Here is a 64,600-nt window from a genome sequence, read left to right as displayed (position 1 = left end):
CTCTCCTCAGCTCACTCTTTCTCTACTCTCTCTCTCTCTAGCCGAATAGAAGGAGAAGAAGGAGAAAAGGAAAAGAGAAGGAAAAAGAAGGAAAAAGAGAGGAAGAAAAGGAAGGAGAAGAAGGAGAAGAAGGTTTGGGAGCTCTTCTTCACCTCATTCTTGGCTTAGAGCTTGCTTTGGAGCAAACCCTAGAGGTAAGCTTCAACCCCAACTTGTGAATCTAGGGTTTTGGGAGGTTTTTGTTGGTTTTAATGGTTCTAATGGAACCTAATGAGCTTAGAGATCATGGATTTAGCTCACAATGAAGCTAGAAACTATTGCTTCTCATGGATCCTAAGCCTAGGGCTAGATTTTGAGAATTTGGAAATATTAGGGTTTGATCTCTTTTGAGGGGTTAGAAACCTAATTCTTATGCTTATAAACGCGTAGGCGAAGACGGTTCGTCGATACGAAAATCGAGCGCGAAGATATCGCCATTTGAAGTGCTATAGGGTTAAAGCTAACCCGACAAAAATTAAGCGGCGACAAGACTAGCACGAGAGCGCATCTCGGAGTGTTTTCGGCATCACCTAAGGTGGGGGAGTGCCATCCCGAAGTCATCGGGCTACTCATTATGTCTAAGTCAAAATATGATCAAGTTGCATATTGTGCATGTTCTTATAGGGTTAAAGATTTATTATGTTGCTTCAATTTGCATGCTAGTAGCTATAGATATGGTTGATTGAATGATTTATAAACTAGTATGCATGGGATTAAATGACAAAGTTTAATGATGAGATTCAACCCTATATGAGATGATTCGAACTTATAATGTTAAAGAACTAACATTGTTGATGAGTCCAAATGACGAGTGGCATCTAGTTAGAAAACTATGATTGAGTGGCACATGTTTGATGTTTACTTGAGATGATTTTATTAGTGTGGTCGAGACACTATGGGATTGGGTACAAGAACTTATTGATCTATGCTAATATTACCCTTAAAGGGTTGTTGTTGCTCGTGAGTTGATCTTGCTCACATTGCCTGTCTGCGCTTGGTGGGGTCGCTCCCCTCAAGTTGTGCGCTCCGGAGTTGGTCACTAGAGAGGCAGCCTGCTTGCTTCTCGGATAGCCGCTTGTTATCCGCAGGCGTACTCGGGGATAGTCCAGCTAGGCATCCCTCGGAGGTTGATATGTGAGCCTTACTTGTGAACCTTGTGTTCACTTGGAGATTGGGTTACCCATTGAGTCTTACCCATGATTGATGTTCATAAATAGCTACCTATTGTTCATATCAGCTTATTTGCTTCCCTAGTAGCATATTTTATAACTTACTGTGATAGCTGTTGTAGATGTTTATAATTGCTTATTTACCCAGCTTTATTTATTGTTCATGCATCCATGATATCAGATTGAGGCATAGCTTGATATACCTGTTTCATGTACCTGCTTTCAGTTCAGCTTAGTTTTATATATACTGCATATATATCTCTCTATGCCTGCTTAAGACTTAGTGGGTAGATCGGCGGAGTCGGCGGCCGAACCCACTGGGAACTATTCGTAGTTCTCACACCCTTGTTGCAGGTACTAGCTCGAGCGCCCCGACTGAGCGGGAGGATCGTGGCAAGGGCTTAGCGCCCTAGCGGTTTGATAGCTACCTTACCTATCCTATTGCCTTAGTACCACCCTGTACTTTTGTTTTATACCTTTGAGAGTAGATGTTGTATAGGGCGAGATTTTGGAGAGCATATGATGTATTTTACATTTTGAAAAAGAATGCAAGTTGTATTACATGTTTAAAGTTAAATGATATCGAAAGAGGTTAAATGTTTCAATTATGTCTTAAATAATTAAGTTTCTCTCTTTTATATACTTGTATACTTCTTACTTGTATTGCTTGCTCTTGTCGTTAATAGCACTGTTGTGCTCTCGTTTACCGTTGCTTGATTGTGTATGAATTCAAGTTGTGTTCCTGGGGACTTGTTGTCCACAATCTGGTTGGTTAGCCTTGGGCGGACAGGGGAGACTCTGTCCGTTCGGCATCACGCACGCCGCCCTCGAAACGGACCAAATTGGTACTGTTTTCGGGTAGTGCGGTTGGGGGCGTGACAATAAAGAAGGGCTAATGCTAAAGATTGGTAAGTAATAAAGAATAAAGAAAGGCAAATGTTAAAGAATAGCTAGTAAAGTAAAGAATGACTAAGAGTAAAGAATGGGTAAAAATAAAGTGTAGAAGCAATTAATCTACTTATATGAGTTGCATAATTTACATATTGCATGTCGTGAGGCAAAAGCATGGTAATGTTAGTTGCATGATTTATGATTTCATATCTATCAATTGGAACGTTGTTTTGGAGTGTTACAGGTTCACACGTGAGCGGCGCGGCGGCGCGAGGCAAGGGCGTAACTCTGTAGATAGCGCCCTACCCAGAGATCAGAGATAGTGGTACCCCAAGTCGGCATAGCCTAGGGGTAGTGAAAAATGAAAGAACAAGATGTATCAAACTTGTGATAAAGTTGTAATAACTATGTTAAAGTTAGATTGTATTTGGAAGTAGAAATCAAGGAATCAAATGTGATGTAATCTAAGAATGAAAAAATGTAATATGTGAGATGAATGCTTGTAATAGCAAATAGATTTATGTTTTTGATACTTCCTTATGCAATCTTTGGTTGAAATGTGTTCCTGGTTGGAACTTCGTACAAGCGACGCCTTGAACGTACAGGGGAGACTCTGTCCGCGGTACAGGGGAAACCCTGTCCGTTCGGCGGTCTGTTGGCGTGCCCGAATCCGACCAAAGAGGCGGGCTCGGGGCGTGACAATGCCGAGCATCTAAGGCTAGTGCTTCAAATCCTTCGGGAGGAGAAGTTGTATGCGAAACTAAAGAAGTGCGACTTTTGGCTCCGAGAGGTCGCATTTCTGGGGCATGTTATTTCCGAGGGTGGTGTTTCCGTTGACCCGAGGAAAGTGGAGGCGATCAAAGATTGGCCGTGCCCGACTAATGTCACGGAGGTCCGAAGCTTCGTGGGCTTGGCGGGCTATTATAGACGGTTCGTGGAGGGCTTCTCGAAAATAGTTATTCCACTTACCCGTCTCACTCAGAAGGGCACCAAGTCTGTTTGGAGCGGGGAATGCGACCGATGTTTCAATGAGTTGAAGGAGAAACTGACTTCGACTCCGGTGCTTGCTTTGCCGGTGCCAGGCGAGGACTTTGTGGTCTACAGTGACGCGTCTTATTCAGGATTGGGGTGTGTTCTGATGCAAGACGGGAAGGTAATAGCGTATGCGTCCCGTCAGTTGAAGAGCTAAGAGAAGAACTACCCTATCCACGACTTGGAGTTAGCCGCGGTGGTATTTGCTCTCAAGCTGTGGAGGCATTACTTGTATGGCGTGCGCTGTGAAGTGTATACTGACCACAAGAGTCTGAAGTATTTATTCACCCAGAAGGAGCTGAACATGCGACAACGGCGGTGGTTAGAGCTGCTTAAAGATTATGACCTCAATATTCTCTACCACCCCGAGAAGGCGAATGTAGTCGCTGATGCACTTAGTAGAAGTCGGCGGAGAACCTCGCGATGTGGGTCATGAATCAGAAGCCCCTATTGAAGGAAATGGGACGGATTGATCTCGAGGTTGTAGCTCTGAAGGTTCCGTCTATGTTGTCAACTCTCGTTGTCCAACCAACCCTGTTGGAGAGAATTAAGGGGTTGCAATCTGCAAATCCAACTCTCCAAAAGGTGCGGCGCGACATTGAGAACGGACACGGCGGCGATTTCGGTGCAGACGCCGAGGGTGTGCTTCGATTTCGGAACCGGTGGTGTGTACCGGATAATGAGGAGATTCGGAAGCTGATTCTGAAAGAAGCGCATTGGTCGCCTTATAGCATCCACTCGGGCGGCACCAAGATGTACCAAGATCTGAAGCAACATTATTGGTGGCCGAGAATGAAAGTCGATATTGGACGCTGTGTGGCGCAGTGTCTGGTGTGCCAGCAGGTCAAGGAAGAGCACCGATTTTCAGCGGGAAAGCTTCAGAGTTTACCTATCCCCGCTTGGAAATGGGAGGATGTGACCATGGACTTCGTGGTCGGCTTGCCTTGTTCATCGAGTGGCCACGATACAATCTGAGTGATTGTGGATCATTTGATGAAGTCGGCACACTTTCTGCCGATCTACACGACTTGGGCAGGCGATAGGCTAGCGCAGGTATACCTTGACGATATTGTGAGGTTGCACGGGGTGCCAATGTCACGCCCCGGTACCCGGCATAGGCCCGCCCGATGTGTGCCCAGACTCGCCATATGCCTGCACATATAAGGCTTCTACAACAACAGAGATATGAAAGTGAGGAGAAATAGAGTCACTAGAGATATCAGAGCAACTAACAGCTAAAGTCTAATAACAAGTAGAGTAAAAGAACGTATTCCACTAAAGTAAACATGAAGAAGTACAATAATCATCTCAACGTACTACAAAAATAGGGTGGTCTCTATACATGGATACAACTCTCATCCTCTCCAAAATAAAACAAAAGAGAGGTAGACCACCTATCATCGTCCCTCGGCAACAAGCTAGCCCGAGGCGATACTCTTTCCGTGGTCCCTAGCCTCGCCCGGAGTGGAAGGCTCTGAAATAAAAATATGAAACAGAGGGCGTGAGAACTATAACTTATAGTTCCCAGTGGGCAATTACTGACCTCAGCACAATGCACCACTAGGCTCGAAAGAAAAAGGGTAAGTGGAAAGCAACAATAATAAAGACAATAATACACAATGCACCACTAGGCTCGAAAGAAAGAGGGTAAGTGGAAAGCAACAATAATAAAGACAATAATACACAATAATAAACTGCTGAATTGAAAGCATGTATGAAATGCTATACTACTATGCCACAAGTAAATACAATGAATATCAAGGCTATCAAGGTTAAGTATGCCAATGCAAGGTGAATATGCTCCTTCACGGCTACAAGTATACTATGATGCAACAAGTAAGTCTATCAAGTATACTACATGTCCCAATACCTCGAAGCCACACCATGAGTATGTCAAGTAATCCAACTACCATAATCTATCTAGTAGTGATTCACATTTAAGATTTGATGTCAAGGTTCAATCTTGTTTTAGGACCAACATGAGTGTAGGCCAGCTTGTGCCGCCTAAGTGTCGGTGGTAGCTCCAGCATTCCCACTTTGGGAATGAGTCTATCCACTACAAAAAAGTAGTGCATTTGCTACGGATTTTAATTTCATATGTCACTAAAAAAACTTTTAGTTACAAAAAAAAAAAAAAATGTCACAAATTTAAGGAAATGGGACTTGAACCTACAACCTTTACAAATCTACTATCCCTCTTAACCACTACACCACAACTATTATTTCCAAAAATATCAACACTTTATTTATTTATTCATATTTACCCATTATATTTTAAGTCCCGAAACCTCACCTAATACTATTGGCATACCCCGACATTTTTTTCTCCCAAACCCTTTCCATTCGTATCTAGGTTTCTTTCCTCCCGAGCCGCCGAAGAGATCTCCGGCGATCACCGCCGGAGAGATCTCCGGCGATCACCATGCGGAATCGGAGGGAACGCGAACGCTTCAAACACCTCTCTCTCGCTCACCACCATACATAATATGATTAAGGTCTCCATTGATGAGATCAGGATGCGTCGAAGCGGATCTGAGTATTGGATGCAGCAGCTACGATTGATTCGAGCTTCGGTAATATTAATTTACCCCCGAATTTAAGTTTTGATACTAGGGTTTTTTTTAAAAAATTTCTGATGCTATTTACTAGGTATTTTCCTCAATTTGGTGTTCATTAATGCAATGCTGTATTATGTTGTGATATCGAGCATGGCGTAGAAAAATGATAGAGAAAAGGTTCAAATTAATGAGATAGATAGTTAGTTATTTGCTTTGTTGGTTTCGAAATTTTGAGCTTGATGTTGGAGAAAAATTCAAAATCCTCTATTTTATATATTATTTGTTCCAACACTTGACACAGTCCCATCCTCTCATCTAAGATGAGTAGATTATTTTAGAATGAGATGCACATAACTTGTGGAGTTAAAAACCCTCGTATCTTAACTGCACCCATTTGTTTATTAATTTACTTTTCGACAGTTGGTTGTGGGATGGAGAATGGAGATCCCATGTACCAAGGTTATTGTTAGATCATAGCTGTTTACGAAGAAGTCCAAAGAAAGCCATAAATAGAAGGGTTGGGCACAAAGTGGACCCATTTAATTTTTGGGAGTTATTTGAGTGATCGATCGTCCAATCTTATATTCAACGATCAACTACAGTTGAGTTCCTCTATTGGAACACCAAAACCATTTATAATACGGAAAATGTGTTCTTCTGCCACAGTCAAAATAGGAGTTCTTTACCAATATTATTTGTTTGAGTGGAAGGTGCCCATTTGCATGCCATGCATATACTTGAGCATGTCTGTATATACATAAGGATGACCACAAGTAAGTTTGAACATATACGCTAGGTGATGATTCTTAGAATTATATTCGGTAAAGCTCGGCAACTTAGGAACCACCGAGATTGAAAAATGGCTCATTAGGACATTTGTGGCCCCATACTATTCTCAACTTTTACGGTCTCAGAAAAATTAGTAACAGATTGAATCTAGTCTGGAATATTTCTTATTTTATTATTTGATAGTGTCCAAAAGAATCAAGAAATTAACGTGTTTTTTTTTTATTTTGTTGTTGATTGCTTGTAAATGACCTATTAATACTTTTTATGCGCTTTACTTATTATGCAGCTTATCATTTTAAATGAAAAATAATAATACTTATTAAAGTAATAGCAATTTAATGACTCTCTTGACTTTTCTCTTTTTTTTATTGTTAGGTTAATGGCATTTATACTCTCTAATCATTATAGTTCACATGATATTCTACTATTTTACTTGTTTCTTTGGCCACAACTTACTAAAGATTCATTGTATTGTGCAGTGTATCAAATATCATGACTAGTAGAACCAAAGGAGTGCGTAAGAATAAAGGTACAAGTTTGCAAGCTAATCTAGAGCCAAAGCAAACCCCTGATGAAGGAAGTCGAGATGCAAAGTAAGATGAAAAACAAATACTATAATTTAACTATAAACTATTAATATTTGTCATTTTTTGGCATAAATTAATACAAGAAACTGTTTACATAAAACTAAAGACATTAACCATAGAATAAATCCTGATCCCGAACTCAATATTGTTGATAATTATAGATTCATTTAATGCTTTTAAGTTTTATTATTGTTATTTTTAGTTTAGATTTATCATATACAAGAATGGTGTACCTATTTATTATTATTGATGATCAAGCTAGTTTTATATACAGCATGCAGTCTACTATGGATGGCGTAAGACTACTGTTAATGCTCCTGTACAGACACAACACATTGTGAACGACTCACAAATTAATCTGGAACGTATCCAAATACAAAGTGATGCTAATCATCTAGCGGAGTTCTCCACTACACAAGATACGGGACAAAGTAGCGCTAGTAAGATTCAAATTTCTTATATAGTGTTTTTTTTTTCTAAATTGCTTTTTTCTACTTTTGATTTCTTATCTAGTTTTTTTTATCAAATAGTTAAATTACATTTGATTAGGTTCATGCACTAATAAAAAGAAGGCACGTGGAGAGTCTCATAACCTGAAACTATTACTTGATTTTCCTAAAGGCAGAGTGCTAGTTGAATTCAAGAATGGCAAACCTATAGGTGATTCCGCGCAGTATTTGATCACTGAGATCGGTGTAGTCTTAAAAAATCCATACAATGCTCCTCTCAATGTTAAGTGTTGGGATGATATTGACAACAAAAAAAAAAAAGACAAGATCTGGAAAATATGTATGCACAAATTTCCTATCATACTGATTGCTTTTTTTTTGTGTCGATTTTGATGTTTACTTGGTATTCTATCTTTGTTAATTGAGGGCTTTTATTGTTGAGAGGCAACCCAAAGTATTTTTCCTATCATACTGATTGCTTTGAAAACAAGTTGGGAAAATATCTTTGCTAATTGAGGGCTTTTTTTTTTTTTGGTGGTTTAGCTGCTTGATTGGATTCTATAATTTGTTCTCTATCTTAGAACCAGAGTAACATGAAGTCCTATCGTCATCCTACTTTTTGGTTGTTTGCATTGGGCTACAATTAGTTAAATGTTATTTACAAGAAACATCTTCATCTGTAGATGAACCACTATCAGAGATAACTGGATTTCCTTCTTCTTTGTTGGGAAAGGGAGGTGAACGTCATGGTTATGCTGTACATATTGTAGGGCATTCATTAGGTGGTTCGGTTGCGGCGCTGCTTGGAATGAGGGTGTCACGCCCCGAGCTCCACCAATTTGGTCAGATTCGGGCACGCCGACAGACCGCCGAACGGACAGAGCTTTCCCTGTACGTCCTAGGCGTCACAATCCATACGATGCAGTAGAAGAGGTCCCAACCAGGAACAGCATTCCAACATAGATTGCATAAGTATTAAAAACATAAAATGCTAACTATGCTATTACAAGCATTCATCTCAAAATTTTATATTTACAAAATTTCATAAGCCTTTAAATTATTACAATTTATACAAATTTGATACAAGTTTGTTTCTTTCATATTGAACTCTTAGATAGACTGCTTCAGGGTACTGCTATCTCTGGTCTCGGTGGTAGGGCGCTATCTACGGAGCTACGCCCTGTACTCGCGCCGCCGCGCCGCTCACGTGCGAACCTGTACCCCCAAAAACAACACGGGGGTGAGAACTATATAAATATAGTTTCCAGTGGGTACGGCCACCCAAGGGAAGAGCTCGACCCACCAGGTCCAAAGGAGGCACTGTAACATATTAGTCCAACAGATAATCATAATAATTTATGCATAAATTAAAATATGTATGCCTCGTGATATGCAATATGTAAATCATGCAAGAATATACTATCATAAGTGAATCTTTTGATTCTACTTTATATTATCAACCATTCTGTAATACACTGAACTTTCGCAAATTGCAGAGTTCGAGTGTGTGGAATGAAATGTGGAACTATTCTACATGTTCTAAATGACTTGGACAAGTTTTTGAATAAGTTAGAGAGTGATTGGGGGGTTAAAAGCAAGAAAGTGCATTGAACTGGTGAAATTCAGTTTTTTCGGCTTCGTGTACCGGTACAGCCACTATGGTGTACCGGTACACAGTGGCAATATGCGGCAGCAAGGCTACTTTGGTAATTTCACCTCTTGTTCCTATCTACTTAACCCCAGCACGACTCCTGGGACTTGCTGGAGTGTGCTGGAGCTCTGAGGAAGGTTCCTTCATCTTCTTTTTCTTTTCTCTCTCTAGGATTTTCTCTCACTAAGTTGAAGACGTCGTTTTGCGCCGGTTTTGCGTCGCGCTCGTCGCTCGCTGGTTGAGTGGACTAGGGGACAGCTTTTAAAAGGTAAAGAGATGTGTTTTGACAGTGTTTTTCCATGTCTAATGCTGAGAGCTGCTGATAGAGAGCTTTAGAGAAGTATTTGGCTCAATTTTCTCTAGTTTGTGGTTTATCGTCGGATTTTGACGCGTTTTTGTTCCGTTGATTCCAGCAGAGTTTGTTATGGTTTCCTGCAGCTAGACAGGAGGTATCTAGCTGTGATTTACCCACTTTGATCCAGGGAAAAGTTGCTTTGAGGCTTGATACAGGTTTTTAGTCAACTAATGAGGCTATTTCGGATCTATATGCGATTTGTTGGAACAACTTGACGCAGTTTGGGAGTGCTTCTTCGCAGCAGATTTTCGAAGTTAATTGAGCTTATTTGGTGACCTTGGGGACTGGTTTAGAAGGTGTTCTAAGCCCTATGGTGAGCAGGAATTTCAGGTTTAAAACTGATTTAGTAAGAATTCGACTATAATAGCTTAGATGTAAGCATATTGATGTCGTTTCGGTATTGTTCGCAGCGGGAGGGTAATTGACCATTGGACCGTCTTCGACTGGCATTGAGGCCTTTTGGAAGCTTAACTTGAGGTATTATTGTGCCAAAACAGGGATTTAAACTATTCCTATGTACTAAGTCCAATTACGCCAAAATTGGACCTTTCGGTTGAAGTTGTAATACGATATTCACGCCTTGTGTTCAGCAGGATTGAGACTTAGTGGAGCTGATCCTGGGATTCCTTTGGACTGACTTGAGCTTGGTACAAGGTGGGTCGGACCTAACACAGAGCAAGTGAAGCTCCCCTATGTTCTATGTGTATTATAGAGTGATCTAGCCTATGCGTTATATGATTAATAAGAACTTCGAATGCGTCACCTTAATGTTAGCATTTTGAAATGAAATCTGTATAAGTAGAGAACATACATGCATAAAGTATTCAGTTTATGCCTGACTAGTTAATATGTTTCTAGCATGTTCCTAGACACTAGAGAACAATGACGTTCTTATGACTTTAACGACCCTAAAGTATAGAACAATAACATGCTTTATGCTATGTTGATAGCGGCCATGATAGTGGAAAGATTCTAATGCCATATGTAAAGTTGCATTCCTCTCGCATGTTTATAACCTAGTGGATACTAGTTGTTATCAATATTTGTTATATTGAAATGTCAATCAAGGATCGAGAGCGAGAATATTGTGAGTTAAAAACATGATAATTGAGACATGTTGGACTGTGGATTATGCTTGCTTGCCATCGTGCTCATTCGCACATGCTTGTGAGTAGCTCCCTAAAGCCGGCACTCCGGAGTTGGCCTACGCGACAGTTGGCTCGCACCGGCGGGATTGTGTGCCGAAGTGGATTGCCGTTGGGAGTGTATACTACCACAGGGCCATTAGGCGCGGCGCAAGTGGGACAACCTTGGGTAGATTCTTATGAATGAAAAGAAAGTACTAAATGACAAAGGACAGTAATGACTGCTCATTAGTTATAGTGTACAGTATTTCTTACACATCCATGTTCATACTTGTGTTTATAGTAGTTTATAGTAGTTGCTATGCTTCTATTACTCAACTGATTCATTACTGCAGAAATCATGGTTACATGTGAATACATGCCTATTGCCTGTTAGCATTGCATATTTATATCATGTAATTATCGGCTTTACTTTCATTTAGTACATCTTGAGCCTAGTGGTGTAATTCGCCGAGGCTGGTGGCTTACCCACTGGAACTATTGTAATAGTTCTCACGCACTTTTTTATGTTTGTTTCTACAGAGCCATCTACAGAGAGGTTAGGGATCGTGGCAAGGGAGTCGCGTCTAGCTAGACATTGCTAGGAGGCTTGCTAGTCGATCACCTTGCTAACTCGGGCTACGGCCGAGGGTGATGTCCCCATGTATAGAGAGACTACCATTGTATCTTCTTTTGTATACCCCGTGATCTATATAGTACTTTTTGGACTGTTACTTTAGTTATGATACTTTCTTCTTTTAGTCGAGATTTTGGATGTACACTCTTTGTTCTTTTGCGGATAGTATATCGACTTGTACTTTGCTCTGATATCAGATAGGATTTTCTATGTTTTTCTTCCTATCGACTTGTGTTCTTGTAGACGCCTATATACTGGCAGGTGTTATGGCGGGTCTGTGCACGTACCGGATATGCTTCCGCTGGTACCGCGGGTGTAACAGATTATAGGTGGTATCAGAGCCTAGGGTTGAGTCTTAGTAGACCTAGCAAACCTTAGGCTGGTTGGACTATAAGAAAGGCTCGTGAGAGACGAGGTCTAGTCGAGGTTGTTGTTAGCGAAAGTGCTTTGATTGGGTACTTATAACTCCGAATGGTAGGAGTTTGATCGGGATGTGCAATTACTAACTTTGCAGAGGTCACGTGGCGGCCGACAACGTCACATCGAAAGTTAGTACGCGTTACATTTCATTACTTTCGCTTAATTAGCTGGTTTATATCCTCAATGAAGGTCAGTAGTATAGGTTTTATTAATCTATATTGTTTTTTGTGCTGCAGCTCAAGATGCCTTTGACTCGTTTGCAAGCCGCCGGGGCAGCTGAGCGCGGCGGATCAAGGAAGTGGGGACTTCTGTTACTTCGGATCTAGTGGGATCCATGAGTTGCAGGATCAGCTCGCGAAGCTGACAGATTTGTTGCTCAGCAGGCTGCGCGCCGCGACGACAAGAGGATGCCGCGCGTCGTAGGAGGACAGGATGAGAAGGTTAGAGGATTTACTACTGCGGCAGACACTGACAGGAGATTTCGATCCTATACCTACAGTACCAGACAGGGATGGCGACAGTGAGAGCACAGTTACCAGTACCTGACACACCCCCAGTACTCGAGGGCGGAGACCCGACAGGAGACAGTAGTACCACCACCAGTACCTGTAGCGCATCAGGGACAGTGTTAACTAGAGATGGTGGGGGCTGAGGAGCGAGAGCGGATGATGGAACAATTGAATGAATTCCGTCGTTGCACCCCTCATATCTTTGACGGGGAGAAAGCAGATCACTAGGTGGTCGAGAAATGGTTAATGCACATGGAGAAGCTATTCTATGATACATTCGTCGAGGAGCGATATCGAGTTTGGTTTGCAACGCACCACCTTGACGGCGAGGCTTACAGGTGGTGGGTGGACATTCGTGAGGATCCCCGTACTGATTTGTTCGCTATCACGTGGAACAGGTTCAAGGAATTGTTGTTCACGACCTATTTTCCTCAGAGTATGAAGAGGCAGATGGAAAGGGATTTGAGAAATTTGAGGCAGGGGGACAGGACAGTGGCAGAGTATGAGCGAGAGTTCTCTCGATTACTGCACTGCGTTCCTTTTGTGGTTCGAGATGATGAGGACAAGGCTCGCATATTTGAGGTGGGTTTGCGACTTGCGATTTTCAGATTGGTCCAGGCGTCAAACCTCTCTACTTACAAGGATGTTGTGAACCGGGCCTTGATTGTTGAGAAGGGGGCAGAGATAATAAAGGAAAGGGACATCGTGGATCGAGGAAAAGGAAAGAGACCAGCGGTTGAGAGTAGTGGTCAGTAATCTTTCAGGAGACCGCCAAAGTATCCGAGGGGCCAGTCAGGTCAGTCGAGGGGTCAAGGTTCTTCAGCGCCCCGTGGAGCACCCGAGCGTCGTCGACCGCCGCGTTGTGTTATCTGTGGTGGGCCTCACGTACCGCCACAGTGTCCACAGCGTGGAGGCAGGTGTTTTCTTTGTGGCCAGGAGGGCCACTTTCGTTCAGAGTGCTCGAGAGGTTCTTTGCCTGCATTCTCGTCAGTGTCTGCACCTGCATCTTTAGCTCCGAGCCAGGGGATCCCGACAGCACCCTATCAGTCTAGGCGACCACCAGGACAGCGACAGTCGGAGAGTTCGTAGCAGGGTTCGAGTGGGCGGATATACGCCGCCCAGACTGAGGGCGCCGCAGCAGCACAGGAGGTCGTAGCAGGTATTATTTTGATTCATGATGTTCGTGTTCGTGCATTATTTGATACTAGTGCATCACATTCCTTTATTGATCGGCTGTTTGCCGAGTTGCATAGCATACAGTTAGTACCTACCTTGCATCCGGGACGAGTGATCGTGCCCGACCATACCCTGGATATTTGTGAGTATTGCCCTCGCTGCCCAGTTAGGGTAGGCGACTGGATTATGCCAATGGATTTACTAGCACTACACAAACTAGGTGAGTTTGATGTAGTATTGGGTATGGATTGGTTGACACAATACTATGCCACTATTGATTGCACGAATAGAGCGGTAACCTTTAGGGAACCAGGTCAGCAAGAGTTTGTTTATAAAGGGTGTCAAAGTTCATTGTTCGCAATGACTATTAGCTCTTCGCGAGCACGACAGTTGATTCGGAGAGGTTGTGTAGCCTATTTGGCTAGTATTTCTGTAAGTGATGGTGAAGCCATCAAGATTGATGATATTCCAGTCGTGCGGGAGTTCGGGGATGTGTTTCCAGCGGAGTTGCCGGGCATGCCACCTGATAGGGAAGTTGAGTTTGTGATTGATCTTGTCCCTGGGACAACTCCTATCTCGAAAGCACCCTATAGGATAGCACCCGCTAAATTGAAAGAGCTGAAGGCACAGTTACAAGATCTTTTAGATAAAGGATTCATTCGACCAAGTGTGTCACCTTGGGGAGCACCGGCGTTATTTGTCAAGAAGAAGGATGGATCTCTTCGATTGTGCGTGGATTATCGAGAAATCAACATAGTCACAATCAAGAATAAATATCCATTACCCAGAATCGATGATTTATTCGATCAGCTGCAAGGATCAAAAGTATATTCTAAGATTGATTTGCAATCAGGTTATCATCAGCTTAAGATTAAGCTTGAAGAGGTCTCCAAGACTGCTTTTAGGACACGGTATGGGCATTATGAATTTACAGTTATGCCATTTGGATTAACAAATGCCCCAGCAGCCTTTATGGATTAATGAACCGTGTCTTTAAGCCCTATCTGGACAGGTTTGTGGTCGTGTTCATCGACGATATTTTGATATATTCTCGAAGTGATGAAGAGCATGAAAACTATCTAAGAGTAGTGTTACAAGTACTTCGAGAAAAGAAACTGTTTGCAAAGTTAAAGAAATGTGAATTGTGGCTTCGAGAAGTAGCATTTCTGGGTCACGTCATTTCAGAAACTGGGATAGCTGTGGATCCAAAGAAGGTTGAAGCAATTAAAGATTGGCCTAGGCCGACCAGTGTCACAGAAATTCGGAGTTTCCTTGGTTTGGCAGGATACTATCGAAGATTTGTAGAAGGATTTGCAAAGATGTCTACACCGCTTACCCGACTGACGCATAAAGGGGCTAAGTTTCTGTGGAATGAGTGTAATATACCGAAAATTCAGAAAATAAATATCGAACTTTAGTCAAATTGACCAAAGTGCGAGGATGGTACACTTCGGAAAGTCCGAAGGTGTTAAAACGATCAAAGGAGTGTTGTGGAAGGTTTTCGAGAGCTACAGAATCAAATTCTGCAAAACTGCAGATTTTCAGCTCTCGGGGACCGGTCCCTGGTGGGAGAGACCGGTTCCCGAACGCGTATGGAAGGAGACAGCCGAAAAATCGGCTAAGTCCTGAGAAACTAGCTCTCGGGAACTGGTCCCTGCCCGAGAGACCGGTCCCCGAGAGACCGGTCCCCTAAAGAGAGACCGGTTGCACTGCGCGCAGCAGCTCTGGCTGCGCTGGGACGACCTTCGGGAACCGGTCCCTGAAGGAGAGACCGGTCCCTGCCTGCGCGAACAGCCCAGTCCAGGCTGTGTCAAGGAGTAAAAGTTGAGGGGTTTATTAGCAATTTTGCAACCCAAGGGTTATGTTGGGGCTGAGAGAGCCTTCCTCTCTCATTCCCTCACCCTCTCACACTTTTTTCTCTCCCTCTCTCTCTCTAGAAGACAAAGAAGGAGAAGAAGAAGACAAGGAAATGAAGGAAAAGAAGAGGAAGAAAGTGAAGAAGAAGACAAGGAGAAGAAGAAAGCCTCTCCTCTCCTTCTCTAGCTTGGAAAAGGAGCAAGTTTAGAGGTAAGCTTTGCCCCTTCTCATGCTAAATTCCAAACTAGGGTTTGGATTAACCTAGAAATGGTTTTAATGGAGTATTTAGAGTCTTGGAAGCTTTCTTTTTGCTTCTTTTGAGATCAAGACCATGAAAATGGTGAAGCTTGAGGTGAGCTTCATCACCTCTCATGGTGAAACCCTAAGTAGGGTTTTGATTGAGCTAGCAATGGTTAGAGTGGACTTTTTAGAGTATAATGAAGCTATTTTGCTTCTCTTTGAGATCAAACCCTAGGTTTTGCATGTGTATTGGAGCTAGGGCACCAAATTGGGGCTTTTGCTCATGGGGATTTCTAAATGAAATTGACCCTTCAAAAACCTAATTGGGGGTATTTCCGACGCGTTGGTGCGCTCGGATTTACGTTACGAAAAGCCGATGTAAAGTTACGGCCAAATAAGCCTAATTTGGCTTCGTTATGTCGCAGGTAAAGAACGAAAGGTCTAAAAATCCCAAGAAAATCATCGGAGCACCTTTGAAAGCCTACGAGGTGGGTGGTGCTTCTCAAACTCATTGAACTTTTCTCTATGCCTAATGTGTCATTCAATTGAGCATATGTTACATATTTGTTGCATGCATTTTAGGGTAAAGTACTAATGAAAATGTAATGATGCATGATTGTGAGTACAACTCGCATAATATGATGAATGAGAACTATGAGATGTCGAAAACCCTATGTGTATGCATGAGAGGAAAGTGAGCACCCAAAGTGAGCAAAAGAACAGAGTGACACAATGACATAGATCGAGTGGCATTCGATAAAGCTAATGTGAAATGACACTAGAGTTGGTGTGATGTAAAGAACCAAAGTGATGTAAAGAATGTTGAAAAGGATAATGTCAAAGTTAACGTAATGTGGGAAGTAAAGAACATGTAGTGCTAGAGGTAGCCAAAAATAAAGAATTGTAAAGAATGTGATTGCATGAGTTTGCAACATAAAGTGATGTAAAGAACACTAGAGCTAGTGTAAAGTCAAGATTGAACTTATAATCCTTTGAGTTAAGGATATGATCATACTTGCTATGAGTTCCGTGCTCGAGGGCGGTCGCTCCCCCTCGGGCGATGCGCTCCGGAGTTATGCATCACGGGTTGGAGTAAACCCGAAGGACGGTCCTAGCGGGTGAGTTCCTGCGATGATGGACTTAATGTGAAGCAAGTTAATGTGGCGAAACGCCCGGGTTAGCCTTGAGATTAAAGAATAAAGAATAAAGAACAAAGAGCAAAGAACAAAGAACAAAGAGTAACGTGAAAAGAACAAAGAATCTGCATAATCTGCATTTATTTAATGTTGAGCATATTTCTGCTTTATTGTTCAGGCATATTAGCATCATGTATAGATTGGTTACTATATGCAGCTTATTTTTTCTATTATGCCTGAGTTAGTCCTAGTGGGAAAGTCGGTGATGTTGAGGCCGAACCCACTGGGAACTTTGTTGTAGTTCTCACCCCACTATTTCCACAGAGCCGGGACCGAGCGAGCCGGCGAGTGACCGAGGTAAAGGTATCGCGCCTTAGTCAGAGGCCACCAAAGTTGGGTTTCATTTTGTAGTAAAGTACCCTATGTTCATCTTTTGTACATGATGATTAGTAATGTAGAGAAAAGAATGTAAAGCTTATTTTGAGGTAAATGTAATGTAAGAAAGAAATGATGCAAGGTGTAGTGAAGTGCAAAGAATCATGAATGTAAATGGAGGCAATGTATATGATCTGAAATGAATCATATTACTTGTGTAGATGTCTAGTTTTCCTTCCTTTCACTAATGGCTATTGCTTACCCTCGTGTAAGCCGTTTGTGTATGTTTCCGCTAGTGCATTTCTGGTTTGAATTTGTACATGTGATGAGCCTTGGGCGGATAGGGGAAACTCTGTCCGTTCGGCGTCTGTTTGACGTGCTCGGGCCGGCCCAAATCGGTATCGGTCCCGGGCCGTGACAATGAGGCTTGCGAAAGAAGCTTTCAAGAGCTGAAGGAATGATTGACCACCACCCCGATTTTGGCATTACCTGTTACTGGAGTAGATTATGTGATTTACAGTGATGCGTCGCTAAATGGATTAGGGTGTGTTCTAATGCAGAATGGCAGAGTAATTGCTTATGCATCTCGCCAATTGAAAGATTATGAAAAGAACTACCCTACACATGATCTTGAGTTAGCAGCCGTGGTATTTGCTTTAAAGCTTTGGCGCCACTATCTCTACGGCGAGCGTTACGAAGTGTATACAGATCATAAAAGCTTAAAGTATTTGTTTACTCAGAAGGAATTAAACTTAAGACAGCGTAGATGGTTGGAGTTGCTTAAGGATTATGATTTAACTATCCTTTATCACCCAGGAGAAGCTAATGTTGTAGCAGATGCTTTAAGTCGAAAATCGACGAAAAATTTGGCGATGTCGATAACTATGCAACCCCTGTTGGTAAAGGAAATGGAGCAGTTGAGTTTGAAAGTTGTAGCTCCTGATACACCTTGGAGACTTATGTCATTGGTAGTGCAACCTACCCTGATCGATCGAATTAAAGAAAAGCAAACTCAGGATGAATTCCTACAAAAGATTCGAGCAAAGATCATTACTGATCCTGTTGGCGACTTTCGAGTGGATGATCAGGGATTGCTAAAATTCGGTGATAGAATTTGTGTGCCTGCCGATCCAGATACTAAAGAGGAGATTTTAAAGGAAGCACATCGGGCACCGTATACTTTACACCCTGGGAGTACAAAAATGTATAAAGATTTGAAATCAACTTACTGGTGGCCTGGAATGAAAAAGGAAGTTGCTGATTTTGTGGCCAGATGCTTAACCTGTCAGCAGGTTAAGGCTGAACACGACTTCCTGCGGGGAAACTACAAAGTTTACCCATACCAGTGTGGAAGTGGGAGAGGATTACTATGGATTTTATTGTTGGATTATATAATACACTGAACTTTCACAAATTGCAGAGTTCGAGTGTGTGGAATGAAGTGTGGAACTATTCTACATGTTCTAAATGACTTGGACATGTTTTTGAACAAGTTAGAGAGTGATTGGAGGGTTAAAAGCGAGAAATTGCATTGAACTGCCGAAATCAGCCTTTTTCTGCTTGCTGTACCGGTACAGCCATTACCTTGTACCGGTACACTTTGGCAGAAACGTGGCAGTTTGGGTAGTTTGGTAATTTCACATATTGATCCCATCTATTTGAATCCAGCACGACCTCTGGAGCTCCATAGATGATGCTAGAGCTCAGAGAAAGGCCCTTGCACCATTTCTCTCTCTCTCTCTAGGGTTTTTCTCTCTCTACAACGAACTCACCGATTTCGCTTGTTTTTGTCGCACCGTTGGTTCTCCGCTGGTTGCGAGCGTCGCTGAGCCTACGTGGACGTGTGAGGGAGTATTTTGGAGGGCTTTTTGCAGCCTTGAGCCTGTGAGGTGCTGGTTGGAAGCTCGAGAAGGTAAGCGACTCGATTTTTCCATTATCGACGTTCTATTAGTCGATTTGAGTATTGATTTTGGGTTCTTGCTCCAACTGTTTGAAATTGAGGTTTTCAGCATGTAAATATGAGTTAATTAGCTGTGAATGAACCTCCTTAGACCAGGGATAAGCTACTTTGAAGCTTAATTGAGTAAATTAGTTCATTATGAAGCGAATTTGGAATTAAACGCGAGTTATTGCCACAACTTGATACAGTTTGAGCTTTTCTCTTCGCAGCAGGTTTGCGAATCATTTGAAGCTATTTTGGTGACCTAGGAGGCTGGTTTAGAAGCTGTTCTACCCTGAGGTAAGTAAGAATTTCAGTTAGGAAGCTGAAATTGCAAGATTCCGACTATAGTTGCTAATATATGATGAGTTTGATGCCGTTTCGATGTTGTTCGCAGCGAGGGTGCGATCGAGCCCTGGATCGTCGTTAGTTGACTTGTGAGAGCTCTTGGAGACTTATCTTGAGGTATTAATCTAGCCCCAAAGCAGGGATTCAAGCTATTACCTTGTACTAAGCGTAAATTAGGCCGAAATCGGACATTTTGGTCGTCCTTTTGACATGGTGTTGATGTTTGTGTTCAGCAGGATTGGAGCCTTGTTGAGCTGACTATTGGGACTTCTTGTGACTATTGGAGCCTAGTACTAGGTGGGTCGGACCTAACCAGAGCAAGTGGAGCTCCCCTATGATCTATATGTACTATAGAATTGGTGTTGTTGTGAGCTTTTGTGTTTGATATAGGACTTGAGAAGTAAAATTGAATTGAAATCTCTATAAAGTAGAGAACACATATAAATGAAAGTATTTATATTTATATTCAATTCAGTTGAATGACTTATGAACAAGTGTAGGATGCACTTATAAAGTAGAGAACAATGACATTCTCTTGACTCTAAAGTAGAGAACTATGACATACTTATGACTATGTTGATAGTGCCATAATAGTGGAAAGACTATAATGCCATGTGATTTAGCATTACTCTTACATGTTTACAATCTAGTGGATACTAGTTCTTGTTACTATTTGTGTATTGAAATTCTGATCAGAGGATCGAGGGTAAGAACTTTGTAATGAAAATATGAACATTGAGACATGTGGACAATGGATTATGCTTGCTTGCCATCGTGCTCATTCGCACACGCTTGTGAGGGTCGCTCCCTACAAGCCGGCGCTCCGGAGTTGGCCTACGCGACAGTTGCTCGCCCGTGCGGGATTGGGTGCCGAAGTGGATTGCCGTGGGGAGTGTATACTACCACGGGGCCATTAGGCGCGGCGCAAGCTGGACTACCTTGAGTAGGTCCCTGTGAATGAAAAGAAAGTGCTAAAGGACCTTGGACAGTAATGAATGATCACCAGTCATTGTGTATAGTTTTTGCTTACACATTCATAATTATGTTCATGCTTACAGTAGCTGCCATGCTTTTATTGTTCAATTCATTACTGTAGAAAGCTATTACATGTTGTTTACATGCTTATTAATTGCTTAGCATTGGAAAGGTACCCTACAATTACATGCTCATTACTTGTTAGCATCATGCAATTATTGCTTTTACTTTCCATTTAGTACATCATGAGCCTAGTGGTGTAATTCGCCGAGGCTGGCGGCTTACCCACTGGGAACTATTGTTAATAGTTCTCACGCCCTTTTGGTGGTTGTTTTTACAGAGCCTGTTACAGGAGAGGCTAGGGATCGTGGCAAGGGAGTCGCGCCTAGCTAGGGACTACTAGGAGCGTGCTAGTCGATCACCTTGCTACTCGGGCTACGGCCGAGGGTGATGTCCATTGTATAGAGTGACTACCATCGTACAGATGTCTTTGTGTACCCTATATTGTATATGGGTTGTAGATCCAGATATTATAGTTCATACTTCTTCTCCTTTTGTTGAGATTTTGGATTGTATACTCTCTGTTCTTGTACCGATAGTATATCGACTTGTACATTGCTCTGATATCAGGATAGGACTCTCTTTATTTTATTTCCTATCGACTTGTTTCTTGTAGACGCCTTATATACTGCAGGTGTATGGCGGGTCTGTGCACGTACCGGACATGCTTCCGCTGGTACCCGGGCGTGACAGATTACCTCGCTCACAGGCAGGTCATGATGCAATTTGGGTAATTGTGGATAGATTGACTAAATCTGCCCACTTCAGTCCAATTCATACAGTGTGGTCGGGGGAAAGACTCGCACAAGTATACCTAGATGAAATTGTGCGATTACATTGAGTACCAGCCTCTATTGTTTCAGATCGAGACACCCGATTCATTTCACATTTCTAGAGGAGTTTACAGGAGGCTTTGGGTATCCGATTGAGTTTTAGTACTGATTTTCACCCCCAGAGTGATGGACAGTCCGAGCGTACCATTCAAACCTCGAGGATATGTTACGGGCCTGGGTGATTGATTATCAGGGCAGTTGGCCACAGTTCTTACCGATGGCTGAATTTGCTTATAACAATAGTTATCAAGCAAGCATTCAGATGGCACCTTTTGAAGCTCTTTATGGTAGAAAATGCAGATCACCACTTCATTACAGTGAAGTGGGTGAAAGATTAGTTTTGGGTCCAGATGTACTGCAAGAAGCTGAAGCTAAAGTTCGACTGGCACAAGAACGTCTACTGACAGCACAAAGTCGACAAAAGAGCTATGCGGATAAACGTCGACGAGAACTGGAATTTCAAGTTGGCGATCATGTATTCCTAAAAGTTTCACCGACAAAAGGGGTTAGGAGATTTGGCATTCGAGGAAAGTTGAGTCCTCGATTTATGGGACCCTACGAGGTGTTGGAGCGGATCGGCCCCGTAGCGTATCGGCTTGCTTTGCCGCCGAGCCTATCAGGAGTGCATAATGTATTTCATGAATCTACGCTTCGGAAATATGTTTTTGATTCAACTCACATATTGGAGAGTACTCCAGTGGATTTACAAGAAGACTTGAGTTTCGAGGAGCGTCCAGTGAGAATACTAGCTCGAGAAGTAAAACGGCTTCGAAATCGCGAGATATCCTACGTGAAGATCCTTTGGAGCAATCACGATGAACGAGAAGCCACTTGGGAACTGGAAAGTGCAATGCAAGAGCATTATCCTTATCTATTCTCGACAGAATCTTGAGGTAAGTGTTTAAAAGTTTCGCGGACGAAACTTCTTTTTAGGAGGGGTGAATGTAATACACTGAACTTTCGCAAATTGCACAGTTCGAGTGTGTGGAATGAAGTGTGGAACTATTCTACATGTTCTAAATGACTTGGACAAGTTTTTGAATAAGTTAGAGAGTGATTGGGGGGTTAAAAGCAAGAAAGTGCATTGAACTGGTGAAATTCAGTTTTTTCTGCTTGGTGTACCGGTACAGCCACTATGGTGTACCGGTACACAGTGGCAATATGTGGCAGCAAGGCTACTTTGGTAATTTCACCTCTTGTTCCTATCTACTTAACCCCACCACGACTCCTGGGACTTGCTGGAGTATGCTGGAGCTCCGAGGAAGGTTCCTCCATTTTGTTCTTCTTTTCCCTCTCTAGGATTTTCTCTCACTAAGTTGAAGACGCCGTTTTGCGCCAGTTTTGCGCCGCGCTCGTCACTCGCTGGTTGGGTGGACTAGGGGACAGCTTTTAAAAGGTAAAGGGATGTGTTTTGACAGTGTTTTTCCATGTCTAATGCTGAGAGTTGCTGATAGAGAGCTTTAGAGAAGTATTTGGCTCAATTTTCTCTAGTTTGTGGTTTATCGTCGGATTTTGACGCGTTTTTGTTCCGTTGATTCCAGCAGAGTTTGTTATGGTTTCCTGCAGCTAGACAGGAGGTATCTAGCTGTGATTTACCCACTTTGATCCAGGGAAAAGTTGCTTTGAGGCTTGATACAGGTAATTAGTCAACTAATGAGGCTATTTCGGATCTATATGCGATTTGTTGGAACAACTTGACGCAGTTTGGGAGTGCTTCTTCGCAGCAGATTTTCGAAGTTAATTGAGCTTATTTGGTGACCTTGGGGACTGGTTTAGAAGGTGTTCTACTGTCACGCCCCGGGACCGATGCCAATTTGGCCCGACCCGAGCACGTCAAACAGACGCCGAACAGACAGAGTTTCCCCTATCCGCCCAAGGCTCATCACATGTACAAAATTCAAACAAGAATTGCACTAGCGGAAACATACACAAACGGCTTACACGAGGGTAAGCAATAGCCATTAGTGAAAGAAAAAGGAAATTAAACATTCATAAGTAATATGATTCGTTTTGGATCATATACATTGCATCCATCTCTTAAACTTAAGATTCTTTACATTTCATTACATAATTTCATCATTTCTTTCTTACATCACATTTACCTCAAAATAAGCTTTACATTCTTTTCTTTACATTGCTAATCATCAAATACAAAAGATGATAAAAGGGTGTTTGCTAACAAAATGTACCCAACTTTGGTGGCCTCTTACTAAGGCGCGATACCTTTACCTCGGTCGCTCGGCGGCTCGCTCGGTCCCGGCTCTGTGGAAACAGTGGGGTGAAAACTACAACAAAGTTCCTAGTGGGTTCGGCCTCAACATCACCGACTTTCCCACTAGGACTAACTCAGGCATAATAGAAAGGATAAACAGGATATAGTAACCAATCTATAACATGATGCTAATATGCCTGAGCAGATAGCAAGAAATATGCTCAACATTAAATAAATGCAGATTATGCAAACTCATTCGTTCTTTGACTTTACCTTGTACTTTGTTCTTTATTCTTTGCTCTTTGTTCTTTGTTCTTTAATCATTAAGGCTAACCCGGGGGCNTTTGTGGAGGGATTTGCAAAGTTGTCTACTCCCCTCACAAGGCTCACGCATAAAGGCGTTAAGTTCATCTGGAATGATGCGTGTGAGAGAAGCTTTCAAAAGTTGAAGCAAAGATTGACGACCGCCCCAATCGTGACCCTACCAGTTGCTAGAGCGGGGTACGTGGTTTATAGTGAAGCTTCCTTTAATGTGTTCTGAGCTGTTCCACAGTTTTTGGAGGGTCGTAGATAGTGTTCCGACCTGTGGCTCGCATCCCGAGAATTGGAGCTTTGAGCTTTGCACCAAAACCCGAAAAGTTGGATTTTTGGTCTACTCTCGGGTTGCCTCTGCAGGATTGTGTACCGGTACAACCTTGATGGTTGTACCGGAAAACATTTTGTACCGGTACAGCCTCAATGTCATACCGGTAGAGATGCGTTTTTTAGCCAACCTGAGACTCGAGTTTGGCATTCTCGTGGGGTGTGTATCGGTACACTTGCCCATGTACCGGTACATTTTGGCAGTTTTTGAGCAGTTTGAACTGCATGGATGTTTTTGCGATTGTGGCTTCTCTATAATACCACCCACACCCCTTGTGCCTTTCCTGAGCTGAGGAAGGTGGAGATCAAGGTAAGGGACCCCCCTTTCTTCCCCTTGTTAGATTTATATCCCTTTTTTGCTTGGATTTTGGTAGATTAATTCTTCTCTTTTTCCCTTTTGGTGCATTTCCACCATGGTTGAAGCTTAAAGCTTGGATTTGGAGCTTGTTTGGGAGAAGATCTCATAACCTAGAGGGTTTTGTGCTGGGATTGAAGCTTCTAAGAGATAAGCAACTTGTTCTTTCCTCAAGATTTCAAGATTTGATGGTTTCTTTGAGATGAAACCCTAGAATGAGATGTTAGGGTTGTTTTTGGGCATTTTGGATCTAGAGCTTTTGGAGCTCAATTTCTTGGATTAGAACCTTCCTTTAGCTTGGATTGGAAGGGTTCTAACTCTCTTTTGGAGCTTGAGAAGAGATTTTTACTTTAGAGATGAGTTGTGGCCCTTTTCTTCAGATGGTTAAAGTTTGAGTCTAGGTTTGTTCGTAACGTCCGTTTGTCTCCTCTTTTGTTACCTTTAGGGTGCTAGAAGACTTGTGGACAACTTTGTTCGAGCTTACGAAGGATTTCGAGACGGTTCGGTGGGTTTGACCTAGCCTATAATATGAGCAAATCTCATATTTGGTGATTTATGTTTCGTAAAGTGAAAATTCATGCATTTTCATGCTAAACGTATTTATTGTGAATTTTAGAATGCCTAACATCCCTATGTCATGTATAATGAGTTTTCGGGACTCTATATAGTAGAGAGTTGCATGTGAAGCTTGCACTAGCATTTGGCTTACTTGTATTGGACTTGGAACCATATCTATTACAAGAAAATGAGCATTGTTTCATGCATTTGAACCTATACTTAATTGAGACATGAGGGATTCTTAGTAAGCCTTAAGAGGCTTGAGTACTTGTCCCACTTGAGAGGGATTGAGCTAATGTCATTAAGCGGCATTGAGCTCGGGTCATATGAGAACCTTGTATTAATGTCATAATTGGCACATAGAACACGAAATGGACTTAACTTATAACAAGCTTGAGTGTCATAAAGGGGCACTAGACTTAGTGAAAGTTGGAACTTCACATTGAGACATAGAACTAGACCATCGGGTTGCTAGTGGCTTATACCATGTTAGAGACATGATGATTGGATACTTGAGTTTTTGACTACGCTTGTTTGCCATTTGTGCTCATTCACACATGCTTGTGACGGTCGCTCCCTACAAGCCGGCACTCCGGAGTTGGCATACATGACTTATGATTGCTCGTGCGGTATTGAGAAGCCTACGGGGTCGGGTGGGACAGACTCATTCCTAAAGCAGGAATGTTGGGCTACCACAGGCACTTAGGCGGCACAGGCCGGACTACCTTGTGTAGGTCCTTAATTGATAATAGGAATGGAAATGGAAATCGACACGGTGTCACCTAAATAACTATTGCTACTTGACAGTTCATAGTAGTTGGGTTGTTGGACATTTGGGTAAGTGTAACATACTTATTACCTTGATTGAACATAACATCGAACCGGAAATTGACAATCACTATTAGATAGGCTTAGTAGTTGGACTACATTGAAATGCTTATAGCATAGTGTTGAGACATGTAGCACACTTGACGGTTTACTTGTTGCATCATAGTATACTTGGTTGTCATGATAGAGCATACTCGTCATATATTGATAGAACGGATCATGATACTTACTTGTTGCCATGTTGGGACATAGTATGTCACGCCCCGGGACCGACAGAGGCCCTCCCGGTAGCATGCCCAGACCCGCCATATGTCAGCACATATAAGGCGTCTACATCAAAAGCGAAAAATAAAACCAAAGATAATCAACATCTAGAGATATCAGAGTACAAATAGATCTATCATCTACAACAAGGTAAAAGAAAAATACTAAAGCAATAAGAGTGAAACATATAGTTATACAATATCTGTTCAAAATAGTACACAACAGGGTGGTCTCTATTACACTGGTACAGCTCTCATCCTCTCCAAAATACACACATCGAGAGATAGACCACCTATTAACTCGTCACTCGTTGAAGAGCTAGCTCGAAGCAACGCTCTTCCCACGGTCCCTAGCCTCTCCCGGCGTGGAAGGCTCTGAAAGAAAACGTAAAACAGAGGGCGTGAGAACTATAATTTATAGTTCCCAGTGGGCAATTACTAATCTCAGCTCAATGCACTACTAGGCCCCAAAGAATGGGTAAGTCTAAAAAGAGAGCAATAATAATGAATAAATTGCATTTATGAAAGCATAACTAAAATGCTAAGCTAATATATTGCACTTAAACATGGTGTTAATATGATGCACCTTTACTTTGTCATAAATAATATATCCCTACAATGCTACAAGTAAATGTCACGGTTTACTTTATGAAGTTATAAAGATCATGCTTTATCATGGCAGCAATGTAAATATGTATGCAATAAGCACATCTCCTAGCATACTACATGTATGCATGAATACTCAAATGTCCAAAACTATGCTAGAAGCAAGTCCAAGCAATCCAACTACTACTCTCTATCTAGTAGTGATTAAAACCTACTCGACGCCGTGTCGATTTCTATTTCCAATTAAGGACTACCCAAGGTAGTCCAGCTTGTGCCGCCTAAGTGCTTGTGGTAGCCCAACATTCCTGCTCTTGGAATGTGTCTGTCCGACTCGACCCCGTAGGCTTCTCAATACCGCACGAGCGAACATAGGCCGCGTAGGCTAACTCCGGAGTGCCGGCTTGTAGGGAGCGACCCTCACAAGCATGTGCGAATGAGCACAAATGGCAAGCAAGCGTAGTCAAAAGCTCAAGTATCCAACCCTCATGTCTCAAACATGGTAATAGTTACTAGTAACCCAACGGTCTAGCTCCAAGTCACAATGTGATAACCCAACACCTACTGGCTTAGTGCCTCTTTATGACACTTAAGCATCACAACTAATCAAGCCTAATTCATGTTCTATGTTCCAATTAAGACATTAATACCAATGTCCACTATAGCCCGGGCCCAATGCCTCTTTATGACATTGTCTCAAATTCTCAAATAGTCTAAGTCCCCAAGTCTCTCTAGGCTCCCAAAGTCCCTAATGTCATAAGTGGGCATAAAGGTTAAATACATGAAAGTAATGTTCATTTTCATGATAGGAATTATAGTTCCAAATCTCAACTAGAATGCTAAGTCTCACATGCAATCTCTCTACCATATAGAGGTTCGAAAATTTTCTATACATAGGCATGTTAAGTATTCTAAAATTCATAATAAATATATCTAACATGATTATACATGCCTTTTCATTTAATGATACTCAAATCATCACAAATGAGATTTTCTCATTGTGTGGCTAGGTCAAACGCACTGAACCGTCTCGGGATCCTTCGATTCGCCGAACGGAGTTGTCCACGAGTCTCTAAGCACCCTAAAAGTAAGGAACGAAGAGATACACGAGCGTTACGAACAACTATAAGATCAAACATTAACCAACAAGGCAAAAGGGCTAAAATCTCACCTATGGAGTAGAAAATTTCTCTCAAGCTCTAAAAGAGAGCTAAATCCCTTCCAATCCAATCCAAAGGAAGGTTCTAATCCAATCAATTTAGCTCAAAAGGCCCTAAATTCAAAATACCCAAAATTAACCCTAAAACCTTATTCTAGGGTTTCATCTCAAAGAAACCTTCAAATCATGAAATCTTGGAGAAAGAACAAGTTGCTTACCTCTTAGAAGCTTCAATCTAGGTTCAAAATCCTCTAGGTTCCAAGATCTTTCCTCAACTATGCTCCAAATCCAAGCTCCAAGCTTCAACAATGGTGGAAAAGCATAAAAAGGGGAAAAAGAAGGATCAATCCACCAAAATCCATCCAAAATGGAGATCAAATCAAAGGAGGGGAAGAGAGGACCTCACTCACCTTGTTCTCCACCCTTCTCAGCTCAGGGGAGAGCCCTAGAGGCGTGGGTGGTAATATAGAGAAGCCACATTGCAAAAACACCCCTCAGTTTCGACCATTCAGAATCTGTCACTGCGTACCGGTACACGGGCCCGCGTACCGGTACACCTCCAACGAAAAGGCCAAACCTGAGCCTCGGGTTTGCCGCAAAACTGCCTGTGTATCGGTACACGAGCCCGCATACCGGTACAACCATCAACCCTGTACCGGTACAGCCATCAACCCTGTACCGGTACACTGCCTGCTGAAGGCTACCCGAGAGCTGACCAAAAATTCGACTTTTCGGGTTTTGGTACTAAGCTTTAGACCTCACTTCTCGAGCTTCGAACCATAGGTCGAAACACTGTCAACGACCCACCAGAAAGTCTGGAAAAGCTCAGGACACATCCAATCACTCGAATCTCGCAATTTGCAAAGGTCCAGTGTGTTACATAGTAGCCATGCATTGGACACACTACCTCTTGTTGGAACACATGAACGATTCATATATTATTCATGGTTTATGGAATAGTAATTTTGCAAACTTAAATGCTTTGGACACACTACCTCTTGTTGGAACACATGAACGATTCATATATTATTCATGGTTTATGGAATAGTAATTTTGCAAACTTAAATGCTTTCATTTCTGCCGTTACTGTTATCATTATTATTATTGTCGCTTTATCTCTTACTCTTTTTCCTTTGGGGCCTAATGGTGCATTGAGCTGAGGTCAGTAATTGCCCACTGGGAACTATAAATTATAGTTCTCACGCTCTCTGTTTTATGTTTCTTTCAGAGCCTTCCACGCCGGGAGAGGTTAGGGACCGCGGAAAGGGTATCGCCTCGAGCTAGCTTCTGTCGAGGATACGTCGATAGGTGGTCTACCTCTCATTGGTTTTTTTTTGGAGAGGTTGAGAGTTGTACCTATGTATAGAGACCACCCCTTTTGTATCTTTTTGGAGATGGTTATTGTATATCATTATGTTTTACCTTTATTTAGTGATGGTAATTACGCCTCAACCGCTGTTGCAAAAGGAGATGCAAAGGCTTGGGTTGGAAGTGGTAGCGCTGGGAGTGCCNCATCGATCCCCGTGACCCTAAGTCGCTCAAGCTTAACGGGCGAGGAGAACCGTCAAACCCGTTGAGCTCACACCGGGAGAGGAGAACTGTCGATCCCGTTGAATCACTACCGGGAGAGGAGAACCGTCGATCCCGTAGTTCTGATTCACTTGTTTCCCGGCATACCGGGAGAGGAGAATTGTCGATCCCGTTGAATCACTACCGGGAGAGGAGAACCGTTGATCCCGTAGTTCTGATTCTATTTTTGCTAACAACACATTCCTAGGGATTCCGGAATCCACTTTTACAACTTAAGGGTTTACTCTTTCACCCTATGTCGACGACCTTTCTAGGTCTATACCATTCACTTTCTAGGTCTATACCATTCATAACTTAGTTTATTTTTACTGAATGTTTCTTTACATCATAACCTAGGTTCATTTACACTAGGTTTTATATTCTTTCTCCTAGATCTCAACTCTAGGTTTCCTTACTTGACCTATGTCCAATGACACTAGGTTAATGTCCGACCTATGTTCAATAACACTAGGTTCATTTCATGTCCAACCTATGTTTAATAACACTAGGTTCATGCCACTCGATCTATTCATTATCCTAGTTATCCACGTCTAGGATTATAATTTGCACATTTTCATTTACTTTGTCGCAGTCAAGATTTCTACTCAACTAGAGTTGTCGATTTATACCCAATTCTTAGGGATTTAACATGAGGTTCATAGTTTACATATTCCCATATTCTCATTTACCTTAATCGCCATCGAGGTTTCTAATCAACTAGAATTATCGACATTCATATAGCCTGAACTATAGTACATTCACTTTCATATATGTTTAGACATAGGCATCAAACTTTCACTTTTATGTGGCAACAATTATGTAGGCTTTAGCATCTATGTTCACAATTCATATTCAACTTACATGCCCTTGGCATTTACAGGTTCAACATTCATATATCATATGTTTGCTCCTATGAATTTAGCATAACCATGCATCTAGCTTTCACGTTCATATATCGACAATTATATGTATCTAGCATGATCTACAATATATTCATATGCCTCTAGCATGTTCATCATCTGATTACCATTATACATCATCTAGCATTAATCATAATGCATTCATATGTTATTAATCATATATGCCTACTCATATGCAATTAGCATTAATGTTCATATGTCGACATTCATATTCATATATGCATCAAATGAGACCATATTTTACTTTGGCATAGAAGTGACCTAATCACTTCGGTAAAGCACAACCCACCTTTACTTGATACTGGAATGCGAGAAATCTGCTTCTCGTACTTTCCCGAGAACCGCGACCCGCGCTCCCGACAATTGTAGCCGAAAATGTTCTTTTGGCGATATCTTCGCGTAGGCTCGACGGATTGCCGAACCGACTTCGCCAACGCGTTTGTTTTACCCTCAATTTGGTTTGTACGCGGCCAATTTCACGTTAGGACTTCAATCCTGCAAAAGTGCATTATCGAGGTCAGTTTTCCATCTTTTCTTTCATTTCATTTCATCTCTCTCTTTTTCTCATTTTCTCTCTTTCATTTTTCTTCTTATCCTTTTCTTTCAGTCTTTCTTACTTTCTTTCTTTTCTTTCTTACTTTCTTTCTTTCCCTTGCTGCCCCTGCGGGGCAGCTGCTGCTGCTGCCACTGCTGCTGCGCATGCTGCTGCTGCTGCTGCTGAGCTGCTGCTCAGCTGCTGTTGCCGAGCTGCTGCTGCTGTTGCCAAGTTGCTACTGTTGCTGGCTGCTACTACAGCTGAGCTGCTGCTGCTGGCTGCTGAGCTGCTGCTGCCACTGCTGCTGCTAAGCTGCTGCTAAGCAGCATAAGCTGCTGCTGCTACTCAAGCAGCTGCTGCTGCTGATGCCACTGCTGCTTGCTACTCTAGCAGCTGGCTGAGCTGCTGGTGTTACTGCTGTTGCTGCTGCTGCTACAATCAGTAGGAGCAGGGAGAGGGTAGAGAGGGAGAGAATTAGAAATCTACCTCTTTTCTTCTTCTTCTTCTTCTTTTTCTTCTTCTTCTTCTCTTTTCTCTTCTTTTCTCCTTCTCTCTCTGTTGCTCTTCCTTTCCCTCTCTCTCTCATACGAATGGAACCAGGGGGGGATAAGGATGGAGAAGGCTCTGGCAGGTTAGTGGAATTCCACTAACATGTGCTAATGACCATAATGCCCCTCGACTTAATACCACTTAGCGACACGGATCAGATACCTTTCACAAGCCCTTCCAAATGTCCGTTTGCGCTCAAATTTGACAGGCATGTTCAGTTTTACTTAATAAGTCCAAAGAAATTTTAACATTTCAGTTCCGATCCCATTTGTTCACCGCAAACTGTACCGAACTGCAATCTTTATCAGGTAGCTTTCGGACTCTATTTCTCTCTCTACGGGTGTCAAAATAATGTGAAACTTTAAATCTAGCCTCATAAAAATATTCCTGACATATCCTCCAGTTTTCATAATTTTCTGACACTGCATTTTCTGCTAATTTATCAGTCCCGTTCTTTACAAAAAATTCTAAATCTTCTGTTTTCGCTCCGATGCCAACACGAGTCATTCCAGACTTATATTTTACACCCTTAAGTCCAATAAAATATTATCTCGCACCATTTTTATATTATTTTGCTCACTTTAATTCTTTTAATCAAAGTTAGCATCGGAAATCTGAAAATTCTCTTTACATTTCGTTTCGCGTCCAATTTGCGCCGAAACACTTATTTATCTCCAGAATTCATTCACACGCATCACAAATCACTCGGGGATGATATCCAACTAGCTCAATCCTCACTTTGATCCCCTAGATCAAAGTTGACATTGCAACTCCAAGTTGCCATATATTACAGAGGGTAAGTTTGTAATTAGTCGCTGAAAATCTACATCCGATCTTTTTGATATATCAGTTACTTCTCTTTATACAACCTGTATCAAATTGCTAGGATTGATTGCAGCAATTAGTTTATTCGTCATCACTTTTTGTTCTTCATTAAGTTAAAACAGATCTATTGGTTGTCCGTCTTGCATAAGCATGAGCAGTATCTAGAAGTGTGTATGATTGGCATCACTTAGTTTAATGTGTGACATACAATTTTTGTAGCAATTTGTACATTTGGTGAAAGAAATGAATAGCCCATGTGTGCAGCTTTGAGCTCTGTTATCCTAAAGCCAGAGCAAAGATTTCGCCTAAATGCACAGGGACATATTATTGCATTTAGCCTGACTTTTATATTGCATTGCACTTTTCCTTTTTTAACCTGTAAGGATTATAAGGCATTTGTGGCGAATAAGGAAAGCTTTAGGGATCTTGTTGTATCGCCCTACATGTTCCTCGATCATATTCCATGGAGGTAAAATCCTTATACTCTTTCGTCGGCTGGAATAAACCTATTGAATTGGTAGAACTGCTAGTGAATCCTATATTCTTGATTGCATCAAACCATCTTGCTGACTAGGGATAAGCTTTGAAATATGGACCACATGTAATAGGATACTTTATTTTTTTTAGCATCTAGTATGTTTTGTACCTTGTGTTTATTTTCTGAAGTATTGAGTTAACTAAAATCACTTAATCTATGGTCTTCTGTTGAATCTCCTGTTTCTAGGTGTCAGCATGCTATGCAAAGAGTATTGGAATCCCGCAGACACCAAGGTCAACTCAGTTATAATTCGCTCGAAGCAGATCACATTGTGTGAATTGACATTCTTGGAACTTTCTCTTGCGCATAAGCTGCACTTGGATCATACTTATCCTTAACATCAATATTTTTATTTTATTTTATCTTTCTTTTAGATTTCAATTTTGTCTAATTATATTTATTTTTAATTCATTGCAGGTAAGGATGAGTGGTGTAATTTCTACATAGTATTAATATTCGACAATCCTTTATTTTGGATGTGGACTATATAATCAAATATACTTATTTTAGATTGAATCATTTAGTTTGAATTTGAAAACTATTTGTCATGTACTTAAAAAATTGGAGATATTGGGAGGNTTTTAGATTGAATCATTTAGTTTGAATTTGAAAACTATTTGTCATGTACTTAAAAAATTGGAGATATTGGGAGGTATTTTGTATGACGAATGTGAAAATATTAATGCCCTTATAGAGAGCTCATTTGCTCTCTCCCTCACACCTTGCAACCCTAAAAAACTCTCACTCTCTCTCTCTAGAGCTCTCTCTCTCTCATCAAGGAAAGAAAGGAGAGGAGGGATTGGTGGAGAAAAAGCAAAGGAAGTGGAGCTTCACCTTCTTCATCTTGTCCCTTGGGTTTGGAGCTAACTCTTGAGGTAAGCTTTAAGGGCTTTAATGGTAGATCTTTGGAACTCCATTTGTAAGCTCTAGAATTGGATTTGGGTGAACCCTAGCATGCTAAGGAGTTGATTGATGCTTGAATCTAGAGGCTACATGATGGATTTTTGCATAGTTGTGACCTATGGTTCGAAATGGGGGTTTTGAGAAATAGTAGGGTTTGATCTAAATTGATCATATGTAAACATAATTGCTAGATATTCTGACGCGTTGGCGAAGTCGGTTGGGCGATTCGTCGAGCCGGTGCAAAGATATTGAAGAAAGAAACCTTCCGGCATTCGTTTTCGCCTGGAGGGCCGAGGTGGCGTCCATAAATCGCGGGATCGGATTTCGAGTGTCATAGCAAGAAACCGAAGACCTTTAGTTTCCGGATCGCGGACCGGAGGTCGTTTGGTGGTCGCGTGTGGATTGGGTCGAGCCGAGTAGCGTGCGCCGCGGGAGGCCGATTGCGAGTGACGACGAGCAATCGAAACGCTATAAAAGGTGGGTGGTGACCATCCCGAAGCAGTTGAACTGCTCTCTATGTCTAAGTATTATTGTTAATCTATTGCATTTTGATAGGATGCATGATAGGGTATGAAAGGGCGCAATTTCTTTACTTGCATGTCTTTGATAGTGTAGCAAGGTGAGCTTGGCACTAGTGTTAGAATGCATGTGTAATGGTGAATTGTGACATAGAAACCCTAGTGTAAATGACAATGTGAACTTGTGCTAATTGGGCAAGAGTCGATGAACGAGTGGCATCTAAATGGTATGAAAACTATCACGAGTGGCATGATGAACTAGAGTATAGACGGAAATAATTGTTGCATGTTGAACTTAGGAATGAACTAGTTCCCAAGTGATGTTGTCTAGAGTGGTAGGGTATCCTCAGTGACGGGGATTTGATCATACTCATATGTCTGTTCAAAGCTTGGGGTGGTCGCTCCACACANCTCGACTTTAGCACAGCGTTTCATCCTCAGAGTGATGGACAGTCGGAGCGGACAATACAAATCCTCGAGGACTTGCTTCGAGCGTGTGTGCTAGATTACAAAGGAGGATGGCATGATTTCTTACCGATGGCGGAGTTCGCATATAATAACAGTTATCAAGAGAACATAGCGATAGCGCCATTTGAGGCACTATATGGACGTAAGTGTCGTTCTCCTATCCATTGGAGCGACGTGGGCGAGAGAATGGCTCTTGGCCCGGATGTGGTACGGGAGGCGGAAGAAAAGATTCGTCTCGCCCGTCAACAGTTAACGACGGCGCAATCTCGGCAAAAGAGTTATGCCGATAAGCGAAGAAAGGACTTAGAGTTCGCGGTTGGAGACCGCGTGTTCTTAAGAGTATCACCGATGCGAGGAGTTAAATGTTTTGGGGTCCGTGGGAAGCTAAGTCCCCGTTATGTCGGACCATTTGAGATATTGGAGCGTGTGGGTGCGGTAGCGTACAAGCTCGCACTACCACCGAGACTCGCGGGAGTTCATAATATTTTTCATGTGTCAAATCTTCGAAAGTACATCCGAAACTCGACACACGTATTGGAGTATGAGCCCGTAGAGTTACGTAAGGATATGTCATATGAGGAGTACCCGGTGTGCATCCTCGATCGAGAAGAGAGAAAGCTGCGGAGTCGCAGAATTCCACATGTGAAGGTCCAATGGAGCAACCATGCGGTGCGAGAAGCCACTTGGGAGCTCGGGGAGACCGTGCGGAGAGAGTATCCGCACTTATTTGAGTCGACGAGTTAAGGTATGCGTAATTTCGCAAACGAAATTATTTTAAGGGGTGGAGAATGTAATATACCGAAAATTCAGAAAATAAATATCGAACTTTAGTCAAATTGACCAAAGTACGAGAATGGTATACTTCGGAAAGTCCGAAGGTGTTAAAAGGATCAAAAGTGCGTTATAGGAGGTTTTCGAGAGCTAGAGAATCAAAAATCTACAAACTGCAGTTTTTGAGCTCTCGGGGACCGGTCCCTGGGGGAGAGACCGGTCCCCGAACGCGTGAGAAATGAGAGAGGCTGAAAATCGGCTAAGTCCCAGAAAACTAGCTCTCGGGAACCGGTCCCTGCGGGGAGAGACCGGTCCCCAAGAGACCGATCCCCAGAGTGAGACGGGTTGTGTCGCGTGTGCGCCCTGCTGCCCGCAGGGAGAGCTCTCGGGAACCGGTCCCTAGTCGGGGAGACCGGTCCCCGAGCACGAAATCTACCCAGTCCAGGCAGTGTGTTGAGGTGAAAGTTGAGGGGTTTAATTGCAATTTTGCAACCCATTGAGTCAAGTATGAGGCCAAATGAGATATTTCTCTCATTTCTCACCTTCTCACACCCTCCCCTCTCTTTCTCTCTCTAGAAGACAAAGAAGGAGAAGAAGAAGACAAAGAAAAGGAAGGAAAAGAGGGAGAAGAAAGTAGAGAAGAAGAAGGAGTGAAGAAACTCCCTCTCCCTCATCTCTAGCTTGGAAAAGGAGAGCTTACAAGGTAAGCATTGAACCCTAATCATGGTAGAACCCAAACTAGGGTTTAGATTAAGCTAAAAATGGTTTTTATAGAACCTATTGAGTGTTTCAAGCTTTATTTTGCTTGTTATTGAGATCAACACCATGGGTTGGGGGTGTGTGTTGAAGCTTAGAGGTGAGCTTCACCCCTCTCATGGTAGAATCCAAACTAGGGTTTGGATTGAACTAATGATGATTTTAATAGACTTCCTAGAGTAGAATGAAGCTTTCTTTGCTTCCCAATGAGATCATACCCTAGGTTTGATATATGCTGTTGAGCAAGGGCACCCAAATTGGGGCTTTTGCTTGCGAGGGTTTCAAAGTGAAATTGACCCTCTAGAAACCTAATTAGGGGTATTTCCGACGCGTTGGCGCGCTCAGAATAACGTTACGAAAAGTCTATAGAAAGTTATGACCAAATAAGCCTAATTTGGCTTCGTTACCTCGCAGGTAGCGAACCGGGTGTCTAAAAATCCCAAGAAAATCATCGAAGCACCTTTGAGAACCTACAAGGTCGGTGGTGCTATCCAAACTCGTTGAACTTCCTTCTATACCTAATGTGTCATTCAATTGAGCATATGTTATATACATTGTTGCATGCATGGTAGGGTAAATGTGATGAGAGTAATGTGATGTTGCATATTGTGAGTATAATTTGCCTAATGAGATGCTTGAGAACTCCTATGAATGTTTAACCCCATGTATGCATGAGATAAAATGTGAGCACCTCAAGTGAGGCAAAAGAACAGAGTGACACAATGAGACATAGATCGAGTGGCATTTGATAATGTAAAGTAAAGTGACACTAGAGTTAGTGATAGGCGAAGAATCAATGTGATGTACAAAGTAATGACAATGACTAAAGTAAATGTAATGTGGGGCATGAAGAATACGCAAAGAGTAAAGAACATGATTGTTAGAGATATCCAAAGGTAAAGAAATGTAAAGAACCATGATTGCTAGAGTAGCAACATAAAGTGATGAAAAGAACACTAGAGTTAGTGTAATGACATGATTGAGCTTATAATCCTTAGAGTTAAGGATTCGATCATACTTGCTATGAGTTCCGTGCTCGAGGGCGGTCGCTCCCCCTCGGGCGATGCGCTCCGGAGTTTTTGCATCACGGGTTGGAGTAAACCCGAGGACGGTCTTAGCGGGAGGAAGCTGAGGGCCCGCGATGATGGACTTAATGTGAAGCAAGTTAATGTGGCGAAACCCCCGGGTTAGCCGTGAGATTAAAGAACCAAGAACAAAGAACAAAGTTAAAGAACAAAGAGTAAAGAATAAAGAACCTGCATAATCTGCATGAGTTTTATGTTTAGCATACTTCTTGCTTTATTGTTCAGGCATATTAGCATTATGTTATAGACTGGTTACTATATTCAGCTTATCCTTTCTATTATGCCTGAGTTAGTCCTAGTGGGAAAGTCGGTGATGTTGGGACCGAACCCACTGGAAACTTTGTTGTAGTTCTCACCCCACTATTTTTACAGAGCCAGGACCGAGCGAGCCGGCTAGCAACCACAGTAAAGGTATCGCACCATAGTCAGAGGCCACCAGAGTTGGGTTATTACATTTTGTTAGTAGTTTACCCTTTTATCATCTTTTGTATTTGATGATTTAAGATGTTAATGTATAAAGTAAAGAAAGAAAAGAATGTAATGTTTATTTGAAGCAAATGTAATGTAAAAAGAAATGATGCAAGCAATGTAAAGAATCATGAATATACAACTTGGATGAAATGATGCATGTATGTGATCAAAAGTTGAATCATAATACTTGTGTAGAATATAGTTTCCTTTCTCTCACTCATGGCTATTGCTTACCCTCGTGTAAGCCGTTTGTGTATGTTTCCGCTAATGCACTTCTTTTTGAAAATGTACATGTGATGAGTCTTGGGCGGACAGGGGAAACGCTGTCCGTTTGCCGTCTGTTTGACGTGCTCGGACCGGCCCAAATTGGTATCGGTCCCGGGGCATGACACCTTGCCACGATCCTCCTGCTCGCCGGGGACACTCAAACTCGGACCTGTAGAGAGTGGGGTGAGAACTATCTTCCATAGTTCCCAGTGGGTTCGGCCGCCGACTCCGCCGATCTCCCCACTAGGTCTAAGTAGGCATAGAGAGATAATAGACAGATAGATAGATATTTGTAATTGAAAGCATTGGCAATATTTAAGCAGATATATATGCAAACATCTAACTATGCCTCAATCTGTAATAATACATGAATGCACATCATAGTGATTAGATCCTCGGGATCCATATCTTAGTATATTTTGCTAAATTCAACATCTCTTTCCTTGAACTTTAAACATTGTCTTTGTCTTGTCAAATTATGAGCTTTGATATGAATACAGATTTCCCTGTTTTTGAACTTGTGATAACATCGTCAACTTGAGGGTTGCACTTATTGAGGGGGAGTTTTTCCTGGAATTAAATTAGAATGACAAAAGATGTGGAAAGAGTTACATCCCTCATGGGAGTGTGAAAACTACCACCACATGGAGAAAAGAGCTACCACTCCGGTCGTCCGGTACGTGTGTGCAGCTACCACATGTCTATTTAAAGCATCTCTATTGATAAAAAAGCCAACAATATCCGGTGATATATATATATATTTAAAAAAAAAAAGGGTTTAAAAAGGTGCTTTGGAGATGATAAAGCATGAGTTACTTACAATACATCTCCTAGGTGATATAAGGTGGATGGTGAAAAGATGCTCAAAGAGCCACTCCCTCGTCGAATTTTGTGCATAACTCAATTTGATCATCTTATCTTAATTTCATGATTATGGGATCTTTTTGTTCCTCTATTTCAGAATTATGAAGACAATACGAGACAATTTATTTTTAGATCTTGATTGATGTGTGAATTTTAGCATTATACTTATTTAGAATTTATTTCCTCTATTTGTTCAACGATTTTTGACATTTGGAATATTTTGAAATTGATCTTGTTTGTCATATTTATAAAATTTTTATTATATGTCATTGGAATATCAATTTTTTTTAAAAAAAAAAGGGGGAGGAAATTTTTTTTTGGTACGGGGACCGGTCCCCTGTCTTGAAGGACCGGTCCCTCCGCCCGATCCTTTATAACCCCTCGGTCCGGTCTCTCTCTCTTACTTTACCTTTCTCTTTCTAAGCTTTCTCCCACGACTTGCCTAGGTCCCAGAGGGATTTTGCTTTGATCATTACTGATTTTCTTTACTTTGATTGGTAAGTTTTTGTTTTAGGGCTAATTTTTCCATATTTTAGGGCTAATTTTTCATACCTATTCCAAGAATATAATTGGTTGGGATTTGCTCTGAAATCTTGTTGGGACTCTTGTTCTTTACATTAATCTCTGTTATATTTTTGTGGTTCTCGATTTCTTCATGCATTCCTTCATTTTTTTTTTTTTGATGCATTTCTTTGTTTTTTCCATGTGGCCCTAGATTTCTCTAAGTTTTTCTTTTAAAATCTGAATGATTTCTGTGTTTTTATTTAACTTGATTTCAACAGGGATCTTTTTCGTAAACCAAACATGTATTCTCTTGTAATTGTGCTTGTGTTCCTCATGGCTGGTGGTGGTCGTGGTGGTAAGCGTCAGCGTACTTCGACTCAGCAACATGTCGAGCCACCGGTAGAGGATGTCGGCAGTGAATATGCTCCTGATGACGAATCGGAAACTGAGTCGACGGATTGGGAAGCATTTTCTCCAGAAGTGGTGTCGATAAAGAAGAAAGGGAAGGAAAAGGTAGTTACGGAAAAAGAAAAGGGACAGAGCAAAGCCAAAGGCAAAGGACCGGAAAAATTGCAATACTCTCGGAGTAAGAAAAAGACTGGAGGTGTTGAAATTCGTGAATCTACTGCTGATCTACCTCGTCGCAGTACTCAGGGAGGCACCGTTGATCCGAAGAGACGCTCTATGTACTCTTCGAAGACTTGTATTGGTGAGCGCCACGTTGGAGTTCAGAACTTGATTGACCGAGTTCCTGGTCTTCAAGATTTGTTTGAGAACGGGGGTCTTTATGAAATTAGCAACTTTCCCGAGCAAACTGGATATTGTTTGGAACTAATTCGGGAATTCTATATGAGAGCGGGATATTTGGAAGATTCCGATGGTGGACCATTCATCTTTAAGACCAAAGTGCGTGGCATCGAGTTGACAATTACGCCTGAAACTATTGCTTCTGTTCTTGGTATGCAAGCTCGGACTGATGGCACTGAATACTTGCATGCTGGTTTTGATGCGGTGCGAGACTGGCGTCTGGTTATGAATGGCGTATGTTTGCCCAACGTTGAACCGAACGGCATTTGTGTAATGTCAAAGGAATTGAAGATCGAGTATCGTTTCCTGAATTTTGTGGTCTGCTACAATATAATGCCGTTGGCTAACACGAAGGTGGTGCGTTGGGATCGCATGCTTTATATGTATCTGGTGGGTATGCCGAATGTGGTTCGTGATAGGAAGATCAATCTTAATGTTCCATTTTTGGTTTGGCGCCGTATGGCTAAAGACATCAAGACTTCTAGTCAGTCAGAGAGGTTGCCTTATCCATTAATCATTATGCGGATTCTGAGGATGTTTGATGTGGACACGAGATGTTCGTCATATGAACATAGTCTGGGCGTGATTAGTGAGACTACGTTCATTAAATCTTCGGTGCAGCTTCAGTCGCAGCGCTCTCCTCCACGACGTTCGTCTCAGCAGCGTTCCACTCCACCTCCTGGTCCTTCTCGTCCTTCGGCAGAGGTGTCTGAGGAAGAAATGTCCGTCTCTTCTGTTTATCGGGAACAACAAAGGTTATCTCTAGAGCAAGAACGCATCTCGGGCGAACTTCGACGGATTTCTGAGGATCAGGCTCGCATGGTTGCCGAGCAGGAGCGCCTCACTCGGCAAGTGGGCAAGCTTCGTCGTATGATGCGAGCTATCTTTGACAAACTAGGGTGTTGTAGCGCGGATCTTCCTGCGCCTGGTGCTGATTCCGACTGAGATCTTTTGGTGTTTCCTCCTTTTGGTCGTTTTGGCGTTTTCTTGACAAAAAGGGGGAGGATGATGATGATGATGCTTGCTTCAACTTTGTTTACTTGCTGCTTACTTTGCTTACTTGTTTAGGATGTATGCTTGCTTGTTAGGTCGTAACTATGATGCTTGTTAGGTTGTAACTATGATGCTTAGGATGAACTTTGTTTAGGATGTAACTATGCTTAACTATGCTTGCTGAACTCTTGACTTTGCTTACTTGAACTGCTGTATACCCGATTTCATTGCAAATTTTGATGAAGTGTGTGGAGATTGTTTTGCAGGGTATTTCAAGACTTCGAGACTCTATGTCATGTCCTAAGTCATAGAGTCTGTATTAGGATGTTAAAAATGTAATTCTGTTTTTATTGGATCGATCACGCAGAAGGTTGTTGTTTGGTGATTGCGATAACCTTCTTATTTTTGTCTTTGGATAAGCATTGTAAATTCTTTTTGTATTTTGTCACGAAATCGCCAAAGGGGGAGATTGTTAAGGATTTTATAAGTTGGCGAATTTCGTGAAGGTTTGGACGGAGTCTCGAAGAATTAGAAGATGAAGATTGACGAAAAGAATTGAAGTTTTGTGATCAAAGACCCTTGAGAACTCAGGTATGATTAGAAACAATTTGTGGTGAAGTTTTCATTATTAAAAGATGTTTAGAAGACTTGGTTTCCTTTTCATTTGTTCAAATTCAAGTTTTCTGGAAAAACTCAGGGGTCGGGGACCGGTCCTTGATCAGTAGGACCGGACCCATCAAGCTTCTCTGCGTAGAAGTTTTTGGGAGACCGGTCTCTGATCTTGAGGACCGGTCCCCGTACGTGGTTTTCCTTGTTGCGCAGGGAAGGACCGGTCTCTGAATTGAGGACCGGTCCCCGTACGCATATTTTTACATCTACGCAACGAAAGACCGGACCTCACCTTGGAGGACCGGTCTCCCAAGGACCGGTCTCCTCGGGAGGACCGGACCCTGAGACCGTCGTCTATTTTTAAAATTGGGTTTTTGGAATCCTAATCTATCTAGAAGTCTTCTAAACCTATAAATATGATATGAGGATCTCTATTTGATGAGAGTTGAGCGAGATAACTTTTTAAAAACCCTAACGGCTTGATTCGGAGTTTTGGTTCTATGTTTTTTAAACATCGAGCGTTAGATCATCAATTTGATTCTTCGTTTTGATTCAAATTTTAGTTAAGGATCAAATTGATGATGTTTTAAGTTGAGTTTCTCCTCATATTATATGTGCTTTCAAAGACCTTTAATCATCGCAAATTGTTGAACTTCTACGAGCTTCGGATGGAGCGTTAGTGCATGGATCTCGCGTGAAGACCGTGGATTCGGTGGGCGTTTCGTGGAATCGAGGCGTGTGCGGCTGCAAGGACTTGCAGTGGGATCGGTTGGAGGATTCCAAGCGATCGTGGACTAGCAAAGATAATCTACAACGAGGATTCGATATTTTGAGTCTTGTATTTTTGTTAAATCACTTGTACTCATATTTTCTTAGTAGATTTCTTTGTGTGATCGGTCCCGTGGGTTTTTCACTCCGATTTGGAGTTTTCCCACGTTAATTCTCGGTGTGCTAATTTTATTTTCCGCATTTACTTCATATTCGCATCGAGTTTATTTTATTTTACCGTTTACACCTATTCACCACCCTCTAGGTGTTTTTCACCTTTTAGATCCTCGGGATCCATATCTTACAAGTGAAACCTGTAGTTATCATACTACTATGCTCAAAACCATGGAACTCATCAGGTTACCCAATCTCTCGGCGAACTCGAGGCTTGCTCACAATCTCACGCGTGTAAGTCTTATAGGGGAGGAGACTAGCTGTTCAACTACCCCCGAGACCGCCTGCGGACAGCTACAATGGTCCAAGGGCAACTACACTGGCCCTCCCTCATGTGACAACCTCCGGAGTGCACTACCTGTGTGGAGCTACCACCACAGGCGCAAACAGGCTATGTGAGCTTGATCCAAATCCTCATAAACTGGGAACATTCTATCAACTAAGGATGGTTTCATCATATATGCGAGCCAATACCATACTCATCACTCTAGTGTTACCAACCACACTAAGGTTCTCATAGCTACTCATCATAGGTTAACATTAACTAGATGCCACTCGTCAAAGTTCAATGTTCTCATACACTAGTTATTCCATACTAGGTTCTCATTCACATAACACATTCATCACATATAGGGTTAACTATCTCCTGATTATCTCATTCATAGTAGGTTCGACGCTATATCCACGAAGCTAAGCTAACTCTAGCATGCAATAATATGTAACAATTACAGTCAGCACCCTATAATGCAATATTATAATATGCACTTGATCAACATGATGACTTAGACATAGGGAGCAGTTCAACTGCTTCGGGATGGCGCCCCCCACCTTTCGGTAGTGCCGTGTAGCTAGTAAACTTGACGCCGCGATCCTTCGTCGTCGCCTCGACTCTTCGGGCCAAAACAAACCCTTGGGCGCTAGTTTCAGCGATATCTTCGCACTCGCCCGTCGTATCGACGAACCATCTTCGCCTACGCGTTCGAAGACCTAGCAATTAGGTTTACAACCTATCAAAATAGATCAAACCCGAGATTTCCAAAAAAAACCCAAATCCGTGCCCTAGGTCGCAACAATAGAGAAATCCATGATTCAAGCTTTAGATTCATGCTAGAATTATCAATTTAGTTCCAATAGGTTCCATTCGAACCATTTCCAACGTATAAAACCCAAGCTCAAGAAATCCACCATTGTAGGGTTTGAGGTTTACCTCTAAAAGCCTCCCCAAGCTTGAGGGAGAGAAGGAAGAAGATAATCTCTAAGCTCTTTGTCTTCTTCTCCAACTTCTCCTTCTTTTTCTTCCTCTTCTTCTTCTCCTTTCTCTTCTCCTTTTTCTAGAGAGAGAGAGTGAGAGAATGAGAGTGAGGGAGAGGGAAATGAGAGCAATGAGGGAGAGAAGGGGGTCCCCCATCTCTCATATAGGCCATTTTGCAATTAAGCCCCTCAACTTTCCATTTTATAAAACAGCCCACGCTGGGCATTTTCGCAGTGAGGGACTGGTCCCAGGTCGGGGAGACCGGTCCCCGAGAGCCTCCCATTCGGGCAGAGGGGAAATCCGCGTTCGGGAACCAGTTCCTGCCTCAGAGACTGGTCCCCAGGAGATCGGTCCTTGCCTGAGAGACCGGTCCCCGGGAGACCTGTCCTTGCCTGAGAGACCGGTTTTCGAGAGTTGGATTTTCGGGATTTAGCCAAATTTTGGCTATTCTCGCTAGGTCAGTGTTCGGGGACCGGTCTCTCCCTGCCAGCGACCGATTGCCTCAAGAATCCCCGCCACCATCAGCCGATGGGACCGATCCCTCCCTGCCAGGGACCAGTCCCCGAGAGCAATATTGCTCCAGTGCAGGTTTTGCACTGATGCTCTCGCGGACTCTTCCTTAATACACTTCATGCATTTTAATCGCCTTCGGACTTTCCGAAGCCTACTCACTCGACAATTGGTCGATTGTAAACGAAGTCTAATCCTCGGATTTCGAGAATTCACTTCCTTACAAGACATCTCATACCTGGTTGTATATGTCGCAGTGTACGAATCGTTGTGCTCCGGGTAAACAACATCGGTCAATTTTGCCGCATCCTCGATTGTCGCCTCCACACTTGACTCATTGCTGGCTTTGTGTGGGGCGTACGCGCGGATACATCGCAGCTTTACAACTCCAGTCGAAAATGGAGGAGGAGACCGTGAGGATGGCCGCACGACAAAAGTTCGCCGAAAATTGGGACAAGAATGGAAGAATAGAAACAGAGAGAAAGTAGAGATGGAGAAAAGAGGAGATCGGAGCTAGTAGAATCCACTTCGATCGCAGAATCCAGCTTCGTGCTCTCTTTCTCTGCCACTCGCTCTCTCTGTTTCTCGCACAGCACAGCTGCTCTCGCTCTCTCTCGCGCCTTCGCCCCGCTCTCGCTCGAGCTCTCCTCTCTCTCTCGGTCGGTCGGTCGGTCGCTCGCCTCTTTCTCTCTAGCTCGCAGGCCATAAAAAAGAGGGAAAGAATGAGGGGCCAAAATATGGGAGTGAGATTAACACTATTTTTTTTTTTTTTTTTTCAAAAGCAACTTTATATCAGCCGTTGGATACAAGAGTTATAGGATCTACAACTCAATGTGGGTTGTACCAGCAGCACTACTCTTTTTTATTTTAGTTCCTAATTCTTAAACTTTGCATGTTTTTCATTTTAGTCCCAAAATAATTTTTTAAGAATTAATTTATATAATAATATAATATTTTTATTTTACTTATTAGGTTTAAATATTTCTAGAAAGAAATATANATTAATTTATATAATAATATAATATTTTTATTTTACTTATTAGGTTTAAATATTTCTAGAAAGAAATATACTTTAATTTTATTCTTTAATTTATTCTTTAATTTTTAATTATTCAATACTTGAGATAAATAATATTAAAAATATTAATATATAATAGAAAAAAAATGATGTTAATAGTTATAATAATTTACTGTTGTATTATTTTTATGCTGTATCGCGCGGGACACCTTAACTAGTAAAGAGTAATTGTGTTATTTTCTTCAATTTAAATGGATGTATATAATATTTTAATCTTTTTAGAGAAGATGATAAAATTTTATTTCTGTTTGTTAAGGCCGTGTCCCAACTGACCCCACCACACAGTGCAATTACAGCCCGTCACGTCGTCTCCTTCCAGGATGGCCCCTCTATTATAAGTATTTTCCAATAATTAAATGGTGAACACAATCTCTCCTCGTTCGGTTGATCTACGCTAGTGACTGAAAAATGAAGCTGTTTGCTATTGTTGTGCTGGGGGAATTCGCCAATCGCCATTTACAAACCCGCTGGAGCATTTATTTATGAGTGTAACGTAGCGTCGAGCGCTTCACGGATGCAGTATTAGCATATTTACTGCCGCGTGGGCTACAAATGACTATTTTACTGTCCTATACAAAACAGCGGGGATCCTCGCATGTGAAAGGGCGCCACGTTAGATCTCGCGCCGCGCCCGGTGACCTCACAGCTCCCAAGCAGCCCCTCACCTTGACTTCCCAGTTCCTAGCCACGGGCCCACGACCTTACCACCGTCAAAGGACTTTTGCGTGCATCCGGTGCATACGTACATTTTATTCACCTGCCTCTCCTCCGTCCTCATCTCTTCCAGCAGTCGAGGATTTCAACAAGGCTTCTTTTGGAAGTTAGCAGCAGGCGCATAGAGTTCAGCCATGCATCGAGTGCAGGCAAACCAAATAATTTCTCCTCCGTTCACGCCTTGTCCGCGGCCTCTCCTGCTTCCCCCGTCAAATCTACTTTCTTTCAACTTTGGTCTCTCGATCCTTCCCACTTTCTTCTTCTTCTTCTTCTTCTTCTTCTTCTTCTTCCCCCTTTCCGACTCTTATTAGAACATACGACAATGCTGCTCCTCTTCTTTCTTCTCAGCTTCCCCTTCCTTCTCTCCTCTGCTCCCACGCCGACTCCCAGTCCCAAACCCAATCCCAATCCCAATAATGACCCCTTTCTGTCCGGCGGTAAGCTCCCCGTATAATCAATCACTCGGTCATCTGCTCGAGACCGACCTACATTACATTTTCCTACTAATCAGCAGCAGCCAAATTGCCGCCTATTTTTCACTAATGCGGGCGCCTGCTTTACTTACTTTCTTCTGGGAATTGTTGTTGTTGTTGTTGTTGTTTTTGTGGGCAGTGGCGAATTTCTCTTACAACATCGACTGCGGCGGCACGGCCAACTTCACGTCGTCGCTGGGGCGGGCCTGGCTGTCGGACCGGTTCTTTTCAGCGGGGAACCCCGGGATGGTGGCGGAGCCGCACCGCTTCTCGCAGCCGCAGGAGCGCACCCTCCGCTTCTTCCCGCCGGTCTCTTCCGGCAAGAAGAACTGCTACTCCGTGCCCGTGCCCTCGGGGCGCTACTACATCCGCACCTTCACCGTCTACGACAACTACGACGCCAAGCTCCGCTCCCCAAGCTTCGACGTCTCTGTGGAGGGCACCCTCGTCTTCACCTGGCGCTCGCCCTGGCCCGAGGCCGCCGCCCGCTCCGGCGCCTACTCCGACCTCATCTCCCCCGTCCTCGACGCCGTCGCCCACGTCTGCTTCTACAGCATGGCCACCGATCCCCCCGTCGTCGCCTCCCTCGAGATCGCCCCGGTCCACCCCCTCGCCTACGACGCCGCCTCCACCGGCCCCGACCTCATCCTCGTCAACTACGGCCGCCTCACCGCCGGAGGCAACCTCTTCGGCCCCGGCTTCACCGCCGATCCCGACGCCTTCTCCCGCGTCTGGCAGCCCGACGCCGGCTTCCGCAGTCCGACCGTCAAAATCAAGGCGCTCTCTGCTGGCGGGCACCAGATCTTCGGCAGCAACCAGCCCCCCAACTACTTCCCCACCCTCCTGTACGAAACCGCCGTCACCACCGTCGACCCCGCCGATGCCCTCCAGTACCTGCTGCCGGTCGACACCAGACTCAGCTACATGATCTGGTTCCATTTCGCCGAGATCGATGCCGGGGTCAATTCTGCTGGGCGGAGGGTCTTCGACGTGGTCGTCGGAGGGAACAACGTGACGAGGATCGACATATTCAAGGAGGTAGGGGGGTTCACGGCGTTCAAATGGCACTACATCATGGAAAACCTGACAAACACGCCGCTCAGCGTGGAGCTGGTCCCGGTCATCGGGAAGCCCATAATCTGTGGGCTCGAGAACTATGCAATGGTTCCTCTGGACATGGCCACCGTCCCGAGCCAAGGTAAGCATGGCTTCGTGAGTGGAAGAACAGACTAAATGAGATCACATATCATATATGGGTTGATTATTTCTGTGTTCAATTCTTGGTAGTGGTTGCCATGAGGGCATTGAAGGAATCTCTTAGAATACCAACGAGGATGGGTTGGAATGGGGATCCTTGTGCTCCAACTATTTGGGATGCCTGGGAGGGAGTCACTTGCCATCGCAGCCAGGATGGACAGGGACTTGTAGTTACCCAATTGTGAGTGTACAACAAACGATGCTATTATCTTTCACAATTTGACTATCTGTGGCTTAGCCTATACACTTTTGACATGGTAGCAATATCTACGACAGTGTGGGCCATAGAAAGCCATTGGATAATCTCTTATCAAGTTGGTTAGCTATTAAAATTTGTAGTAGGCCATCTGACAATATCTTTGGGAAGCAAAATTGCATTTGCTAGTCTTACGGTCCAACACTCCATCAGCAAAGATAACCACTTACATATGAAAAAAGGGAATTCTTGAGAGACAAAAAATTCGCGACAGATCATTCCAGAAGTTATCTAGGTGAATCTCCGTTTCTTTTTCCAATTATCATCTTTGTTGTTTGGACTGTAGAAGCTGATTGAAAAGCCAAGCCAAGTAGGTACTTAATGTATCATGCTGTGACGTCACTGTGCCTCTCATGTGTTAGCACTAATGGAGGTGTGCTTTATTCTGTCGAGCATTGCTATGATACATTATGAATGATATGCAAATTCGCACAATATGAAATTGCGACCTTGTAGTAAAAGGTCGACAGGGTACGCATGACACATGGCAACATGCAATAACAGGTTTCTTTTACTAGTGCTTTGACTTCTTGTAGAACTTGCAATTGGAAAAGAGATCAGAAATGATGATGGATAAATTCCCCATAAATCAATCTGCCAATCAGAATTTGAGACCCTCGAGGTTTCCTAACTTAGAAATTACATTGTTAATGAGGCGTATCAAATTGATCGCTAGAAGAACTTTTGCAAGGTCCTGGAGCCACAGGAGAAGAGATTAGTATCCTAGTGCAGTGGACATGAACAAATAAAAAAGAATATCATATCAACATGAATGTCTTCTAGTTATTTTGTCCTAACCAAGATATGATTCTTGTCAAATTGAAGCTCTTCTCTTGAGTGCATTGTTCTGTAAGTAGAGAATTACATGCTATGCACCAGTGAAAAGTAACTAAACGGAGAGAGAGCTTTTAAAATCCAAAATAAATACCGTAGAGTTAACTTATTTTTAGCAAAAAATGGGCTTAGAAACAGTGCAAATCTTCCTACATTGCCAACTACATCTAAGAGTCTTTTGACAATAAGGTAATTTCCTCAAATCATTAACCCTCCATCTCAAATATTTGACAGATGTGGTTTACTGTCCTCCGCACTAATTGTGCCCCTAAGCTTCTTTTCTGGAGCATGGAACCAAGAAGTTAGCCTCTTACTTTCTATCACCATTTGGTTTGAACCACCCTCTTTCTTGGTTCTCGACATCTTTTAGATGTGAACTAGATTTGTGGCATTTCCATAAGAAGTAATCAACTACTGCACACATTGATTGAAAAGAGGATACATAGCTGTCGTGAGTCTTGCGGCATCAATTTCTACCAATTCCATAATTGTAAGCAACTTTAAACAATAACAAAAAAAAAAGAAAATAAAATCAAATGACTTTCTTAGTTGTCAATTTGATGAACGGTTTGATCTGAAACATTCACATGAGGCTTCTCCTTTTCAGTGAGAAGAAACTTTATGAGATGCTGGTTATCTTGTTTTAATGTTATTCCATAACTAGTTAATCTTAGGACTTCGTAATTCTTATTTTGAAAGAACTTTTAAGATCTTATTAAAACTATCTGAATGATAAAAGTGGATTGTGTACCAACTACCAGATTTGTGAGGAAGGTATGGATTTCAATATACATGCAACATAACATTGTCTTGTGCTTTAGTTTCAAATTGATATTTATACTTGTAATCGGGTGGATTGTATATTCACACAGTTTTTCATGCTTTTTTCTGTAATTTTGTACTTTACAGGGATCTTGCAAGTCAGGGATTAAAAGGATACATCAGCGATCAAATAAGCCTTCTAACAAACTTGGTAAGCTTGTAAGTATCATTACATATTTTCTTAAATAATTTATTTTCTAGTTGCGGTGGAAGTGAGATTGATATAAATACATTTCAGCCTTCCAATTAGAGTTATTACATACATTTATTTATTTATGCATGCAAGTGAATGCACGCAAAAAGCAATTGGCATAATATTGTGACCGGCTATTATCAACCCTCTACATATTAGTACTGGTTTTGTTGACAAACCAAAATCATATGAAAAGTGAGCGAAAGACCGAAAATGTCATACTAGTTGCCAACCACAGTTAGCTATCTTCTTAATTCTATTCTCACCTTAAGAAAAAACATGTGGGAATTCATTTAGATGTTGTGATAGACATTCACATTATGTTCAATTGGATCCCTCAGAGTCCATTTGAGCCTATAGCTAATTTTATATGACTTTGTTTGCAGTAACAAGTCAGGTTGGATCTAATTTTTTCTTTTTTCAGACTTTAATCTTATTTCAATTTTGAGTCTTATTCATATTGCTATTTCCTTTGGGGCCTAGAAAATGTCACGGCCTGAGTTGCAGTGGAAGCTTCCCCCGTCGTGTGTATAAGCCATAAGAGCACCTTCATGCTTACGAATCGTCAACAATCAACCAATTTCAACAATTTTTATACAATAGTATATATAAAAAAATTACAAGTTGATGGGTATCATAAGCATATAATCAACTATTTGAACATAAGAACATTCATCATGCTATTCATAAAGGTCCCAAGATAACATAAAAATAACATACAGCTTTTTTACATCTCATCATAAGAGTTTCATAACTTAAATATGGAATAAATACATCATCTTTTCTTTCTCATAGTTTCACTAATGTAAGTTTCACTAATGTACATTAGGGTTTAACCTCTATTACTATTCAAAAAGGTGAGAAGACTCTACCTATCAAGCAACACCTTTCTCGTGATTCCGGGCTTCCCCTACAGAAGATGGCCTTGGAAATAAAAACACCAAACAACTATAAGAAATAGTTCTCAATGGGTACTGCTGCCAAGAAGGATGCTTTACACCATTGGTCAATTGAGACATAAATAGTGAAGAGAAGAAAGTAGCTGTAAGAAAAAAAAATGTTAGCAAATATAATACTACTGCTATGCCTATAGAACAATATGAAATATGTAAGGAAAGATCCAACTGGTTTTATTATGCATCAAGTTTTAATGTGATGTCACTATTCAATATTTTACCCAATCACTTGGCGACTAACCCAATGTTCGGTTCTTGCTTGCGTCGTGCCTCATGGGGCATATTTGGTATCCCACTTAGAAGCTTTGCCTTGCACCCGCCAGCCAATTAGTACTCAAGAACTAAGAACGAGCGAACCCGATTGATTACACCTCCGAAAGGCCTAGGCTTGCGGGGTTGCGATCCCCGCGAGTGAATATTAATTGAGCTTATTGTAGCTCTTGCAAGCTTTAGTTTTATGCATCATACTCCACAGCAATTCATCTCAAAGTTTTCGACACGAAAATTGTACATAAGTCTTACTCAACTATGGTAACATAATGTTTCAATGCGTTATGTTCGTAGGTTGTGACCTCCACAAATATACATGAGGATCCTATTTGTCCAAGTAATGAAATTCAAGGCAACCCAACTCTCTTAACATTCTACTTTTAAGAAAAGAACAATAACAATATAGAATTCTAATAAATAGATCCTCAAGAAGCAATTATGAAAATATAATAGCAAGCATGCATATTGGAGGAATTCAAAGCTTTATCTCAACAATTAGGTTTACAATTTCATAGTTTTCAAGAAATTACACTCAAAGGAAGATTTATATGACACAGAAGGAGATCGTCAATTTCGGTTAGGTTGGACCTACTATAGATCGGCGAAATCCTGTCATAAGCTCGATCTAAGTTTTAGTAGATTCCTCTTTTCTACCCTGAAAGAAGAGTTCTAACCAATTTAGAACTATCAAAAAACCATTTCGAAATTTTTTAAAATTCCACTAAATTATGAAGAACTCACCTCAACTTGCGAGATCTTCGTCATAAACCTGATTTTAGTTGTTGGGGCCGCTAATCCAACCTACGCGAATGGTTCCTATACATCAATTTCATCTAGAAGTCCCAAAATAAAAAACCCCCAAATTTAACCCTAAAATTTAATATTCTTCCAAATCTCAAAATTTCCCAAAAAACACATTATTATGAGCTCAAATCACAAGAGCTTACCTCTACTATATCCCTAGTCCTTAATTAATGCGTCGGGTTTTAAGGGTTGGAAGCTTCAAGAATTCCTCACAAACTTTGCTCCAACTCCAAGATTGATGATGGCCGTGTTGCCTCACTCCTGTAGCTTAGTTCATATGTTTAATGAATGAAGCAGGTAGCGTGCTACCTTTTTCTCAAAAAAAACTCCAAGTTTGATGAAAGTAGAAAATTATAGAGAAAGAACATGAGGTAGAGGATGGGAGATTAGTAAAGGAGGAAGAAGAGGAAGAAAGGAAAAAAAATAAAATAAGAAAAAGATAGAGGAGGAGAAAACCCTAGCTTTCTCTTGGGTGGAGAAGTGACAAAGAAAGTGGAGAGGGTGAGTGTTTAATATGAGAGGCAACAGAGTTAAATAAACCCTCCAATTACAAGAGATTGCAACCTATGCAATTTCAGCATGCGTACAGGATAGTACTGGTATTCAGAAGTCAGTACTGGTACTCCACCCAATACCATACTCTCCACCAAGTTCCTGAAAATCTGGGGGTTTCAACATCGTCCACAGCTTTGGGAGTTTCGGTACTCCACATCTAGCACTGGTACTCCAACCATCAGTATCGGTATTCCAACAGAAGTTCCTCAAAACATGAAGATTTTCCAGCTTATTTTTCTACTGTGTACTGTACTCCCCAAGTTAAGTTCCGAAGCTGCCACTTTGCAGCTTTGATACTGGAACTCCATTTTCGGGCTAATTTCGCACTAAAATTGATTCAAGTCATATCAAACTCCTCCATAACCTCCTAAATAGTATTAAATATACTACATAAGAAGTATCATCCATAAATTCAGGAGGTTATGAGGTGTCTTAAATAAAATTTGAAGTGGTAAATTAAGTGATTTTAGGACATCTATCCACATTTCAAAAGATAAGTAGTTTAGATTAGGTTATATCAAAGATTAAAGTGACTATCGGCACGGGCCGTATCCACTGTGCCGTACTGTGCCAGCAAGATATCGGCATGATATAGCCCCCGTGCCGATGGCATAACTCAAAATTCTTTATTTTTGAAATAAGAATGTAATTTTCTCAGTTAAGTTCAAAATATTTGATAAAAATACATAATAAATAATTGGCATATTTTGCTGCTAAAGAAAATAAATATTTAACACCATTACGTGGCGGCATACATATTTTTTCTGATCGGCGCGCATCGGCATGGCCTGACAAGCACCATGCCTTATACTGTGCTGGCAAGTTTCCGGCACGGCCCTGTGCCATGACACATAAATCCTTGGGTTATATTTCATCTTAGAATGGACAATGAACATGCCACTTATCACACATCCTCATCTGCATGAGAATCTGATCTAAGATGTTAGGATAGGGCTGTGCTTTTCTGTTATGCCCGCTATTTGCATTTTTAACTTCATTTGGCATCACACATGACTTCTTTTGGTGATATGAAATTTAAATAGAACTAATTGTTTAATGTCCAATTCTTCTAAGATGATATCAAAGTGTTTTGGCAATTGGTACTTGACCCTATCTATTCACTGGCATTAGTATTTATTTTGCACCTAATATCTCGTTTTTATGTGCATTGATTGTTGCAATTCATTCTTGTTAAAGTATATGTTTGTGGTTGGACAGGAATTTAAGCTCTAACTCTTTGGGAGGAACTTTACCGCCAGGATTAGGCCAGGAATCTCTCGTTAGATTGTGAGTACAAATTGCTCAATTTGTGATTATTATTCCAACTTTTCAATTTGTAGTAGTCCAATGTTTCATTGCAATGATATGAGATGGTTTAATATTTCCCTTGTTGATGATGTACTTTCTACGCAGGAAAATTGTATGCTAAAATTTTTTTTTTTCTCGTCGTATATAATATTATAGATAAAGGCTAAAATACACAAATTCCCTGAAGTTAATGTGATTTGCTTTTTGTCCCTATGAAAGAACAAACTCCGTATACCACATTGCTTAATCAAAATCTCTCCAAAGGCTTGCAACCCTAGTTGCCTGGTTTTCGGTCTCCTACTTTGTCCCTACTTCATTTTCTCCACCATCACCCTCTCTGTACTGTCCTATACCTCCAGAATTGTCCCCTTCTCCTCCACTATATTCTTTTTCTCCCTACTTTCTTTCTAAATTATAGGTGTAACTGGAGATATGGAGGGAAAGGTTAGAAATGAATAAGAAGATGAAGATCAATTTTGATATTTCATTACTAGATTCCTAAGGAAGGATTGGTGAAGGATGCAAATTGATAATGTCCAAACAATTGAGGAGGTAATTTAAGAACTTTTAGTTGCAAGGAACAAAGTGAAAATCATGAAATCTCCGACATTCTAGCGTAAGACAGACAGTTGTAAAATTGTTAATGTGGCTAGCAATTATTTGATTATAAAGATGACGACTAATTTTTCCACATTATTTGTAGATTTATGCTGTGGAACTAATTGGAAACTCAGCAACTATATGAAATTGTTATGAGGAATGCTGAAGAATTGACGCACCTTATAAAATATTGAATTTCCTTGCTAACGCATATTTTGAAATAATAAGGTCGTAAAAGTCGTGGCATTATTTGAAGTCTTCTACGCTAACTTTTAACTAACTAGTCATTTGAAAAGGCCTTAATTGTTTTCCAACTTTCTACTAGTCCATTAATTGACAGTTATATTTTTCTTTGCTGTTTTTAGGGATTTGTCATCAAATCAGTTTTCTGGGAGTATTCCTGGTAGCCTAGGTTCATCCACTTTGCAAATTGCGTAAGTAGACATTTTATTTCAATAGCAATTTCAAATTCATATAATGTTGAATTTCTTCTTGAATTGTTGCTTTATTACTTGTCACTATTCCCTCGTATTGCAAAATCATTGAGATATTTGTCTTATCTTTATTCAAAGACCAATAGACAAGTGACTTTGAGATTTTTCGCAGACTGAGATTTTTCGCCTTTGGCGCTTGGATAAGTCCATTATATTGCATGTATTACATGATGTTAATCCAGAATTTGGCATTCTATCGAAACCGCAATATAACATTACATGCAATTATGTCAGGCCTTGAACCCGCGACATAATAAATGCCATAGATCTGCAATTATTTTATCACAAATATTCAAGGCAAAAAATATAATAATATCAAATTTAAATAGTCCACACTTCAACAGAAACCAAAAGGGTAAATTGCATGTTTGGCCCTCAAACTATGTGAATGGTGATGCTTTGGTCCTTAAACTTTTAATTTGTTGGAAATTTGGTTCAAACTTTCAGAATTGTTGCAATCAAGTCCTAAAACTCAATTTAGCTGAGTAAATGTTGGCTTATCGTTGATATAAAAGTGATGTAGCATCTTAAATATTGTTGCATCATTAGTTTCAAACTTTCAATTGTTTTGTAGATCATCTACCTCAACAATTTGTCAATATTTAGTCAACTAAATTGGGTTATGGAACTTGATTGCAACAATTTAGCAAGTCCGAGCCAAATATTGCAACAAATTGAAGTTTTGAGGACCAAAATCTCACCTAACTTGTAGTTTGAGGACCAAACGTGTACTTTACCCAAACCAAAATGCATAATTTATGACTTATTTAACTGATTACCTTCCGTTCAAAATTAACGAAATTTCAGAATATAATAAGTCAAGGTTTCATACTAAACTCATCTGTCTAGCTATTTTTATTCAACATAGTTTGAATGGTAAACTTCCGTTCAAATCTTCACTTGTCCAGATACCCATCGAGTTGATTAGCTTCGCACCTTGTTAAGTAATCAAACAAAACATTAGTAATATTAAGAATGCTAAGAACATTGATTGAATATTTTATACTAAATTTTCATATGAGAAGTAAGGTAATAATGACTAGGCATTAATTTGAAGGTTTACAAACTTGTCACGGCCAAGTATTAGGCTTTTAGAAAAAGGGTTATATCAGTGAGCAACACATATGAAGCACACTGAAATATATAATTGATGTAGAAAATCACAATACAAGACTCCGGCACTTAACTATATTTGTGAGTTGTGACCTGTTGGCAAAGGCTCAAACCATGTATCACAGGTACTTGAAGGAACAACACATAGCACATTCAACCGTAGGCACTAACACATATCACAAGCATCCAAAGATGCAGCACATATTAAAGGCATCCGGAGGCACACATATAGCACAGGGCACCTGATAGTGTACCACAAAGCATAGACACCTGAAGGTGATGACAAGATCAAAACTAACTTCTATCACACCTGAAGGTGATGACAAGATCAAAACTAACTTCTATCAAAGAATGTTGACAAGTTTCAAAACCGAATCTGATTGAAATCACGCTATTTTTGTAACGATCCAGCCCACTAGTGATGCAAACCGAGAGGTTGCCAAAATTGAATTGTCAAGTTTGCTTTTGTTTAAAGGTAAAACTAGGTTCAATTTATCAATTCCGATGAACTTTAAGCAAGGAAGCAAAAAATTCAGCAAAACAAAAATTAAAATCGAATTGAAGTAATACTAAGATGATGATAAACCTTCAATATATGATATAATAACAACCAACTGAAAATACATATAATAGTTCCTAAAGGTAAATTTGGCTTTATCGGACTTAAAGCTTTAGGTTTGGTATTTTGGCAAATATGGTTGGTAATGGTGGCTAGATTAAATGGGATAATAGGATGTCAGGAGATGAGAGATACAAAAAGTGCACCATTCACATGATTGCGGAGGATCCACGATCGACGAGGAGGGCGGTACACCACGGATAAAACTTCGGCAACGGGGAAGAAGAAGATGAGGTAGTGACTCGGAAGAAGAGGAGGAATAGAAGTAGAAGCTGATCTTATCACGAGAAAGAAGCGACAACGATCAAGTTGAGGAAGAAGACGATCTCGGCGCGAGGAAGAAGCGTCGATGATCTCATCGGGAAGTAGAACATCAAGGATAAAGAGTGAGAGTAGAATTTTTTATTCATCCAAATATATCTCCCAGAAGGCTTCAAGAACCATGTATTTATAGTGTTGAGAGCCCTCCTATAATAAATTATTGTCTTTTCGTTTTCAACATAACACGGTCACCTAAGAGTCATGCATAGAAAACGAAGCAATTTTGGGAACTTCAAAGGTCTTATTTTAGGGAATTCCAAAGGTCTTTTTTGGGATTGTTTTCTTGTTTATTGGAGAAAAGGTTTTGGGTTAGCCTAATCAATTAAAACTAAATGATTTAAGTCCGAATCAAATACGAACCTACAAAATAAAAGAAAATTGCATTCAAAAGTAAAATGAGGTTTATTTGCTGCATCAGTTCCCCTCAAGTTGGGAAAATCTCGACTCCGTCGAGATGGCATCCTGATAGCTATGGTATAAGTCCTCTCGAAGTTGGCGCAACTTCACCTCAGAAATACAACTGCTATCGGACAATGGTCGTCCACGCCAACGCACCAAGTATCGGCGATGAGTACCACGTCGTGTCGCAGACTCGTGCACGTCCAGAATATCCTCCACGCCATCTGATGGAGTTTCAAAGTCGGAGCGAGATGTCAAGCCATCAATATCGACAGTAGATGGGGCCTCTCCATTGTACTTGTATAACTCGCTGACATTGAAGATCGGGGACGTCGATACTTTCGGAGGTAGATCAATTAGATAAGCATTTTCCCCTAATTTCTTCAAAATTTTGAATGGCCTGTGCTTTTTCTTGTTCAACTTGCTATAGCCTCTAGCTGGGAACCTTTTTTTTTTTCTAAAATAGATTAAGACATTATCTCCTTCATTAAAAGTCATACCTCGGCGATGTTTATCTGCTGACTCTTTGTATTTGACGGTGGAATCCCGCAACCTCTGATGAACCTGTTGTTGCACCTCTTGAATCTGTTTTGGGTAATAGTTGGCATTTGCACTAACTCTACCAGGATAAGGTATTGGTGCTCGGTCAAGAAAGTGGGCTATAGGATGGCCATATAAAGCTTCAAAAGGAAATTTTCCAATGGTTCGGTTTATGGAACTATTATAAGCAAATTCAGCTTGAGGTAAAATTAAATCCCATTGTGTTGGTTTTTCTCCAGCTAAACATCTTAAGATATTACCCAAGGATCGATTTACTATTTCTGTCTGCCCGTTAGTTTGTGGATGGTATGGGCTGCTGAAATTCAGTTTGCTTCCTGCCTTTGATATTAAAGTTCTCCAAAAATGACTAACAAATTTTGTATCTCGGTCAGAGGTAATTGATTTAGGAATGCCATGTAAACGTACAATTTCATTGAAAAATAATTTTGCAATATGTGATGCATCAGAAGTTTTCTTGCAAGGAATAAAATGAGCCATTTTCGTAAAACGATCAACAACCACAAAAATTGAATCAACTTGGCGTGCAGTCTTGGGTAGGCCTAGGACAAAGTCCATGCTAATATCCTCCCAGGGCACAGTAGGAATGGACGGGGGAGTGTACAAGCCAGTATTTTGAGTTTTTCCTTTAAAAGATTGACAAGTCTTACACCGCTGAACAAACTTTTCGACGTCCTTACTCATGTTAGGCCAATAATACCTCTCTTGAACTAATCCCAAAGTTTTGTCTCTTCCGAAATGTCCCCCTAGCCCGCTACTATGCAAGTTCTGAATCAAGGACTCTCTTAACGATCCCTGGGGAATGCACAACTTGGACTTTCTAAAAAGATACCCGCCGTCCAAACAGTAATCAGAAGGTGAATCCTTGTTAGGAGATAAGCGCTTTTTTAGGATAGGACCGAAGTTAGGGTCATTTTGATATTGGTCCTTAACTATCTCAAATCCTACTATCTGTAAGGAAGAAGGGATAAGTAAATGGTTTCGACGACTGAATGCATCAGCGACTCGATTAGCAATGAAGTGTTGGATGTCTCTCATAGGTGGAAGGTCATCGGGGAGTTCCTCAGGCATGATATCAGAAAATTCATTAACCAATGGTTGAACAGCTTGAGAAACTTCAGTGTTTTTCGATTTTTCTTTTGCCAAAAGAATATATACCAATGGAGACTTTGCTAGATCTTTAGAGAATTGACTTTTGTTCAAAACCATCATTTTCTGCTCATTATTGGAGGGTTGCTTTTGGGACTCAATCGGCTTAGATTTTGGTTTGGGAAAGTAATTTAGGGGAACCAATCTAACTTTCTTGTTGCCTTTTGTGACAATGTAAGTGTTCTCCCTACCATCATGTATAGTATTACGATCAAATTGCCAAGGTCTACCTAACAATAGGTGACTCACATCCATGGGAACAACATCACACCAAACTTTATCAGCATAAGTTTTCCCAATAGAAAATTCAACAAGACATCTTTCAGTTACAGGAAATTCATCCCCATCCTTAAACCAAGCTATTTTGTAAGGTTGAGCAAGTTTTTCAGTTTTCAGTTTAAGTTTATCAACCATTTCTCTAGAGACAAAGTTTTCAGTACTTCCACTATCAATAACCAGAGAGCAAAACTTGCCTCCCGCACTACAGATGGTTCTGAAAAGGCTACGATGCTTCCAATCATCTTGGGTGGACTTAGAAGCTGATAGGACTCGATGGATCATGAGATTTGTTACAGTAGCATTAGCAGTTTCTTTGAAAATCTTATCTTCATCTTCTTGTTCTAAAGTTTCTTCCCCATTTTCATTTTCTTCATGACTTTCTATTAGATTGGCTCTAGAATCAAATTTTCTCAGAGGACAATCAGAGGATTTATGTTCAGGTTTGTTACATTTATAACAAATGATGCCAGATTCAACGGGTTTTGCACCTAAAATTCCTTTGCCCTTAAGGTCTTGAACAGGTCTTGTAGAGGTTTGACTATCGTTCTTTGGGATAGGCTTAGTTCCTATGGTGTTTTTTACGCTCGCACTTCCCTGACGAAAGGTTTGTCTTTTAAGTTTATTCTTAGCCTTAAGTGCATGACTATAAACCATGTCGACCCTGTAGAAAGTTAAAAGGGCTAACTCATCTTGGATTTGAGTTCGAAGACCGGCTAGATAGCGAGCTATTAGCTATTCTTCGTCCGCTTTAAGTTCATTACGAGCTTGAAGGTTGTAAAATTCTTCAGTATATTCTTGTACCGATTTAGACCCTTGTTTAAGATTGTGTAATATTTGAAAAATATTTTGTCGATAATCAATCGGTAAGAATTTTCCTTTAAATTTTTCTTTCATTCTTTCCCACAAGGTAATCTTTTCTTTACCCTTTCTAACCCTATCATTTTGAACTTGTTTCCACCATACTAAGGCATGTCCTTTCAATTTAAGGGAGACAAATTTAACCCTTTTGTCATCAGGTAATTCTTTCCATTCAAAAATTGTTCTATTTTGTCTAGCCAATCCACAAAATCTTCAGGTTGTAATTTACCCTCGAACTCACTCACGTCCACTTTAATGCCTTGATCCTATCGATGTATATTTCCTTGATTTTGAAAAAGAGGATTTCTTCTAGCTGGTAAAGTACGATTGTCAAAATTAGGGTCACTTTTCGAATTTTCTCCAACTGCAGTATGTTGTTGCATAGTTAATCTTTCCAATAGTTGTTGAATGTTATTCATTTGATTTTGCATACTTTTTATGGAATCTTGTTGTTTTCATATGCTTCTCTCCAATCACGAGGATTTTTACTATTGCCTGCCATTACCAAATGCTTACAAGTTGATCAAAAAAAGTGATGCTCTTTTTTTTTTTTTTTAAATATTTTGGCCCAAAGTTGAATACCAAGAAAAAGTTGTTTAGATCGAAACAAACGCTCCCACGAAAAGAACTTGCTCTGATACCAATTGATGCAAACCGAGAGGTTGCCAAAATTGAATTGTCAAGTTTGCTTTTGTTTAAAGGTAAAACTAGGTTCAATTTATCAATTCCGATGAACTTTAAGCAAGAAAGCAAAAAATTCAGCAAGAAAAATATTAAAATCGAATTGAAGTAATACTAAGATGATGATAAACTTTCAATATATGATATAATAACAACCAACTGCAAATACATATAATAGTTCCAAAAAGTAATTTCGTTTTATCGGACTTAAAGCTTTAGGTTTGGTTTTTCAGCAACTATGGTTGGTAATGGTGGAAGGCTAGATTAAATAGGATAATAGGATGTCAGGAGATGAGGGATGCAAAAAGTGCACCGTTCACACGATTGCGGCGGATCCACGATCGACGAGGAAGGCGGTACACTACGGGTAGAACTTCGGCAACGGGGAAGAAGAAGATGAGGTAGTGATTCGGAAGAAGAGGAGGGGTAGAAGTAGAAGCCGATCTTGTCACGAGGAAGAAGCGACAACGATCAAGTTGAGGAAGAAGACGATCTCGGCGCGAGGAAGAAGCGTCAATGATCTCATCGGGAAGTAGAACACCAAGGATAAAGAGTGAGAGTAGAATTTTCTATTCATCCAAATATATCTCCCAGAAGGCTTCAAGAATCATGTATTTATAGTGTTGAGAGCCCTCCTATAATAAATTATTGTCTTTTCGTTTTCAACATAACACGGTAACCTAAGAGTCATGCATAGAAAACGAAGCAATTTTGGGAACTTCAAAGGTCTTATTTTAGAGAATTCCAAAGGTCTTTTTTGGGATTGTTTTCTTGTTTATTGGAGAAAAGGTTTTGGGTTAGCTTAATCAACTAAAACTGAATGATTTAAGTCCGAATCAAACACGAACCTACAAAATAAAAGAAAATTGCATTCAAAAATAAAATGAGGTTTATTTGCTGTATCAACTAGCAACAATAACTCGTTGGGCCCAACCACCGGCCCAAATATGCTTAAGCTCAGTTATTATTACTAGTGTCTAAGTCTCTTATAAATCTAATGACAACCCTTTCTCCATCCAATGTGGGACTATTGGAGTGTCACAGATTCCTCCCGTTAAGGTCCTGACGTTCTCGTTAGTCCAATCACACACACAGCCCAAGATCACCAGACGATGTGAGACTCGTCTCGCTAGCCTGTCATCCAGACCCTGGCTCAGTCGAGACTCCCCACACATTTCCGGAAGGTGAACCGGCTCTGATACCAAATGTAACGACCCAGCCCGCTAGCAACAATAACTCGTTGGGCCCAACCATCGGCCCAAAATGCTTAAGCCCAGTTATTATTACTAGTGTCTAAGTCTTTGATAAACCCAATGACAACCCTTTTTCTATCCGATGTGGGACTATTGGAATGTCATAATTTTTTAAGACATGTTTTTGATAAATTTTTGATACATTTTTGTAACGTATCACTTCCCCGTAAATCGTGCCGAGTTCCGTCGAAATGTGCAGAACGCGGAGTGGAACAAGTTGGTATAGGTTGAAAGTGCATTAGAACCTATGTATATAGTGTAAAGGGACCCGAGAGAGTGAAATTGCAATTCTGGCCAAGTTCCAGAATTTTGAACTCTTGAGGACCGGTCCCTGAAGGAGAGACCGGTCCCCGTAAGTGTAGTAGCCGAGCACATTGGAAAATCGGCTAAGTCCTGGAATTGGTGCCTACGGGAACCGGTCCCTGAGCGAGAGACCGGTCTCCGAGGGTCCGGTCCCTGAAGGAGAGACCGGTCCCTGCCTGCGTAGCTAGCCAAAAATGTGAAAAAATTGGCTAAGTCCCTGGAAACAAACCTACGGGGACCGGTCCCTGCGGGGAGAGACCGGTCCCCGTATGCGAAAATTGCCTTGGTTGGGCTGATTGGAAAAATGAAAAGTTGAGGGGCTTATGTGTAAATGTGACATGAGATGGGTTATATGTGTGGGGGTATGGTGTTAGGGCTTATTTCCCTCACACCAACACAAAGAACCTTTCTCTCTCTCTCTCTAAAAACCTCTCATCTCCCTCTCCTTTTCTCTAGAGCTTGGATCAAGGAGGGCTTTTGGAGGAGAAAAGCTTGGAGAAGAAGCTTCCCAAAGCTGTCACGCCCCAGGACCCAGCGGAAGCCCGCTCGGCGCGTGCCCAAACTCGCCATATGTCTAAAACATACAAGGCGTCTAAAACAAAACGATAAATAAGACAATAAGAAAGAGAACATCTAGATGTATCAGAGCAAAGTGTATCTAGAGGCTACAAAAGGAAAATGAACATACAGCTAAATCCACTATGTAAAAACATAAGATAGTACAATAGAAATCTCGAATACAAGAGCTAAACAAGGTACATAGGTGGTCTCTAATACATGGTACAAAACCTCTCTAAAAAACACAAAAAGAGAGTAACCACCTAGGAGCAAAAGCGAGCTCCACTATCTATCGAGTTAGGCGACTCCCTTGCCGCGATCCCGTGCCTCCGCCGGTGCCAAAGGCTCTGAAAAGGAAATATAGAAACATGGGCGTGAGAACTATTAAATAATAGTTCCCAGTGGGCAATTATTGACTTCAGTGCTTGCGCTACTAGGCCCAAAAGCTACCAAAGAAGGGTAAGTACAGGTAAGTAAACGAAAGCGATAAGTACCACAAGTAAACAAACAATTATAAATACTTGCTACCACATGATATCTCTACTTAGTATGATTTAAAAGCTATTCTCGCATGAATGTGCCCAAGCATCGCTAGTATGATGTCCATAAGTCAAATAGTAAAGATGTCATTGTTTACTATTCTAATCAAAGTCCACATGGCATGATGAATGCTCAAAGTCAAATTTGAAGAGACCGGCCCGAAGGCTGTCTGGTCCTGAGACCCACCCGTAGGCTGTCTGGCCGGTGCCGAGCCTAATGGCCCCGTGGTAGTCAACATCTCCACTCTAGAAATGAGCCTGGCCCACGGCAATCCACTTCGGCGCCCAATCCCGCACGACGAATATGTATCGCGATGGTTATCTCCGGAGTGCCGGCTTGTAGGGAGCGACCCTCACAAGCATGTGCGAATGAGCACAATGGCAAGTAGTATAAGATCCGTCTCAAGTACCAAGTCATTATGTCTGAAAACATGGAATATATCGAATGTCTCAAAGGCCTATCTCTATGTCATCATGTCTCTAATATGGAATATAGCAGATGTTCAATGGCCTATCACTATGTCTCTATGTTACAGTTTCACAGTTTATTATGTCAAGTGCCCCTTTATGGCATTTTGTCCACTAAGTCAAAACATGAGTTTATTGCTTACAAATACATAAATTGAGCTATTTCTCACATAAGAGACAGGTTTTCAAGTTGATTACAAGAACACTACTCGCATGCATGTAGTAATACCCAGAATGCTCTACTATAGAGAGTGAAAATTTTACGATACATAAGGCATGGATTTTAAGTGTTATAAAATTCACATAAATCCTATCTAGTAAGGATTTGCATTCAAAAAGACGTTACAACGAGTATAGAAAGCATAGGGGCCATTTTGCCTCGTTTTCATGAAGCCAAACCCGCCACAACTCTTGCGCTCCTTCGTTTGCTGCGACGAAGGTGTCCACTAGTCTCCTAGCACCC

At 41.4% G+C, this 64,600-nt stretch overlaps 1 protein-coding gene and 3 long non-coding RNA genes across 11 annotated transcripts in view; all 4 read left to right on the top strand.

Moving 5' to 3' along the window:
• Positions 5,451-8,483, top strand: LOC109716153. 3 transcript variants are annotated; one of them, XR_002217858.1, is made up of 4 exons: positions 5,451-5,704; positions 6,958-7,071; positions 7,340-7,505; positions 8,285-8,483. It is a non-coding gene; the product is annotated as an uncharacterized LOC109716153 (long non-coding RNA). The 3 variants fall into 3 exon arrangements; XR_002217856.1 differs by lacking the exon at positions 5,451-5,704 and having other exon boundaries at positions 6,719-7,071; XR_002217857.1 differs by lacking the exon at positions 5,451-5,704 and having other exon boundaries at positions 6,719-7,071; positions 8,198-8,483.
• LOC109716154 lies at positions 9,056-9,817 on the top strand. Its single transcript, XR_002217859.1, has 3 exons — positions 9,056-9,220; positions 9,337-9,433; positions 9,582-9,817. It is a non-coding gene; the product is annotated as an uncharacterized LOC109716154 (long non-coding RNA).
• LOC109716156 lies at positions 22,489-22,929 on the top strand. 2 transcript variants are annotated; one of them, XR_002217861.1, is made up of 3 exons: positions 22,489-22,545; positions 22,694-22,787; positions 22,877-22,929. It is a non-coding gene; the product is annotated as an uncharacterized LOC109716156 (long non-coding RNA). The 2 variants fall into 2 exon arrangements; XR_002217860.1 differs by having other exon boundaries at positions 22,874-22,929.
• The window catches only part of LOC109716391 (receptor-like protein kinase At3g21340), a 79,396-nt gene continuing 60,609 nt past the window's right edge, over positions 45,814-64,600 (top strand). For 2 of the 5 annotated variants that reach the window (XR_002217913.1, XM_020241812.1), the window contains exons 1-6: positions 45,814-46,654; positions 46,830-47,888; positions 47,978-48,128; positions 49,947-50,018; positions 53,856-53,924; positions 54,911-54,979. Coding sequence is in view for 4 of the 5 variants with exons in the window: in XM_020241812.1 (XP_020097401.1) it covers positions 46,540-46,654; positions 46,830-47,888; positions 47,978-48,128; positions 49,947-50,018; positions 53,856-53,924; positions 54,911-54,979 (1,535 nt within the window). In the remaining variant the exon portion in view is untranslated. The remainder of the gene's footprint in view (positions 46,655-46,829; positions 47,889-47,977; positions 48,129-49,946; positions 50,019-53,855; positions 53,925-54,910; positions 54,980-64,600) is intronic. The other 3 variants (XM_020241814.1, XM_020241811.1, XM_020241810.1) reach the window with 3 other exon arrangements.

Source organism: Ananas comosus, linkage group 10 (genome assembly GCF_001540865.1).
Source record: "Ananas comosus cultivar F153 linkage group 10, ASM154086v1, whole genome shotgun sequence".
Taxonomy (NCBI): Eukaryota; Viridiplantae; Streptophyta; class Magnoliopsida; order Poales; family Bromeliaceae; genus Ananas; species Ananas comosus.
The sequence above is the reverse complement of the archived record's forward strand: the minus strand, read 5'-3'. Positions and strand labels throughout refer to the sequence as shown.